The following is a 72,089-nucleotide window of genomic DNA, read 5'->3' on the forward strand; positions in this document are numbered from 1 at the left end:
TCCATTGATATTTTGTTAGAAATATTATTCTTAAGTTGTTAAGAATATGAGTGACAATATTTCTAGCACAAAGTATCATAAATAGGTTCACAATCGAGGATATTTCATAATAAGGACATGACTTATCCAGAAAGATTGTATTCATGTTTGTTACCAAGTTATTTATATGAGATATAAATAAGATGGAATGGTGAGTCTCATGCCATATGACAAACATGATAGGCACTTATAAATGATAAGTAGGCCGAACCAGTGACACTTATGACAAGCACATGGAGTTTACTCTTGTCAATGTTTTGTCATAAATCATATCAGTGCATATAATCTTTAGACTTGAGATAGCACAGTTATCTTGTATATAGGTAGTTTGAGTTTGATACTGCTTTCATACGTGTATTATGTATGGGTATATGGGCATGTGTTGGCTCCTACTAGTTATATATGGAGGTAGGTGTTGATCAAGATAGAATCTGTTCCTCTAAGTAAATAGAGATAAAATCCTATGTTCATTTAATTGTTCTTGATGTTTCAAGTTCCTGGCCAGGACAGATAGATTTATTCAGAAAAAAGTTTTTGATGAGAAAATCTTTTTAATCAAGAACTGGAATTAAAAAAGAACATAATATTCATAGCAAATGGAGTTTGACATAAACCATGACTCTAGCTTGAGTTGGGATTTTGTAACAGAGAGATTCTAGTGCATGGTAACATATGATTATAGGTTCATTTAAGGTAAACCTTATTACTAATTGGGTGGCCATGGCATGCTAGGTGTTAACCATGGTCTATGAGGTTCATAAAATGATTTAGAGAAATCATTTATGGTAAGAAAGAGTTCTGATGATATTAAGAGTTGATATCATGTCTCATTGCCAATTAGTGATGAGCCTAATAAGTCACACACATACACAAGTTATCACCTATTTAAATATGATTTAATTAATTAATTAAAGAGTTTAATTGATTAATTAAATAGGTTTGGTTTGCAATTAAATTGCAAAGTCCCTAGCATGACTTGAAACCAAATCTAGATTATTGGATGTGTAGTATAAATTAAATTTATATTTAAAGTGTTTAAATATGAATTTAATTAATGAGAAATTAATTAATAGAGATTAATTAATTAATTTATATTTGATATAAATTAATTAGAAGAAGAAAAATAATTATTTTGGGTTAAGAACTCAAAATTAAGACACAGGGGCATTTTGGTTATTTCACAGTGTGACACGTGGCACCATGAGATGGTGACACATGGGATTACACATAAGCTTGCCAAATGTTTTTTTTAATCATGTAAGATGATTAAAATCAAGATTAAATATAGGTTTGACACTTAGCACAATGTGATTGGGTCACTTAAACCTAGAACTAATCAAATGGTGACATGTGGCAAGGGTTTAATGTGTTAACCTAGCTATTTAAGTGTTGTTATGAAAAGAAAAATGACCAGAAGCCACTCCTCTCCTTTGTCACGCCACTTTGAGGCTTTTCATCTATTCTTCTTCATCTCTCATCAATTCAAAGAGATTAGCCATCAATCTCTTGAATTAAGAACACTAGAAATTGTTTCTAGTGTCCTGTTTACATCTCTAATCTCTTAAAAGGCAGAACTTGAATTTCTAATTAATAGAAAAAGCTTTAGAAGCTGTTCAAGGGCTGCCATAGGTGTTCTTGGTGTGGAAAAGCTAGAGGGATAACATCTGGTGTCCTGAAGATGAATCTCAAAGGCGCAGACACGCTGCAGTGCATCAAGAGGTTAGTGTAATCGTTCTTGATTTAATCTAGGGTTCTAAAATTAATCTGATTAATTTTAAAATCTTAAATGGCAAATACAGATCCAAAAACATATTAAAAGAGTTTTAATATGTTATTTATCATTGAAATCAAATAGATAAAAATAAATCTTGCATGATGCATATGACCCTAGGTGTAAATTTTTGAATTCAATGGTATAAACTTGTGTTTTTCCCGCTTCCGTTCCTTCAATTGGTATCAGAGCCACTATATTTGCCATTTAGATTGTTGATTATATGATTTAATTGTGTGATTTGATCATGAGATGATTGATCCATTGTTGGTTGCAATGGATGTGTGGCGGCACACATGGTGAAGCCACCATTGGTGGCGGCAATAAAGGTTCTTCAAGGTGGCACAAGGTTTGCTTTTTAATTTACAATTGTTGTATGATCTAAAAGCTCATCCTATGTCTAATTAAATTGTTTAATTAGAATTTTAATCACACAATTAAATTATGATTCAAATCAGAATTTTAAAAATTGTTTGAATGTGATTCAAATCTGAATTTTAAAAGTTGTTTGAATGTGATTCAAATCCGAATTTTTAAAGTTGTTTGAATGTGATTCAAATCTGAATTTTTAAAGTTGTTTGAATCATATTTAAATCTGATTTTTTAAAATTGATTGAATAAAATTCAGATCTGATTTTTTAAAAAATGTTTGAATGTGATTCAAATCTGATTTTTTAAAAAATGTTTGAATATGATTCAAATCTGAATTTTTAAAGTTGTTTGAATGTGATTCAAATCTGAATTTTTAAATTTATTTGAAGGAGATTCAAATCTGAATTTTTAAATTTATTTGAATCATATTCAAATATGGATTTTTAAGTTGAATATGAGATATTCAATTTAATTTAAGTATGTATGTTTTATTTAATTGTTAAATAGTGATATGTATGATGGATGATCATGGACTATAAAAGACCAATGTGATTGGATTTATTTCTTTTATGTTTCTTTGGGATTGTAAATTAATTTATTTATTTTAATTTATTTTGGGCATGTATTATTAAGTTTGTAATAATTTTTGGGTTGTAATTTCATTTATTTAAGTTCTTGTAAATTCGCCTTGGTATGCCAAGGATTACCATGTAATATTGGATTGCAAGAAGTTCAAGGAGGTCAAGAGCATTGGTGGGACCAGTGGGAGGAATTCAAGATCAAGTGTTGATTATGTACTCCTTCAGCTGTAACACCCCGTTTGCATAGCCTGGTAGATTTCACGGTTCCGGTGACCGGTGTCGGTCCGGACAATTAAGGGGATCAGAACCACACTTAAGACAACTAGATAAACCATAAAAACAAATAATTAGTAATGTCCAATTAGTTAAGTATAAATAAGAAAAATAGAATATAAGAAGTTAAACGAGCCGAGAGTCACAGCGATGGGTGACCTCATCGGGAACGATTGCGAAGTCATTTTAAACTCAAATTTCGAACCGTAAAAAGTGACGTTGCGATCCTTAGGACCCTTATGAACACAGTGGAAAAGAGAAAATCATGAAAAAGAACTGTTAAGCCAGTCAAATAATTAGGTCAGAGAGCCGAAAGAAATATGGAATTAATTGCAAACCGGGATGAACCGGCGAGGGGCAATTTGGTCAATTGACCCCGAGAGCTGACTCCTGACCTAACTGTCCAATAAAATCGGAGAAATAAAAATTTTTGAATCAAGGATTAGATTAAAGAACTAATAAGAAATTTAAGAAAATTGAAAAAGATAAGAAAAAGGTTTATTGCATCATGTGGATGACATCATTATGATGTCAAAAATCAATTTTAATTTTCCAACTTTTTTGTCCAAGTCAAATACATAAAATTTCACTTAAAATACTTAAAAAATTAGAAGGAAAAGTCATTTCTTCTTCTTTAAAAAAATTCAGCCGGCTCCCCTTTCTTTTCTCTTTCTTTTTCTTTTCAATTTCCTCCATTAATGGTCATTTAAGCTTCTTAAACCCTATTATTCCTTCACAAATTTCATGCTCACCAAAGTAAAGTCTTGCTCTTTGGCTTTGATAGAGAGATTTGAAATAAGAAGGATAAAAAAGAAGTGAGGATTTGGGATTACAAATTCTGCTCAACAAGTAAGTCCCTCTCTCTAACTTAATTTGAGTAAAATGCATAGAAATGAGCTTGAATAAGTAGCAAATTACATAGAAACTCAAGAAATCACTCATGTATGAAGCTTTATGAAAGTTGGTCTGCATGAAGTTAATTAGGGTTTGATAGAAATTGTTAGAATTAAAGAGGTACTCATGCTTGATTGAGTAAGTAAGTGAGACTTGTACACTTAGAATTCATGAATTGAGGAAATTGAGGGATTAGGGTTCTTGACCCTTAGAGTTTTGGGAGAAAATTTAAGAAATTGGTAAATGATGACTTTGGTTTATTGTGAGATGAAAAATGGTTAATAATGACCAAAAGAGATGTGTGGGAATTGTCGGAATGAAAACCAAATTCGTAGGTCCAATGGTCATGCTGCTGGCAGCATGACCAAACCCACTTCGAAGGACCAAAACTCAAATTTTACAAGTCCAATTGATATGCCACAAATTGGGGATGAAAATAGACATAAAAGAGCACAATTTTCATTAAGGAACCATGCCCAAAAACTGACCAAAACTGGGTGAACAAATTGACCAAAGTGAAATGAGAGCAGGCTGCCACTGCACCAAACTGACCAAATGAACAGTAACTGTTCATTTGGCCATAACTCGAGCTACGAAGGTCAAATTGACCTGAAATTTTACCAGAAATTAGATAAGGTATAGATCTAAAACTGTTATGAAGAACACTACCCCAAATTATGTCATTAACCCATTCAAATTATTGATCAAAGTTGAGTTACCAAACCTGCAACTCTGCAGAATTTATATTGAGCAGTAATGTTTGAAGGGTTATAACTCTCTCTACAAAACTCCGATTTAGGCGATTCTTGAACTGATGGAAACCTAAGACATAGTAGAACATTTCATATGAAGAAATTTAGACCAAATTATGAACTTAACTTAATCAAATTACTGACCAAATTTGGATCAAAATCTGCCAGAACCCAAAATCTCAGCATGAACAGTGCACGTGAACAGTAATTTTATTTTGGCCATAACTTGAGCTACAAAACTCCGATTGAGGTGATCCAAAAATGAGAATACACTTAAGACAATAAGGAACATTTTCTATGAAGGAAGTTTTGTCAAATTCCAACAGTAGATTGACCAATGGAATAGTGCAACTTAAAACTCCAAAACCGAAAATTTGCAATTTTGCCATAATGACCTAAGCTTTGAGAAAACGACCAAAACCAACAAGTTTAATGACCAAAATGTGGTATGTGGGTGAAGTTGGAGTTCCCATACCTATTAAGCCTTAGAAAGTCAACTATTTGACTTGAATAGTGCAGTGAATAGTAACCCGAAACACAAAATTTCAAGAACGTCGAAATTAGCACGTTAGAGCTAGGTATAAGTGAAGTTAAATTTATTTTTGGATTTATGTTAAATTATGGTACTGAAACACTATAAAATTGTGTGTTTCAGTGGAAAAGAATACCGGGACAGAATTCGAGGAGTCGAGTTAAGGCCAAAAGGCGACTCATTTGAGGTTTGTGCACAACATCTTCATGCTTTAAAATTCATTGATAAAGTGAACAAAATATGTATTTTACTTGTGATTTGGAATTGTTGAAAGTTTATTTGTGATATTATTTATGATGTTTTGATTAAACTGTGAAAGTTATTGTGTATATTTGAAATAGCAATGTTTAGCAAATTGTTAAGATAAGTTTTGAAACCACAGTGTCACGACCACATATTTGAACACCTCACTAGCACGACTAGTGGGGGTAATTAGTTTCGAATTTTGATTCCTTCTCTGGAGAAGTGTTGAGGTGTGCCAGTAGAAGAGGATGTGAATGGATATCCATATATTTGAGCTAGCTAGCCTTGTGATATGATTTCTCTTTAGCCTCTGGCTATTGAGATTCTATTTGTTTCGAATGGCATGATCTAACTGTGGGTATTATGAAATGTGTTTTGATACTTCAAAATGAACGTGGTTTGCATTAAAATCTCATAATTCATGTTTTGTGTTTAATGCTCATGTTAGTCAAAGTTTTGAATAAATGTGATTTAAGTTTTGCATAAAGATTATTTTAGTATGTTGTGTACCACTGAGTCCTAGTACTCAGCGATAGCTTCTATTCTTCGCAGAATCTGAGAGACTAGAGGAGCAGTGATTTTGAGGATTGAGGATCGTTCTGCTTTGAAGCTGTCGGGTATAATTTATACCCTGATCATAAATATTTATTTTGATGTATATAATGCACAGAAATGTATGGACATGTGAAGATGGGTTTTGAGCAGCTTGTACAAAATCTGTATAAAATTTGTAATAAACTTTAGTTTAGATTTTCTTAATGTAAATTTTTGTATGATGTATACATAAATTGTTTATCTTTAAAGAAATATGAATGTATGAAATTGATTGACTGTACCTTGAGGACTATTGAATTTTGAAATTGAGAAATTTATTAAAATGATTGAGTTTGATTGTGAAACCGAAGTAGTGGTTGAAAAAAACTTTTAGAAGTGCTTTTTACAGGTATTTGAAGAATTATTTTCTCAAAATACAGAGGAAACTCTGTCAAAATTTTTATAAAATTTGCGGAAAAATAAAATGGGCCAAAATTTCCAACTAGCTTTCAACTTAATTACATGTTTTAAATATTTATTAGAAATGCTCACCACTTATCAAAAAGAAGAAAATTGTTTTAAAATCCCTTGTAGGGTACTTAATGAGTTATCGGTAGGTGAAGTTCGGTAGTTCATTAAGTATTCTACGGGATCATGTTATGCCTTACAGAGGGGTAAGGTGTGACACGTTTTAGTGGTATCAGAGCAAATTTTTGAAGTATGTTTTAACCTATGAATTTGTGTCTTTTCTTTGTTAAGTACAACTGCTCAATGTCCATAATTATTACATACAGTGCATTACATCATGAATATGAACTAACGGGGGGAAATCTCCATCTATTATTTGTTCAGGAGATACCCTAACTTCAGATTGAAATGGAAGAAGGGGATCGCTCAGTTGAGCAGTCTGTTGAAGCTGAGGCACAAGGGGAAGCCCCAGCTTTACCGAATGTCACTGGTTTAGCAGCACCAGCCCCACAAATGCCGCAGTTCCTTGCACAGTTTGCACAGCAGATGGCTGCGATGTTTCAACAAATGGTTGGGGGTATGCCTGCTCATGCTCCACCCCAACCACCTGTGGCACAACCACTGCCTCCAGCCAGACAATATGATAAATTACTGAAGTATGGGGTTGCAGAATTTAAGGGTACAGTGGACCCTTTAGAGGCAAAGCAATGGCTTGAAAGAATGGACAGAGTGTTTAAGAAACTGCACTGCTAAGATGAGTTGAAGTTTGAGTACTCTATGTCGCTACTGCAAGGGGATGCGTATGATTGGTGGAAGACCATCCCCCACAGCTTGGCTGAACCACCAGTGTTGACCTGGGATGACTTCATCAGAGAATTCAGACAAAAATACATCCCAGATGCATATGTTGACCAGAAATTGCAAGAATTTTTGAGTCTAAAACAAGAAAATCGATCAGTGGCAGAGTATGAGAGGGAGTTCTCCCGCCTAAGTCACTATGCGGGGAGTCTCCTTACTACCAGCAAGGCAAGGTGCAAGAGATTTGAGATGGGTTTGAAGCCCAGCATAAGGATGCAAGTTGTGGGATTTCAACACAGCAACTTCTCAGAGCTTATGTCTTAAGCACTTGAACTGGAGAGAATTGAATCAGAAGTGTCGCAAGGGATTTTGCGGTCGCCCGGATGAACACTCACCGAAGTGGAAAAGTGAGGAGTCGCCACTTTAATTTTGAGGAAAATTAAAGAAAACCATTCATGAAGATAAATCGAAAGAAAACCACTTGAAAACAGAGATTCTAAGTTCGGGGTCCGTAAACGGGTGGGGAAGGTGTTAGGCACCCCACCTCGTCCCTTAATAAGGGTAAGTAGATTTAACTTCGCATTTTTATAAATTAGTTAGGAGGGCTTGAATGGAAATGTTAATCCTTTTAATAAAAAGGAATATTTAATTTTTCACTAAATTTGGATTATCCAGATACATAAGTAAATGAGATAACCTTAGTGAGTTACTGTTGTATATTAGTTTTGTTTGAAGGGCTATTTTATTAGAATTCAATTTTTGGAATTGGATGAGAACTCTCCTCCGATTTCTTTTGAATATTCGTTTAAATTTTAGATTGAGAACCGGATAAGAACTCTCTTCCGGTCTCTTTTAATATTTATTTGAATTTTAGATTGAGAACCGGATAAGAACTCTCCTCCGATCTCCTGTAATATTTATTAAAATTCTGAGTGGAGATCGGATAAGAACCCTCCTCCGATCTCTTTTGAAGTATTTAAAATTTAGGATTGAGAATCGGATAAGAACTCTCCTCCGATCTCTTTTAAGTATTTATTAAAATTTTAGCTTGAAGATCGGATAAGAACCTTCCTCTGATCTGTTTTAGTATTTATTAAAATTTTAGCTTGAAGATCGAATAAGAACCCTCCTCCGATCTCTTTTAAATTAATAAGGGCCTGAAAGGGGCTCTTCCGACCTCCCAAATTTTAATTTCAGCTACATGTCATAAAAGCCTAAAGCTAAGGATTCTGGCATTCAAAGGTGCTGGGGATAAGGCTTCTTTTAACTAATTGATACCTTGTGACTAGACAGGGGATACTAGACTGAATTTACCGACCTCCCATGTGGTCACCTTACCAATACCTATTGATGCCCGATCTATTCTATTTAGTTATCCAAGGTTTGGTTTCATTTTGTCTTATGACGTCTTGCCTAATGACCTAGTGAATTTTCCTAGTGATTCGGCTTCACCATTTCCTTGTCTTATTATTTAGACCTTTTATCATTATAAAAGGACTTTTAAGTTGCCGTTACCTACATTTTGTTTAGTTACTTCTATGCTATTCGGGACCAGAACTCCTGTGCTAAGAAGTAATGAAGATTAACCAAAGAATAGACTGATTAACAAAGAAGTAAACTCGAGAACGGTTGCCTCCGTGTTTAAAATATAGTATAAACTTGGTGAAAATTACAAACAGAAAAAGAATAAATGAAATACGTGAATAAAGAAGAACATTTGATAAAATAACGATATAGCACTCACCTGTAGGGAGTCGAATCTACTAAACTAACTACGGAATCAAAGAATGTAACAGGACCGCAGGTTGATAGCTGGAGGACTAAGGTTCGCCTCGCAATGAAGGATTCTTTGTTAAAATGTAAACAAGTCAAAATAACCAATCTTGAATGGGGTTGAACTTGGACAATATGAATAGAAATAGAAGATAACAAAGACAAAAGGTGAGAGTGTCACAGGATAATGAACGGACTGAAAATGAAGAATTTCAGTATTCAAAAATCCCTTTGCAAGAAAACACTTCAGAAAACTGGTTTCCAAAGTTTTTCTCATGAAAGCAAAAATAGTAGAGTAACGAACTGAATTAAGTTTCAGAGTTCTTCCACTATGGTCACTGCCTTTTTCTATCTTTTTTTTTTCCGTCCTCCCCTTGAACAATTTTCATGCAGGTATTTATAGGAACCGGGTGCTCCCCATGAAGGGTCAGGATCTATTTTGAGGGAGATGGAGGGTCAGGATTTCGAAGGACATGATCTGAGGCTCAGGAATAAAGAGGATCAAAACGGACGGCTGAGATCCTCTTTAGAATATTTGTCATTTTCTTCTTGTAATCTGACGGTCCCAAATTCTCTTGTCCGGGGGGATCCGAGGGCTAGGAGTGAAAGGCACTGGTTTTGTCGTCTTCTTCTTTGATCCAAGGGCTCTGAGCTCGTCCTTACAAGTTGGATCAACGGTGGAGATTAGGATGTACAGCGCATATTAGAAATGTGGGCGATTCTGGGGCGTGCAGTTGAGATTTTACCTGGCAATGCTTTAACTACCTTGGCTCTGATTATGGTGACGGCAGTAGGCGCCCTTTCGTTTTTTGTTCTCTCTTCCTTTCCGATCTTCTTAACATGGTCCTTCTCCGATCTTTCATACCGATCTTCCCTCTTCCGATCTCTATTATTCCAATACTTCCCTTAACCAGGCCCAGTCCGGTCAAAGCATTAATTCCCCTCAATTCCGGCGTCCGCCGTTTTACCTTCGACAATAAATGCTTGATTTCCCCCTATATATACCCCCTGACCCAAAACTTTCTCCATCTGATTTTCCTCTTTTCTTCTTTACTTTCCTATTCTAGTTATTCCGGCAGTCGTTCCGGCAGTCGTTCCGATAGTCTTTCCGGCAGGATTATTGTTTTTGATCTTTTTTCGATGGATCTTTTTATTCCCCGACTAAAAACTCATGACCCTGGTGATCGAATAATCGTGATGAACTTATCTGATGATGGTGAGAGAACTGAATCAATTAACCGATCTGGATTGCGAACCTCGATTGTGCCGATCTCGAGTCATTCAACTGGCATAATCGGTGAACCGATTTTGGCCGAGCAAATTGCTGATGTTCCGCCGACCCTTGACGGTTGCTCTTCCAAGTTTATTCGGCTTCTCACCACATTGGGTGTTCCGACAGTGGCTTTCCTCCATATTGGGTGTTCGGCGCCTCGGTTACAGTCGGTGACACCCCTTTGGATCAGTCACAATGTGACATTCCGGTCCCTAGAGATCGCCCAAATGATGTATTTTGTTTTCAATGTAATCCGATCTCTAGAGATCACAGAAATGATGTAATCCAATTTTAATGTAATCCGATCCCTAAAGATCGCCCAAATGATGTAATCCGATCTTTTGAAAATAAAGACTTTATTTTATCGATTATCATCTTATTATTATTGCATTGATTATTTTCCGATCTCTAATGTGATTATCCGATCTGGTTCTTTACCTGAATGACACTTATCCGATTTGCAATTCAAAATATCCCTTTTAATCTGCCGATCCTTACCTAGTCGATCTCTTTGTGAGGTATCAAGAATATTCTTGGGAAATGTCAGAAACATTTGGCGAATCTCGTTAACCGATGTGCCGCCTAGGACAGAGTGAGCATTAAATGGTCGGATGAGTATAAATAGAGGAGGGGCTAGGCATTCGCTCTCTTGTGTCATTTTCAGTCTCTCGCGAACAACCCCGAAATCCTCTCATTTTCTCAAGTTCCTCCGACACCGATCAGACTCCGGTAAGGGCTTTGATCTTTCTTTTAGTTTAAAATCTTTATTTCCTTTGAAAATGAGCGGTGCCGAAGGTCAGAGAGCTACGAGCCCTCCTTCTATTCAGTTTTCATGGTCGTCCGATGACGTAGAGGTAGTCAGGCCAAGCGCGCGACCTGAACCTCCTAGGGTCTCCGTTCCAGCTCTGGGACAAGCGACATTATCAAGGCATGCGCCTTCTTCAGGGAGAGAGAACCTTCCCCTGGACGAGCTGCCATCGGTCCTTTAAGAAACCGATCTGCAGTCATTTAGCCAAGAATACAATATTCGGCCTGACTCGTACGAGCTAATTAAATGCCACGGCGATCTTCGTGCCGATCACTTCTTCGAAGAAAACGATATGATCAAGGTCTACGAAGAACAATTAAAGGCCGGTCTTCGGTTCCCTCTGGATGACTTATTCAAAGAGGTCTTAAAATTTCACCGAGTGTGCATTGCCCAAATTCACCCTAACTCGTGGCGGATCTTAGTAGCCTTCCGAGGCCTGTGCCGAGCTAAGGGAATCAGTCCTACGGCTAAGCCGTTATTTGAGCTGCAGGCTAACTCGCCGAAAGGACGACGAGCACTGGTTCTTTCAGGTGAAGCCTCATTGTGGGCTCTTTACCGATCTGCCCTCCTCCCTTAAGAATTGGAAGAACCGCTTCTTCATTCTGAGGAGCAAAAATCCGAACTGCTTTGAGGGCTTCCCCCATAGCTGGTGGCACCAGGGGCCTTTGATTCCGAAGTATCTCACTCTGAATAGGGAATAGGGAGCCGTGGTGATGGAACTGAAAGATCAAGCGGCTAGAGAGAAGTTCTCCTGTTTAGATGTGGTGACTGCCGAGCTGCATCATTGGACTATACAGCTGATCACCGGCCAAGATCGCGAGCTTCCGCTCTCTGACCTTGGCATTGGTACTTTCTACAACACAGATCTCAGGACCTTAGCGATCTCACTGACCTCTTCTTTGTGCAGGTATGGCGGGTGGTGAGGGTTCCAAGAAGCGGAAGAAAGAAAGAGAGATTTCCCGGAAGATAAAAGAGATGAAGCGTTGAGCGCTTGGACACGACCATGAACACAGGGAGATACAAAGAGGCCCGCCTCGACCTTCGAGACCGTAGATCGCAGAAGCTGTCCGATCTCCTCCTCAACGAGAAGAGCCACCTCAACTTCCTCCAGTTGCTCCAAGCACAGAAGGGGGTCCTTCTCAACCTTCTGTGAGGCCCCCTCCTCGTGGCGCTCAAGTGTTAATCGCTTCCCTGGAGAAAAATCATACTGTTCGGGAGAACCTAGGTTTTGCCAAAGTCTTGGGGTCTTCCATCTGCCTCCGGGAGGATCGGGATCGACTATCTCCGGACAATCTCGACGACATTCTGACCCGATCCATGAGTCTGAATGTAGAGTGCCTGGTGAACCAGCACATAGTCCGGGAAAAGGCTCATTGCCTGGGTAAGGAGGTCGAGAAGAAGCGTTAAGAAGTGGCATCCCTCCGATCCCAACTCTCCTCCGCTCAGGATTACATATCTCAAATTGAGGGGCGTATGAAGTACTATGAGGATAAGCTGGCCGAACAGGTTCATGTTCTGGCTGAAAGGGATCATGCTCTTGGAGAAGTCTAGGCGCTCCGGGCCAACGAAGCTGCTAGGGTCGCTCACCTTACTGAGGAGCTTAAGGCAAAAGATGAAGAGATGGTGATAGGAATAGCCGGTGCTTATGTGAATGCTCATAAGGATCTCTTGGCCGAGCTCCAGAAGCGTTACCCAGAGGAGGACTTCTCTTGGATGGCCGATCTGGCTCCCGGAGGTGAGGGTGAGGATAGTGAGGAGGATGCTGAGGGTGAGGGAGAAGACGGACAAAATGTAAATCAGGCTGGGGGTGATCCTCCAGCTGAATAACTTGTACAAATTTTGAAATGAAATGAAATGGAATGCCTCTTTTGTTCAATGAATGGTTGTGATCGGAACATTTCTAAATTATTAAACACTTGATTGTTTGAGTATCTTGAAAGAACTTGAAAGTGATTATTAACCTAAGTGTGAGAGATCGGAAGACATAGTGAGCATAAGATCAGTAGAGAACCAACGCTACACGGAACTTGATTAAAATTAGAAATTTAGCTTGAACATTTAGGATCAGAATCATCCTTAAACCGGAACGGAACCTTTGATTATTCTTAAACTTTTTGAAAGGGAGATCGGCAATAAAACTGGTAAGAAAGGATCTAGTGTCAGTTCATTTCGTTTGTCAACAGAGATCAGGAATATACTTGACTGGTCAGGAGATTCGACAATGGGTTTGAGAGATCGGTGAGTGATTTAATAGACCGGTAAGGTCTTGACTGATGTGAGGACTTAGCATTGATTCAATTCCTTGTGAGGAGAGATCGAAAATGTGGTTATCTAGCACAAAGAGATTTAGTACTGGGGATCGGTTTCAGAGTTTATTAATTCTGGGGATCGGCCAAAATATGGTGTCGACAACTGCCCCTCTTTACATAATTTCTATTAAAGGGAAAAATTTTCCCGTATAGGAATTATGTAAAGATTCAGACCCATATTTTGGACGATTAGGTGTTCGAACTAAGGCATACCTAAGTTAGTGACCTAGAGATCGGCAACAGAAGTTAAAACATTAGAAAATCAACTTGGATTAGAGGTTGATAACAGGAAATGTAAATTGCAGGAAATTAAAATCAACTTAGATCAAGGAACCAGAGGTTGATAACAGGAAACTTAAATTGCAGGGAATTAAAATCAACCTAGATCAAGGAACCAGAGGTTGATAACAGGAAATTTAAATTGCAGGAAATTAAAATCAACTTAGATCAAGGAACCAGAGGTTGATAACAGGAAGTTTAAATTGCAGGAAATTAAAATCAACTTAGATCAAGGAACCAGAGGTTGATAACGGGAAACCAGAGGTTGATAACAGGAAATTTAAATTGCAGGAAATTAAAATCAACTTAGATCAAGGTACCAGAGGTTGATAATAGGAAGTTTAAATTGTAGGAAATTAAAATCAACTTAGATCAAGGAACCAGAGGTTGATAACGGGAAATTTAAATTGCAGGAAATTAAAATCAACTTAGATCAAGGAACCAGAGGTTGATAACAGGAAATGTAAATTGCAGGAAATTAAAATCAACTTAGATCAAGGAACCAGAGGTTGATAACAGGAAATGTAAATGCATGAAATTAAAATCAACTTAGATCAAGGAACCAGAGGTTGATAACAAGAAATGTAAATTACAGGAAATTAAAATCAACTTAGATCAAGGAACCAGAGGTTGATAACAGGAAATGTAAATTGCACTTACAAAGCAAGCCTAATCCGGACACAAGAAGTTCTTCCCCAATGAAGTGTACTTAACAGAATCCCGAAGGCCAATGATGAATGGAGGATGAGTTGCAAGACTTGACCTATGGCCTCATTTCTTCAAATGCCCCATTTCTGTTTTTTGACTTTCTCCCGAAAAGCGCCCTTGCGGGTTTTCACTTCCCCTTCGTCTATTTGACTAGAAGCGCCCTTTCGGGTTTTCACCTCTATTTTTTTTTTATTTTTTATTTTTTATTTTTTCTAGGCTCGCTCTTTCAGGATGCCGTTTCGGGTTTTCATCTTTTACTCATTTTACAGAAGGCGCCCTCTCGGGTTTTCACCCTCGTTCACACATTTTGCTAGGAGCGCCCTTTCGGGTTTTCATTCCTACATTTTTCTTCTTCTTTTTTTTTTTTTTTTTTTTTTTTTGGTTCAAGTCCCAACTTCCCATATCGATAGGTTGTGTGTTCACTGCTTAGTCATTCCCTATAATTCTCAATGCAATGTATATAAAGTTACCTGTGTTTAAATTCTTAACTCATAATAAAGCATTAACAAGTTAACAGCGCATGTTCCAAGGTAAATGGGCTAATGGAATATGAGAAAAGTATGATTTTTAATAACAAAGAATAAGAATATGAATTTGGAAGAAAGAGAAATCTCACGAATTCCTTCATTAACTTTTCTAGACCCTTCACTGCCCCAAATACTAATAGTCTGAGAAGAATCCTTGTGCCATGGTCACTTGCTACCTTTTGACTCCATTTTACATTCTCAATAAGGCTTCATGTTGCTAGGCGCATCCTTTGAGGTTTTCAATCCCGATAACTCACTTTTTCAGGATGCCCTCTCGAGTTTTCATCATTCACTCATTTTGCAGAAGGCGCCCTCTCGGGTTTTCACCCTCTTTCCCTCATTTTACTAGGAGCGTCCTTACAGATTTTCACCCCTATGATTTTTTTTTTTTTTTTTTTTAGGTTCAAGTCCCACATTTTGTAGTATTTTCCTTCGATATAAGATCTCTTGGTTGGAGCTCCCAAGATTGTTCATTCTTATTCAAGCGCCCTGGCCTTTCTTCTTTGGTATAACCGTCCATGATAGATTTCGAATCTGGTTTTGACCTATTCGATTTCATCTAGCTCTGTTCTCCATTAAGATTCACAGAGAAGGAATTTCCATCTTGATTGGCAAAACTGCTTCCATGCCATATACTAACGAATATGGAGTTTCCCTAATCAGTCATCTTTTCGATCATTCATTTGAGATTCTTGTTTACAGTTTCCATGGCTTTGTTCATTTGGGGCCGATAAGGTGATGAATTAAGATGAATCACCCCAGAGGCTTCCAATGACATCGATGCCCCGCATTGCAATCGATCATGGGACGTTTATCCAGCCAGCATATGTACAGCACTTGTAACATTTTCAAACATATTCAATACAGTTTCTCCTTCCAAAATAATCTAATAGTATCTCCGTCGTAAGATTTTCTTAGCCATCATGTGTTCGTTAGCTTGCGTGGCATAGTTCCCCTTCATCAGAATCACTAGTATTCAGGGCAATTATTGGTCCTTCAAAGTTAACTTCATGAATATCATAGTTGATTGAATCATTATGTATTGGTTGATTATTATTCTTGAAGAAAATGGAATGGGGCGGTTACAAGAGGAGAATTAAGTGGTTTTATTAAGTAAAGAAAAGGCTAAACAAAAGAAGTAATCGGATATGAAAATTTAGAAAAATGCGCTATTAACTTACTAATACTTAATCATGAGAGAAGGTCCATTCCCAATCCACTTGACACCATGGACAAAGTGGTCAAGTGTTGGTAACCAAATATTCATTACTCAGAGAAAAGTATAAGGATATCCTTTGCCCCCCCCAAGTATCAAGCTCTTGATTTCCTTTTATTTGCACAATCAGCATTTCTGGTTCCAACACATCCCCTATGCATTCTATTATGTGCACATTGCCTCTTTTACCAGTTTCGTGGTTAGGCAATGGATTAATTTCAACATTAGGAATTGCACTTTCACTTTCCATCTCCAACCACCCATTTCTGATAAGGGACTGTACCTTACCTTTGAAAGCTCCACAATTGTATGTTGAGTGACTAATTGCCCCCCTTATAGTATTCACAATGAGCATTTGGATCTCACCTCATTGGATATGGGGATTGTAAAAGGTCAAGTGGTATGGGGGCTATCCGGTTTATGCTCAAAAGGTAGCAATAAATCTCGCTTAAGGGCATAGGCAGTGGTGGGTCAGGATTAGGGAGTGGGTGATTTTGATGAACTAATTTGTTTGAGTCGGCAGATGTGAAGTGTAAGCAATTGGTTATGGGACCTATTGTGGTTGGGATAAGAAGAAATTGTGGTGGAAAATTGGCTACCATTAGGTTTTGGGAAGGAAATCGAGAACGGTAGGTGTTTTGTGGGGGGGCATGGTTGATAGGCTTGTTACATCACATTGTGCACCTCCCCTTCCATTTTCTTCTCAGAATTTATCGTACTTTTCACTGAACTTTCTCTTACCGCTTCCTGTAACCTCCCCTAGTCTCAAATTTGCCTCAATTCTCTCCCCAGTCTGTATAATGTTAGCAAAGTTGTTGGAGGTGTTCCCGATCATCAAATAGAAATAAGGAGCTTTCAAGGTCTCAATGAAGAGAGAGCAAAGCTCATTGTCAATAACTGGAGAGTATATCTCTGCTGCTTTCTCTCTCCATCTCTCAGCATATTCTTTGAAGCTTTCCCTATCCCTCTGTACCAAGGTTTGGAGATCTCTCCTTGTGGGGGCCACGTCGCAGTTGAACTTGTATTGTTTTAGGAAAACGTCAGCCAAATCCTTCCAAGAGCGCAATTTGCTCCTGTCCAACTGAATGCACCATCTCAGGGGTGCCCCAGAGAGACTCTCATGGAAGAAGTGGACTAGGAGTCGATCGTCCTCTGTTAGGGCAGACATTTTGGCAATGCAGGTGGCCAGGTGAATGCGAGTCCGAGTTCGGTGTATTTGTCGAAGTCCGGGATTTTGAACTTGGGCGGCACCACCACATCTGGCACCAATCTCAGTGACGCCACATCGACTGAACCATACATGTTCAGCCCCTCTATTGCTCCTAATCTCTCTTCTAGAGCGGACAGCTTCTCATTTTCTCTTGTCTTACTTTCTCCTCCCACTGCATGATACTCCCCCAGTTGGGAAATGAGGGGCGAGGTGAATTGGAGGGATCAGGACTGAAGGGTATGGTTCGGCATTTGAGACAGCTGGATAATAGGAGAAAGGTGGTTCATTATTCAGTGGGGCCGGATTGACAGTGATTGATGGATCCGAGATTGTTGGTGAACGAACGGAAGCATGAAAAACACAAGTTTATACCATTGAATTCAAAAATTTTCACCTAGGGTCACATGCATCATGTAATATTTATTTTTATCTATTTGATTTCAATGATAAACAACATATTAAAACTCTTTTAATATGTTTTTGGATCTGTATTTGCCATTTAAGATTTTAAAATTAATCAGATTAATTTTAGAACCCTAGATTAAATCAAGAACGATTACACTAACCTCTTGATGCACTGCAGCGTGTCTGCGCCTTTGAGATTCGTCTTCAGGACACCATATGTTGTCCCTCTAGCTTGTCCACACCAAGAACACCTATGGCAGCCCTTGAACAGCTTCTAAAGCTTTTTCTATTAATTAGAAATTCAAGTTCTGCCTTTTAAGAGATTAGAGATGTAAACAGGACACTAGAAACAATTTCTAGCGTTCTTAATTCAAGAGATTGATGGCTAATCTCTTTGAATTGATGAGAGATGAAGAAGAATAGATAAAGAACCTCAAAATGGCGTGACAAAGGAGAGGAGTGGCTTCTGGTTGTATTTTATTTTCTCATAACAACACTTAAATAGCTAGGTTAACACATTAAACCCTTGCCACATGTCACCCTTTGATTAGCTTTAGGTTTAAGTGACCCAATCACATTGTGCCAAGTGTCAAACCTATATTTAATCTTGATTTTAATCATCTTACATGATTAAAAAAAAACATTTGGCAAGCTTATGTGTAATCCCATGTGTCACCATCTCACGGTGCCACGTGCCACACTGTGAAATGACCAAAATGCCCCTGTGTCTTAATTTTGAGTTCTTAACCCAAAATAATTATTTTCTTCTTCTAATTAATTTATATCAAATATAAATTAATTAATTAATCTCTATTAATTAATTTCTCATTAATTAAATTCATATTTAAACACTTTAAATATAAATTTAATTTATACTACACATCCAATAATCTAGATTTGGTTTCAAGTCATGCTAGGGACTTTGCAATTTAATTGCAAACCAAACCTATTTAATTAATTAATTAAACTCTTTAATTAATTAATTAAATCATATTTAAATAGGTGATAACTTGTGTATGTGTGTGACTTACTAGGCTCATCACTAATTGGCAATGAGACATGATATCAACTCTTAATATCATCAGAACTCTTTCTTACCATAAATGATTTCTCTAAATCATTTTATGAACCTCATAGACCATGGTTAACACCTAGCATAGCATGCAATGGCCACCCAATTAGTAATAAGGTTTACCTTAAATGAACCTATAATCATATGTTACCATGCACTAGAATCTCTGTTACAAAATCCCAACTCAAGTGAGTCATGGTTTATGTCAAACTCCATTTGCTATGAATATTATGTTCTCTTTTAATTCCAGTTCTTGATTAAAAGATTTTCTCATCGAAACTCTTTTACGAATAAATCTATATGTCTGGCAGGAACTTGAAACGTCAAGAACAATTAAATGAACATAGGATTTTATCTCTATTTACTTAGAGGAACAGATTCCATCTTGATCAACACCTACCTCCATATATAACTAGTAGGAGCCAACAGATGCCCATATACCCATACACAATACAAGTATGAAAGCAGTATCAAACTCAAACTACCTATATACAAGATAACTGTGCTATCTCAGGTCTAAAGATTATATGCACTGATATGATTTATGACAAAACATTGACAAGAGTAAACTCCATGTGCTTGTCATAAGTGTCACTGGTTCGGCCTACTTATTATTTATAAGTGCCTATCATGTTTGTTATATGGCATGAGACTCACCATTCCATCTTATTTATATCTCATATAAATAACTTGGGAACAAACATGAATACAATCTTTCTGGATAAGTCATGTCCTTATTATGAAGTATACTCGATTGTGAGCCTATTTATGATACTTTGTGCTAGAAATATTGTCACTCATATTCTTAACAACTTAAGAATAATATTTCTAACAAAATATCAATGGACATTTTCTATTACACATAAATATATTATATAAACAGAAAAGTGGAAATGCCTTTTATTAATAAAATATGTACAAGATACATACTAAATGATATGCTCTAGGGCATACTACTAACAATCTCCCACTAGCACTAGAGCCATTCATTACAATTCCTTAGACTCATCTTCTCAAGATGTCAGTCTAACTGAGCTTGTGACAAAGGCTTAGTGCATGGATCAGCTGAATTTTTTCAGCTGATGTTATTTTTCTGCATGGCTATATCACCTTGCCCAACTATATCTCTGATAATGTGGTAGTGCCTTTCTATGTGTTTGGATTTTGGTGAGACCTTAGTTCCTCAGCCTGTATGACTGCTCCATTATTGTCACAGTGTAGTGGAACTGCTGACTCAATGGAAGGAATTTCTGTAAGTTCTGTCACGAACTTCTTTATCCAAACAGCTTCCTTTGCAGCATCTGATGCAGCAATATACTCAGCTTCTGTAGTGGAATCTGCAGTCGTGCTCTGTTTGGAACTCTTCCAACTGACTGCACCTCCATTACAAATGAACACATATCCATAGGTAGACTTTCTATCATCAATATCTGATTGGAAATCAGAATCAGTATAACCATCCAATTGCAAGTCTCCACCTCCATAAATCAAGAATAAATCCTTAGTTCTTCTCAAGTACTTAAGGATATTCTTGACAACTATCCAGTGTTCCAAACCTGGATTGGATTGATACCTGCTAGTCAAACTAACAGCATATGCGATATCCGGCCTAGTACACAACATTGCATACATTAAACTTCCAATAGCCGAAGCATATGGAATCCTGGCCATCTTATCTCTTTCTTCAGGTGTGTTTGGAGACATCTCTTTAGAAAGGTGGATACCATGTCTCACTGGTAACAATCCTCTCTTGGAATCAAGCATGTTAAACCTCTTTAACACCTTTTCCAAGTATAGACTTTGAGATAAACCAATTATTCTTTTCGCTCTATCTCTATAAATGCGAATCCCAAGAATATAGGTTGCCTCCCCTAAGTCTTTCATGGAGAATGTATTTGACAACCATACCTTTATAGTCGTCAACATACCTGTGTCATTACCCATCAATAGTATGTCATCCACATAAAAGACAAGGAAAGTGATAGCACTGTCACTAACCTTCTTATATACACATGGCTCATCCTCATTTTTGATAAAACCAAAGGATTTAATGGCTTCATCAAAAATGGATGTTCCAACTCCTCGAAACTTGTTTCAACCCATAAGTGGATCGCTTTAGCTTGCATACCTTAGAACCATCTTGGGATTCAAAACCCCTAGGTTGTTCCATGAAAATGTTTTCTTCAATGTATCCATTGAGAAAAGCTGTTTTGACATCCATCTGCCAAATCTCATAATCATAGAATGCAGCTATTGCTAATAAAATCCTAATTGATTTAAGCATGGCAACAGGAGAGAAAGTCTCCTCATAGTCGATTCCTTGCCTTTAGCGAAACCCTTTCGCTACTAGCCTTGCTTTATAGGTCTCTACCTTTCCATCAGAACCAATTTTCTTCTTGAAAACCCATTTGTTCCCTATAGGTATAATACCTTCAGGTGGGTCAACAAGATCCCAAACTTGATTCTTATACATGGAATCAATCTTGGATTTCATAGCATCAATCCATTTTGAAGAGTCTATATCTGATATAGCATCTTCATAGGTAAGTGGATCATCTCCATGATCTACTTCTTCATGAGTAGACAACTCTTGTTCTTCTTCATGAAGAAAACCATATCTCACTGGTGGGTGAGATACCCTGGTTGTTCTACGAGGAACAGCTGTAGATGTTTCTTAAACGGGTATTGGTTTACTAGATGGATCTATATCCATCGATGCATTGGTTGGTCAGAATTCTCCAATTCTAACTCTATTTGCCTTCCTTTGCCTCCTTCTTGAACAAACTGTTGTTCAAGAAATATGGCATCTCTACTTATCACAACCTTTTGTGAAGTAGGCAAATAAAAATAATATCCAAAACTATCTTTTGGATATCCAACAAATCGACCTTTTTCTGATCTGGTCTCCAATTTATCAGTGTTCAGTTTTTTGATATAAGCTGGACAACCCCAAATCTTAACATGCTTAAGACTTGATTTTCTTCCATGCCATATCTCATAAGGTGTGGAAGAAACTGATTTTGATGGAATCCTATTCAGAATATACAAAGCTGATTCTAATGCAAATCCCCAAAAGGAGATTGGCATATCAGTATAGCTCATCATACTACGTACCATATCCAATAAGGTACGATTTCTCCTTTTAGATACACCATTCAGCTGTGGCGTTCCTGGAGGAGTCAGCTGAGAAACAATGCCATGCCCTCTCAAGTATTCATCAAATTCAGTACTCAAATATTCACCTCCACGATCTGATCGAAGAGCTTTAATACTCTTTCCTGTTTGATTTTGTACTTCAGATTTAAATTCTTTGAACTTTTCAAAAGATTCATGTTTGTATTTCATCAAATACAAATACCCAAATATTGATTTATCATCAGTAAAGGTAATAAAATAATGAAAACCCCTTCTAGCCATTTCTTTAAATGGACCACATACATCACTATGTATTAGCTCCAAAATATTTTCAGCTCTTAGCCCTTGTCCAACAAAGGGTGATCTAGTCATTTTGCCCTGAAGGCAAGATTCACAAGTTGGAGTAGGCTCAGAGCCCAATGAGGATAGAATCCCCATTTTCTCCAGTTTTGCAATCCTATCTTCTGCAACATGACATAACCTTAAGTGCCAAATATATTTTGAACTTGAGTTGGTTTTCACCATGGCATTGTATTCATTTAGATTACTATACTCTGGCCAGTGTAAACACTTTCTTACTGACAATGGAAACACTTTCCTGTTGGCTTTGGAAACACTTTCCTGTTGGCAGTGGAAACACTTTCCTTTGCCTTTGTCAGCTTTGGTCTTCCTTTTCTGTTTAGCTATTTTCTTAGAAGGACCAGGAATCTGAGGTTTCTTTTTCTTATTGCCCTTCTTCTTGTTGGACTTTCCAGTAGAAGAAGATGCAACCAAAGCTACCTCTTTTCCTTTATTGCCTGGCATATTCTTTTGGGCAATAACCAGCATGTTGAGTAAACCAGCTAAGGTGTATTCCTGTTGAGTCATATGGAAATTTGTCACAAAATTCCCAAAAGACTCAGGAAGGGACTGAAGGATCAAATCAGTCTGTAGTTGGAAATCCATGTTGAAGTCAAGATATTCCAACTGCTCAATCAGCCGAATCATCTTGTGGACATGATCCCCAACATTCTGTCCCTCAGACATCCTCATGCGGAACAGCTGCCTAGATATCTCATACCTAGCATTCCTACTGTGCTCACCATACAACTCTTGTAGGTGAAGGAGGATCTCACTCGCACTCTGCATGTTCTCATGTTGCTTCTGTAACTCATTACTCATGGAAGCAAGCTTGTAACACTTAGCTCTCATAACATGCTCCTTCCACTTGTCCAAAGTTTCATGTTCCTCTTGTGTGGCCTCTGGAGGTAAGGGACCAGGAACATTTGAATCTAGAACATATCCTATATGTTCAAAGTTCAAGACAAGTTTCAAATTTCTTAGCCAATCAGACAGATTAGGTCCTGTCAACCTATTGTGATCAAGTATGCTTGCAAGGATATTGGATGGTGGTGGTTGTTTTGTGCTCATTTTTATCAGAAAATTAACTGCAGAAAATAACCAGATTAATTAGTAAATGTATCATGTAATTAACCAAAATGATTATGGTCTTTTAATCAAATTGGTCCTCCCACTAACTTAGCGAATCCTACACTTCCAAAGTAGAAAACGGAAATCCTAGTTGGATGGATTTCTAGTGGGTGATTGAATTCTTATAATTCTATTGATCATCCTCAGGTACATCCATTATTGGAATTACAATAAGCTATAAGTGAGCAACTCCTTGCCCATCACATCTCATGTGAGGTTCAATCCTTTACCTAGCCCCTAATGCTCAAAATCTCAGGTACATCCATTATTGACTTATCTTGCATTAGTTAAGTTGATCCCATTGAGCGATAATTATGCAAATAATTTTAATGTCCTCAGGTACATCCAATATTGGCCACTAAACCATTTACATATTTACAACATCTCATGCTTAACAATTATTCTTAAGAAAATCTCTTAAATTAATTGCATCTTATGCAACTATTTAAAATTTCTTAAAATAATTGCCCCAATGGAGGGCCTATGTTATAATTACTTTAATTATAGCATTTCCAACTTAATCATTTGTTTGGAAGATTTTATGGTCATTCTAATTACTATTAAGGTCTCACTTTGCACAATATCCATTTAGCATGCATATATCATATAATTGCATACATTCCCATACATCTCATGCATTCATGGATAAGCAGTAAATATGGTATGATCATGGACTTTCTAAGGGATTCAATTCTGAGCCACCAAGAATTGAATCAGGGCATTCCTAGGTGCATTTCATTCATTCATTTTATAAGAGTTGCTGAAGGAGTACATAATCAACACTTGATCTTGAATTCCTCCCACTGGTCCCACCAATGCTCTTGACCTCCTTAAACTTCTTGCAATCCAATATTACATAGTAATCCTTGGCATACCAAGGCGAATTTACCAGAACTTAAATAAATGAAATTACAACCCAAAAATTATTACAAACTTAATAATACATGCCCAAAATAAATTAAAATAAAATAATTAATTTACAATCCCAAAGAAATATAAAAGAAATAAATCCAATCACATTGGTCTTTTATAGTCCATGATCATCCATCATGCATATCACTATTTAACAATTAAATAAAACATACATACTTAAATTAAATTGAATATCTCATATTCAACTTAAAAATCCAGATTTGAATATGATTCAAATAAATTTAAAAATTCAGATTTGAATCTCATTCAAACAAATTTAAAAATTCAGATTTGAATCACATTCAAACAACTTCAAAAATTCAGATTTGAATCACATTCAAACATTTTTTTAAAAATCATATTTGAATTTTATTCAATCAATTTTAAAAAATTAGATTGAATAAAATTCAAATCTGATTTTTTAAAAAATGTTTCAAACAACTTTTAAAATTCAGATTTGAATCACATTCAAACAATTTTTAAAATTCTGATTTGAATCATAATTTAATTGTGTGATAAAAACTATTAATTAAACACTTTAATTAGTCAAAGAATAGGCCTTAGATCATACAACAATTGCAGAATTAAAAGCCAAACCTTAAACCACCCATGGAAGCCAAACCATGCGCACCATTGATGGTGTTTTTTTTTAAGTATGCCGCCAACTTGCTTTGCAACCAGCAATAAACTTTTGATCTCATGATCAAACACACAATTAAATCATATAAACATCAATCTAAATGGCAAATATAGTGGCTCTGATACCAATTGAACGAACGGAATCGTGAAAAACACAAGTTTATACCATTGAATTAAAAAATTTTCACCTAGGGTCACATGCATCATGTAAGATTTATTTTTATCTATTTGATTTCAATGATAAACAACATATTAAAACTCTTTTAATATGTTTTTGGATCTGTATTTGCCATTTAAGATTTTAAAATTAATCAGATTAATTTTAGAACCCTAGATTAAATCAAGAACGATTACACTAACCTCTTGATGCAATCGCAGTGTCTGCGCCTTTGAGATTCGTCTTCAGGACACCAGATGTTGTCCCTCTAGCTTGTCCACACCAAGAACACCTATGGCAGCCCTTGAACAGCTTCTAAAGCTTTTTCTATTAATTAGAAATTCAAGTTCTGTCTTTTAAGAGATTAGAGATGTAAACAGGACACTAGAAACAATTTCTAGCGTTCTTAATTCAAGAGATTGATGGCTAATCTCTTTGAATTGATGAGAGATGAAGAAGAATAGATGAAGAACCTCAAAATGGCATGACAAAGGAGAGGAGTGGCTTCTGGTTGTATTTTATTTTCTCATAACAACACTTAAATAGCTAGGTTAACACATTAAACCCTTGCCACATGTCACCCTTTAATTAGCTCTAGGTTTAAGTGACCCAATCACATTGTGCCAAGTGTCAAACCTATATTTAATATTGATTTTAATCATCTTACATGATTAAAAAAAAACATTTGGCAAGCTTATGTGTAATCCCATGTGTCACCATCTCATGGTGCCACGTGTCCTGTAATGAAATGACCAAAATGCCCCTGTGTCTTAATTTTGAGTTCTTAACCCAAAATAATTATTTTCTTCTTCTAATTAATTTATATCAAATATAAATTAATTAATTAATCTCTATTAATTAATTTCTCATTAATTAAATTCATATTTAAATACTTTAAATATAAATTTAATTTATACTACACATCCAATAATCTAGATTTGGTTTCAAGTCATGCTAGGGACTTTTCAATTTAATTGCAAACCAAACCTATTTAATTAATTAATTAAACTCTTTAATTAATTAATTAAATCATATTTAAATAGGTGATAACTTGTGTATGTGTGTGACTTACTAGGCTCATAACTAATTGGCAATGAGACATGATATCAACTCTTAATATCATCAGAACTCTTTCTTACCATAAATGATTTCTCTAAATCATTTTATGAACCTCATAGACCATGGTTAACACCTAGCATAGCATGCAATGGCCACCCAATTAGTAATAAGGTTTACCTTAAATGAACCTATAATCATATGTTACCATGCACTAGAATCTCTCTGTTACAAAATCCCAACTCAAGCTGGAGTCATGGTTTATGTCAAACTCCATTTGCTATGAATATTATGTTCTCTTTTAATTCCAATTCTTGATTAAAAAGATTTTCTCATCAGAAACTCTTTTCTGAATAAATCTATCTGTCCTGGCCAGGAACTTGAAACGTCAAGAACAATTAAATGAACATAGTATTTTATCTCTATTTACTTAGAGGAACAGATTCCATTTTGATCAACACCTACCTCCATATATAACTAGTAGGAGTCAACAGATGCCCATATACCCATACACAGTACAAGTATGAAAGCAGTATCAAACTCAAACTACCTATATACAAGATAACTGTGCTCTCTCAGGTCTAAAGATTATATGCACTGATATGATTTATGACAAAACATTGACAAGAGTAAACTCCATGTGCTTGTCATAAGTGTCACTGGTTCGGCCTACTTATCATTTATAAGTGCCTATCATGTTTGTTATATGGCATGAGACTCACCATTCCATCTTATTTATATCTCATATAAATAACTTGGGAACAAACATGAATACAATCATTCTGGATAAGTCATGTCCTTATTATGAAGTATCCTCGATTGTGAACCTATTTATGATACTTTGTGCTAAAAATATTGTCACTCATATTCTTAACAACTTAAGAATAATATTTCTAACAAAATATCAATGGACCTTTTCTATTACACATAAATATATTATATAAACAGAAAAGTGGAAATGCCTTTTATTAATAAAATATGTACAAGATACATACTAAATGATATGCTCTAGGGCATACTACTAACAGTTGGCTGGAAAGTGAAAGAGGTTGAAGCATGGTGAGAGTCAACCATTGCGGGAGGTGGGGGAGATAGTGGTAAGTTAGGTTCTGAGGCAGGCTTGTTATGGGACAATTTCTCTCATTAGTCTCATGAGCTCCGAGACTTGGTCCTTCAATTCGGAAACCTGTCCTTGTAGGTTCTGGACTTGTTCCTGGTCTTCCATTATCTTCTTTGTTCGTGATCTTGTTAAGTACACTCGTTTGGGTTGAACTACGTGCCTGGTCAGACTTGCTTTGTTTGAAGCAATGTTGATTTCCTGTAGGGGAAAAAAAGGTTTTTAATGAATTTTGAATTTTTTTTAAAAAAATCAAAAGTCCTGGTCCGGACGAAGGATACAGTGGCGTTTGGGAGCCAGAATGAAATCTGCGAAAGGATGATTGCATTAACTTTATCATGGCATCGTTCGATAGTCTGACCGTGAATGATTAGATTGAATGCGCATCTATGATACCTGTCCATATGGCGCATCCAATTTTTTTGCATAACCCTAGCGAGGAGGTTCCTACGGGAGTCATACTATTCATTCACAATTTTGCTAAACCATGGCCCAAACCGCCTCATAGGTTCAACAATGGTTTAGCATTCTGTTCTGGTCTAAGAACTTCTTCTGCCGACTGACTCGAGGATGCCATGTTAAAAATGATGCTTATCCTTTTACAGACCTTAATTTGGTGATGCCTGCGGAAAAAACTTGTTAGCAGGATAAATTCAGGTAATCTTGAATTATACTATTGGCAGAGTGACACCTGCACATTTATCAAAGAAGGAAAATGTGTAGGTTTTCTTAACAGTATGATTCAAAATTACCCTTAAAAATAAGAACAAAATAAAATTAACAGAATAGGGTAAGAGTAAGTATACCCCTTTTGTCCTAAAGTAAAGGAAAGTCCTAATACCGGCTAGGTGCTACCTAATCGGGTAGTTCTATCTTATAAGGTAGCTTACTACGGCTTTCAGCTATTGCGATAGTTTAGCTCAAGGTCTAATTTTCTAAAAGCCACAGGTTCCCAAATTGCCCCTACTGTAACAGTAGAGCCCCATTCTATAACCATGATATTATCGGGAAAATTCCACGAGTATCACAGTGGATAGATCGAGTTTCAATCTGAGCAGAAGCCTTCACGGATACTAACGGGGTAAAACCCACGGGTACCGCTACATGACCCCCTCCTACTTTCCTAAAAGGGTAAGAAAGCCCGGGTATAGGGCCGAAGTGTGTGAGGACATCGTGTGAGTGTTCAGTGTGTGAAGGGACACCTTTACCTCTTCCCAATTCAGGGGGATTTTATTCTTCCTATTTTTCCTTTTTCCTTTTTTTTCGAAACGAAGGGCACTGTAGGGAATAAAACAAGCAAAACAAGCAAAATAAGCAGAACAGTTAGTAGGAATAAACAAAAATTAACACATAAAATATTGTCGGGTGAGCCCACCTAACTATAATTTGATTGAAAAATTAAATCTACTTTTAGACCTCTAGACCGGGGTTAAATCCCAAATGTCCCCAGCGGAGTCGCCAAGCTGTCGCAAGGGATTTTGCGGTCGCCTGGATGAATACTCACCGAAGTGGAAAAGTGAGGAGTCGCCACTTTAATTTTGAGGAAAATTAAAGAAAACCATTCATGAAGATAAATCGAAAGAAAACCACTTCAAAACAGAGATTCTAAGTTTGGGGTCCGTAAACGGGTGGGGAAGGTGTTAGGCACCCCACCTCGTCCCTTAATAAGGGTAAGTAGATTTAACTTCGCATTTTTATAAATTAGTTAGGAGGGCTTGAATGGAAATGTTAATCCTTTTAATAAAAAGGAATATTTAATTTTTCACTAAATTTGGATTACCCAGATACATAAGTAAATGAGATAACCTTAGTGAGTTATTGTTGTATATTAGTTTTGTTTGAAGGGCTATTTTATTAGAATTCAAATTTTGGAATTGGATGAGAACTCTCCTCCGATTTCTTTTGAATATTCGTTTAAATTTTAGATTGAGAACCGGATAAGAACTCTCTTCCGGTCTCTTTTAATATTTATTTGAATTTTAGATTGAGAACCGGATAAGAACTCTCCTCCGATCTCCTGTAATATTTATTAAAATTCTGAGTGGAGATCGGATAAGAACCCTCCTCCGATCTCTTTTGAAGTATTTAAAATTTAGGATTGAGAATCGGATAAGAACTCTCCTCCGATCTCTTTTAAGTATTTATTAAAATTTTAGCTTGAAGATCGGATAAGAACCTTCCTCCGATCTCTTTTAAGTATTTATAAAATTTTAGCTTGAAGATCGGATAAGAACCCTCCTCCGATCTCTTTTAAATTAACAGGGGCCTGAAAGGGGCTCTTCCGACCTCCCGAATTTTAATTTCAGCTACATGTCATAAAAGCCTAAAGCTAAGGATTCTGGCATTCAAAGGTGCTAGGGATAAGGCTTCTTTTAACTAATTGATACCTTGTGACTAGACGGGGGATACTAGACTGAATTTACCGACCTCCCATGTGGTCACCTTACCAATACCTATTGATGCCCGATCTATTCTATTTAGTTATCCAAGGTTTGGTTTCATTTTGTCTTATGACGTCTTGCCTAATGACCTAGTGAATTTTCCTATTGATTCGGCTTCACCATTTCCCTGTCTTATTATTTAGACCTTTTATCATTATAAAAGGACTTTTAAGTTGCCGTTACCTACATTTTGTTTAGTTACTTCTACGCTATTCGGGACCAGAACTCCTGTGCTAAGAAGTAATGAAGATTAACCAAAGAATAAACTGATTAACAAAGAAGTAAACTCGAGAACGACTGCCTCCGTGTTTAAAATATAGTATAAACTTGGTGAAAATTACAAACAGAAAAAGAATAAATGAAATACGTGAATAAAGAAGAACATTTGATAAAATAACGATATAGCACTCACCTGTAGGGAGTCGAATCTACTAAACTAACTACGGAATCACAGAATGTAACAGGACCGCAGGTTGATAGCTGGAGGACTAAGGTTCGCCTCGCAATGAAGGATTCTTTGTTAAAATGTAAACAGGTCAAAATAACCAATCTTGAATGGGGTTGAACTTGGACAATATGAATAGAAATAGAAGATAACAAAGACAAAAGGTGAGAGTGTCACAGGATAATGAACGGACTGAAAATGAAGAATTTCAGTATTCAAAAATCCCTTTGCAAGAAAACACTTCAGAAAACTGGTTTCCAAAGTTTTTCTTATGAAAGCTAAAATAGCAGAGTAACGAACTGAATTAAGTTTCAGAGTTCTTCCACTATGGTCACTGCCTTTTTCTATCTTTTTTTTTTTTCCGTCCTCCCCTTGAACAGTTTTCATGCAGGTATTTATAGGAACCGGGTGCTCCCCATGAAGGGTCAGGATCTATTTTGAGGGAGATGGAGGGTTAGGATTTCGAAGGACATGATCTGAGGCTCAGGAATTAAAGAGGATCAGAACGGACGGCTGAGATCCTCTTTAGAATATTTGTCATTTTCTTCTTCTAATCTGACGGTCCCAAATTCTCTTGTCCGGGGGGATCCGAGGGCTAGGAGTGAAAGGCACTGGTTTTGTCATATTCTTCTTTGATCCAAGGGCTCTGAGCTCGTCCTTACAAGTTGGATCAACGGTGGAGATTAGGATGTATAGCGCATGTCAGAAATGTGGGCGATTCTGGGGCGTGCGGTTGAGATTTTACCTGGCAATGCTTTAACTACCTTGGCTCTGATTATGGTGACGGCAGTAGGCGCCCTTTCGTTTTCTGTTCTCTCTTCCTTTCTGATCTTCTTAACATGGTCCTTCTCTGATCTTTTATACCGATCTTTCATACCGATCTTCCCTCTTCCAATCTTTATTATTCCAATACTTCCCTTAACCAGGCCCGGTCCGGTCAAAGCATTAATTCCCCTCAATTCCCGAAGCGTCGGCTTCATTTTCTGCTCAGCAATAAATGCTTGATTTCCCCCTATATATACCCCCTGACCCAAAACTTTCTCCATCTGATTTTCCTCTTTTCTTCTTTACTTTCCTATTCTAGTTATTTCGGCAGTCATTCCGGCAGTTGTTCCGGCAGGATTGTTGTTTTTGATCTTTTTTTGATGGACCTTTTTATTCCTCGACTAAAAACTCATGACCCTGGTGATCGAATAATCGTGATGACCTTATCTGATGATGGTGAGAGAACTGAATCAATTAACCGATCTGGATTGCGAACCTCGATTGTGCCGATCTCGAGTCGTTCAACTGGCATAATCGGCGAACCGATTTTGGCCGAGCAAATTGCTGATGTTCCGCCGACCCTTGACGGTTGCTCTTCCAAGTTTATTCGGCTTCTCACCACATTGGGTGTTCCGATGGCTTTCCTCCACATTGGGTGTTAAAGCGATTGCCTCGGTTCTGGTCAGTGACACCCCTTTGGATCAGTCACAATGTGACATTCCGGTCCCTAGAGATCGCCCAAATGATGTATTTTGTTTTCAATGTAATCCGATCTCTAGAGATCACAGAAATGATGTAATCCAATTTTAATGTAATCCGATCCCTAGAGATCGCCCAAATGATGTAATCCGATCTTTTGAAAATAAAGACTTTATTTTGTCGATTATCATCTTATTATTATTGCATTGATTATTTTCCGATCTCTAATGTAATTATCCGATCTGGTTCTTTACCGGAATGACACTTATCCGATCTGCAATTCAAAATATCCCTTTTAATCTGCCCATCCTTACCTAGCCGATCTCTTTGTGAGGTATCTAGAATATTCTTGGGAAATGTCGAGAAGCTTTGGCGAATCCAGTTAACCGATCGCCGCCTAGGGCCAGTGAGCATTACATGCTCGGATGAGTATAAATATACGAGGTCCCAGCCTTTCGCTATATTATCTCATTTTCAGTCTCTCGCGAACAACCCCGAAATCCTCTCATTTTCTCAAGTTCCTCCGACACCGATCAGACTCCGGTAAGGGCTTTGATCTTTCTTTTAGTTTAAAATCTTTATTTCCTTTGAAAATGAGCGGTGCCGAAGGTCAGAGAGCTACGAGCCCTCCTTCTATTCAGTTTTCGTGGTCGTCCGATGAGGTAGAGGTAGTCGGGCCAAGCGCGCGACCTGAACCTCCTAGGGTCTCCGTTCCAGCTCTGGGACAAGCGACATTATCAAGGCATGTGCCTTCTTCAGGGAGAGAGAACCTTCCCCTGGACGAGCTGCCATCGGTCCTTCAAGAAACCGATCTGCAGTCGTTTAGCCAAGAATACAATATTCGGCCTGACTCGTACGAGCTAATTAAATGCCACGGTGATCTTCGTGCCGATCACTTCTTCGAAGAAAACGATATGATCATGGTCTACGAAGAACAATTAAAGGCCGGTCTTCGGTTCCCTCTGGACGACTTCTTCAAAGAGGTCTTAAAATTTCACCGAGTGTGCATTGCCCAAATTCACCCTAACTCGTGGCGGATCTTAGTAGCCTTCCGAGGCCTGTGCCGAGTTAAGGGAATCAGTCCTATGGCTAAGGTGTTCGCCGAACTACACAGGCTAACTCGTCGAAAGGACGACGAGCACTGGTTCTTTCAGACGAAGCCTCATTGTGGGCTCTTTACCGATCTGCCCTCCTCCCTTAAGAATTGGAAGAACCGCTTCTTCATTCTGAGGAGCAAAAATCCGAACTGCTTTGAGGGCTTCCCCCGTAGCTGGTGGCACCAGGGGCCCTTGATTCCGAAGCATCTCGCTCTGAATAGGGAAGAGGGAGCCGTGGTGATGGAACTGAAAGATCAAGCGGCTAGGGAGAAGTTCTCCAATTTAGATGAGGTGACTGCCGAGCTGCATCATTGGACTATGCAGCTGATCACCGGCCAAGATCGCGAGCTTCCGCTCTCTGACCTCGGCATTGGTATTTTCTACATCGCAGATCTCAGGACCTTAGCGATCTCACTGACCTCTTCTTTGTGCAGGTATGGAGGGTGGTGAGGGTTCCAAGAAGCGGAAGAAAGAAAGAGAGATTTCCCGGAAGATAAAAGAGATGAAGCGTTCGGAATCGCCGGACACCGACCATGAACACAGGAGAGATACAAAGAGGCCCGCCTCGACCTTCGGGACCGCAGATCGCAGAAGCTGTCCGATCTCCTCCTCGACGAGAAGAGCCACCTCCACTTCCTCCAGTTGCTCCAAGCATAGAAGGGGGTCCTTCTCAACCTTCTGCGAGGCCCCCTCCTCGTGGCGCTCAAGTGTTAATCGCTTCCCTGGAGAAAAACTGGGCTGTTAGGGAGAACCCAGGTTTTGCCAAAGTCTTGGGGTCTTCCATCTGCCTCCGGGAGGATCGGGACCGACTATCTCTGGACAATCTCGACGACATTCTGACCCGATCCATGAGTCTAAATGTAGAGTACCTGGTGAACTAGCACATAGTCTGGGAAAAGGTTCACCGCCTGGGTAAGGGGGTCGAGAAGAAGAGTCAAGAAGTGGCATCCCTCCGATCCCAACTCTCCTCCTCTCAGGATTACATATCTCAAATTGAGGGACGTATGAAGTACTATGAGGATAAGCTGGCCGAACAGGTTCATGTTCTGGCTGAAAGGGATCGTGCTTTTGGAGAAGTCCAGGCACTCCGGGCCAACGAAGCTGCTCGGGTCGCTCACCTTACTGAGGAGCTTAAGGCAAAAGATGAAGAGATGGTGACAGGAATAGCCGGTGCTTATGTGAATGCTCACAAGGATCTCTTGGCCGAGCTCCAGAAGCGTTACCCAGAGGAGGACTTCTCTTGGATGGCCGATCTGGCTCCCGGAGGCAAAGGTGAGGATAGTGAGGAGGATGCTCAGGGTGAGGGAGAAGACGGACAAAATGTAAATCAGGCTGGGGGTGATCCTCCAGCTGAATAACTTGTATAAATTTTGAAATGAAATGAAATGGAATGCCTCTTTTGTTCAATGAATGGTTGTGATCGGAACATTTCTAAATTATTAAACACTTGATTGTTTGAGTATCTTGAAAGAACTTGAAAGTGATTATTAACCTAAGTGTGAGAGATCGGAAGACATAGTGAGCATAAGATCAGTAGAGAACCAACGCTACACGGAACTTGATTAAAATTAGAAATTTGGCTTGAACATTTAGGATCAGAATCATCCTTAAACCGGAACGGAACCTTTGATTATTCTTAAACTTTTTGAAAGGGAGATCGGCAATAAAACTGGTAAGAAAGGATCTAGTGTCAGTTCATTTCGTTTGTCAACACAGATCAGGAATATACTTGACTGGTCAGGAGATTCGACAATGGGTTTGAGAGATCGGTGAGTTATTTAATAAACCGGTAAGGTCTTGACTGATGTGAGGACTTAGCATTGATTCAATTCCTTGTGAGGAGAGATCGGAAATTTGGTTATCTAGCACAAAGAGATTTAGTACTGGGGATCGGTTTCAGAGTTTATTAATTCTGGGGATCGGCCAAAATATGGTGTCGACAAGAAGCAACCCCAGTAAAAGAAAAATCAGAAAAAGCTAAGAAATCAGAAAAAGACAAGGGGGAAAAATCAGTTAAACAGAGTTCTGGTGCTACCGCTGGAAAGAGAAAGAAGTTTAGTGGACCCAGCAGGGGTCGAGGTGGAAGATTTGGTAGGGGCCGATTCTCCGGACAGAGACCCCCTAGGTCTGGTCAGCAGTCGAGCAAGTGTTCACATTCTGCCCGCCCCTGTGAGACTTGTGGAAAGATTCATGGGGAGGAGTGCTACTGGGCCACTGGAGCCTGCTTTAACTGCGGAGGCAAGGGTCATATAGCTAAAGACTGTACTAGTGCTCCGAGATATAGTCCAGCTCCTACTCGCCGAGGATCTATTGCAGTCCCGCTCTCGAGAGGTTCACGATCGGTTGGCGAGAGGAAGAGGTAGAGGTAGAGGCACTACTTCAGCGATCGAGGCACGCTTGGTCGATCGGGACAAGGAAGTGCTTCAACCAGAATCTACACAATGAGACAGCGAGAAGAGGCTGAGACTTCTGATGTGGTAGCTGGTATATTCTCTATCTCTGATCAAGAAGTATTTGTGTTGTTTGATCCGAGTTCAACCCATTCATATGTTAGTACTAGCATAGTTAGTTTACTTGCTGTTCCATGTGTGCAAATGGATTTTGAAGTGCTAGTAACTAGTCCGTTAGGATAAGAGGTCCGGGTCAACAGAATTCATAAAGACTGTCCTTTGGTGATCCAAGGACATATTTTCCTGTCAGACTTGATTGAGATGCCCTTCAGAGAGTATGATATTATCTTGGGCATGGATTGGTTAGCCAGGCATCATGCTATGATTGTTGTAGGCGAAAAGTCACTTTTGGTCTCCCTTTGTATGGTGATGTGGTAATACATGGGGAGAGGCATTTACTGCCATCAAACATCATTTCGGCTACACTAGCCAGAAGAATGTTCAGAAAGGGATGTGAAGCATACTTGGCACATGTGATAGACACCCAAGTGGGGAGTCCAGCACTAAGGGACATCCCTACTGTATGTGATTTTCCGGATGTATTTCTTGATGAATTGTCAGGATTACCTCCAGAAAGAGAGGTGCAGTTTGAGATTGATGTTATGCCCGGTGTGGATCCAATCTCCATAACGCCATATAGAATGGCACTTGCAGAATTGAAAGAGTTGAAAGTACAATTGCAAGAACTGCTTGACAAGGGCTTTATCCGCCCTAGTGTGTCGCCTTGGAGAGCGCCAGTATTGTTTGTAAAGAAGAAGGATGGCACTCTCCGGTTATGCATTGACTATCGGAAGTTGAATAAGGTGACAATAAAGAACAGATATCCATTGCCCGTATTGATGACTTGTTTGATCAGTTGAGGGGTGCAGCTGTGTTCTCCAAAATTGACCTGAGATCAGGTTATTATCAGTTGAAAGTACAAGAGCAGAGTATACCTAAAACTGCCTTCAGAACCCACTATGGCCATTATGAGTTCCTAGTTATGCCATTCGAGTTAACTAATGCTCCGGTTGCTTTTATGGATCTGATGAACACTATCTTCAGACCATACCTCGACCAGTTTGTTGTGGTATTCATAGATGATATATTGGTCTATTCGAGGAATGCAGAAGAGCATGATAGACATCTGCAGATTGTACTACAGACTTTGAGAGAGAAATAGCTATATGCTAAATTGTCGAAGTGTGAATTTTAGCTGAAGGAGATATCCTTTTTGGGGCATGTAGTATCAGAAGAGGGCATTAAGGTAGATCCAAGTAAGATTGAAGCTGTCCTTAATTGGAGGCCACCTAGAAATGTCACAGAAATTCGTAGTTTTCTGGGTTTAGCTGAATACTACCGTAGATTTATGAAGGGATTCTCCATGTTGGCATCTCCATTGACCAAGCTGCTTAGAAAAGAAGTGAAATTTCAGTGGACGGACAAATGCCAGCAGAGTTTTGATGAATTAAAGAGATGTTTGACTGAAGCTCCAGTCCTGACTTTACCTACTCCGGGTAAAGAATATACAGTTTACAGCGATGCTTCTCACAGTGGGTTAGGTTGTGTGTTGATGCAAGATCGAAATATCATTGCCTATGCATCACGCCAGCTAAAATCGCATGAGAGGAATTATCCGACACATGATTTGGAGCTTGTAGCTATCGCGTTTGCTCTTAAGATTTGGAGACACTATTTATATGGGGAAAAGTGTTACATCTATACAGATCATAAGAGTTTGAAGTATTTGGGCACATAGAAAGAGTTGAATTTGAGACAGAGGAGATGGTTAGAGTTGATAAAAGACTACGATTGTCTGATAGACTATCAGCCAGGGAAAGCTAATGTTGTGGCTGACGCCCTAAGTCGTAAGACTATGGCAAGTCTACGGGTTACTCCTTTGTCTTTGGTACATGAGTTAAGATCATTGCATGCTAGCTTAGAGATTAATGATGATGGGCAGACAGCAGTTGCATGGCATGTACAGCCAGTGTTGATTGATCAGATTAGAATGGCTGCTCAGAATGATCAGAAGTATCAGAAGCTGATGGAAGAAGTCCGGCAGGGCAAGAAACCAGAATTGTCAATTAGAGATGATGGTCTACTGCTACACCAGGGCAGAATGTGTGTTCCTAATAATGTTGATTTGAGGCAGATTATTTTGAAGGAAGCACATGAATCTCCTTTTGCCATGCACCCTGGTGGCACAAAAATGTATAGGGGGCTAAAGGAGCATTACTGGTGGATGGGTATGAAACGAGGTGTGGCAGAGTTTGTATCCAAATGCCTAACTTGTCAGCAACTAAAGGCAGAGCATCAAGTACCTACTGGGTTGTTACATCCACTACCAGTACCAAAATGGAAATGGGAAAGAATAACGATGGATTTTGTGATGGGACTTCCGAGGACACAGAAGAGTTATGATGCAGTATGGGTCATTGTCGACAGACTAACTAAGTCTGCTCATTTTCTGCCAGTCGGGATGGATTATAGTTTGGAAAGATTAGCCAAGTTATATATCAATGAGATTGTGAGACTGCATGGAGTGCCAGTATCCATCGTGTCAGACAGAGATCCTAGGTTCACTTCTAGATTCTGGGGTAGTCTTCAGAGAGCCCTAGGAACTAGATTGAACTTTAGTACTGCATTCCACCCATAGACAGATGGCCAGTCTGAGAGGGTAATTCAGATCTTGGAGGACATGCTACGGGCTTGTGTGATTGAGTTTCAGGGTAGTTGGGATACACACTTGCCTTTGATTGAGTTTGCTTACAACAACAGCTACCAATCAAGCATTGGAATGCCTCCATATGAAGCTTTGTATGGCAGAAATGTAGAACCCCGTTGTGTTGGGATGACGTGGGTGAAAGAAAGATGATTGGACCCGAAATCGTTCAGCAAACTGAAGAGAAAATCAGGGTGATTAGAGGTCGACTTAAGACGCATCGAGACGATCGAAGTCCTACATTGATTTGAAAAGAAGGGATATTCAGTATGCAGTAGGTGAGAAAGTTTTCCTCAAGGTTTCTCCCTGGAAGAGAATTATGAGATTCGGCAAAAAGGGGAAACTGAGTCCTCATTTCATTGGGCCATATGAGGTTCTGGAAAGAGTGGGTCCTTTGGCATATCGGTTGGCACTACCTCCAGAGTTGGAAAAGATACATAATGTCTTCCATGTGTCTATGTTGAGGAGGTATCGATCAGACCCATCTCATGTACTACCAAGAGAAATTGAAGTAAATCCAGACCTCACATATGAAGAAGAACCCATAGAGATTACGGCTTATGAGGTGAAGCGACTCTACGAACAGCAGATACCGTTGGTAAAAGTGCTATGGAACCATCATTCGGGCCAGGAGGCTACTTGGGAACGAGAGGAGGACATGAGGAGACAGCACCCACAGCTGTTCAGAGATTGATACCAGGTAAAATTTCGAGACGAAATTTATTTTAAGGGGGGGAGAATTGTAACACCCCGTTTGCATAGCCTGGTAGATTTCACGGTTCCGATGACCAGTGTCGGTCCGGATAATTAAGGGGATTAGAACCACACTTAAGGCAACTAGATAAACCATAAACAAAAATAATTAGTAATGTCCAATTAGTTAAGTAAAAACAAGAAAAATAGAATATAAGAAGTTAAACGAGCCAAGAGTCACAGCGATGGGTGACCTCCTCGGGAACGACTGCGAAGTCATTTTAAACTCAAATTTCGAACCATAAAAAGTGACGCTGCGATCCTTAGGACCCTTATGAACACAGTGGAAAAGAGAAAATCATGAAAAAGAACTGTTAAGCCAGTCAAATAATTAGGTCAGGGAGCCGAAAGAAATATGGAATTAATTGCAAACCGGGATGAGCAGCGAGGACAATTTGGTCAATTGACCCGAGTCGACTCGACCTAAGCGTCCAATAAAATCAGAGAAATAAAAATTTTTGAATCAAGGATTAGATTAAAGAACTAATAAGAAATTTAAGAAAATTGAAAAAGAAAAGAAAAAGGTTTATTGCATCATGTGGATGACATCATTGTGATGTCAAAAATCAATTTTAATTTCCCAACTTTTTGGACCAAGTCAAATACATAAAATTTCACTTAAAATACGTAAAAAATTAGAAGGAAAAGTCATTTCTTCTTCTTTAAAAAAATTCAGCCGGCTCCCCTTTCTTTTCTCTTTCTTTTTCTTTTCAATTTCCTCCATTAATGGTCCTTTAAGCTTCTTAAACCCTATTATTCCTTCACAAATTTCATACTCACCAAAGTAAGGTCTTGCTCTTTGGCTTTGATAGAGAGATTTGAAATAAGAAGGATCAAAAAGAAGTGAGGATTTGGGATTACAAATTCTGCTCAACAAGTAAGTCCCTCTCTCTAACTTAATTTGAGTAAAATGCATAGAAATGAGCTTAAATAAGTAGCAAATTACAGAGAAACTCAAGAAATCACTCATGTATGAAGCTTTATGAAAGTTGGTCTACATGAAATTAATTAGGGTTTGATAGAAATTGTTAGAATTAAAGAGGTACTCATGCTTGATTGAGTAAGTAAGTGAGACTTGTACACTTAGAATTCATGAATTGAGGAAATTGAGGAATTAGGGTTCTTGACCCTTAGGGTTTTGGGAGAAAATTTAAGAAATTGGTAAATGATGACTTTGGTTTATTGTGAGATGAAAAATGGTCAATAATGACCAAAAGAGATGTGTGGGAATTGTCGGAATGAAAACCAAATTCGTAGGTCCAATGGTCATGCTGCTGGCAGCATGACCAAACCCACTTTGAAGGACCAAAACTCAAATTTTACAAGTCCAATTGATATGCCACAAATTGGGGATGAAAATAGACATAAAAGAGCACAATTTTCATTAAGGAACCATGCCCAAAAACTGACCAAAACTGGGTGAACAAATTGACCAAAGTGAAATGAGAGCAGGCTGCCACTGCACCAAACTGACCAAATGAATAGTAACTGTTCATTTGGTCATAACTCGATCTAGGAAGGTCAAATTGACCTGAAATTTTACCAGCAATTAGATAAGGTATAGATCTAAAACTTTTATGAAGAACACTACCCCAAATTATGCCATTAACCCATTCAAATTATTGAGCAAAGTTGAGTTACCAAACCTGCAACTCTGCAGAATTTATATTGAGCAGTAATGTTTGAAGGGTTATAACTCTCTCTACAAAACTCTGATTTAGGCGATTCTTAAACCGATGGAAACCTAAGACATAGTAGAACATTTCTATGAAGAAATTTAGACCAAATTATGAACTTAACTTAATCAAATTACTGACCAAAGTTGGATCAAAATCTGCCAGAACCCAAAATCTCAGCATGAACAGTGCACGTAAATAGTAATTTTATTTTGGCCATAACTTGAGCTACAAAACTCCGATTGAGGTGATCCAAAAATGAGAATATACTTAAGATAATAAGGAACATTTTCTATGAAGGAAGTTTTGTCAAATTCCAACAGTAGATTGACCAATGGAATAGTGCAACTTAGAACTCCAAAACCAAAAATTTGCAATTTTGCCAAAATGACCTAAGCTTTGAGAAAACTACCAAAACTAACAAGTTTAATGACCAAAATGTGGTATGTGGGTGAAGTTTGAGTTCCCATACCTATTAAGCCTTAGAAAGTCAACTATTTGACTTGAATAGTGCAGTGAATAGTAACCCAAAACACAAAATTTTAAGAACGTCGAAATTAGCAAGTTAGAGCTAGGTATAAGTGAAGTTAAATTTATTTTTGGATTTATGTTAAATTATGGTACTGAAACACTATAAAATTGTGTGTTTCAGTGGAAAAGAATACCGGGACAGAACCCAAGGAGTCGAGTTAAGGCCAAAAGGTGACTCATTTGAGGTTTGTGCACAACATCTTCATGCTTTAAAATTCATTGATAAAGTGAGCGAAATATATATTTTACTTGTGATTTGGAATTGTTGAAAGTTTATTTGTGACATTATTTATGATTTTTTGATTAAATTGTGAAAGTTATTGTGTATATTTGAAATAGCAATGTTTAGCAAATTATTAAGATAAATTTTGAAACCACAGTGTCATGACCACATATTTGAACACCTCACTAGCACGACTAGTGGGGGTAATTAGTTTCGAATTTTGATTCTTTCTCTGGAGAAGTGTTGAGGTGTGCCAGTAGAAGAGGATGTCAATGGATATCCATATATTTGAGCTAGCTAGCCTTATGATATGATTTCTCTTTAGCCTCTGGCTATTGAGATTCTATTTGTTTCGAATGGCATGATCTAACTGTGGGTTTTATGAAATGTGTTTTGATACTTCGAAATGAACGTGGTTTGCATTAAAATCTCATAATTCATGTTTTGTGTTTAATGCTCATGTTAGTCAAATTTTTGAATAAATGTGATTTAAGTTTTGCATAAAGATTATTTTAGTATGTTGTGTACCACTGAGTCCTAGTACTCAGCGATAGCTTCTATTGCTGTCGCAGATACAGAGACTAGAGGAGTAGCAGACTGAGCTGCTGAGGATTGAGGATCGTTCTGCTTTGAAGCTGTCGGGTATAATTTATACCCTGATCATAAATATTTATTTTGATGTATATAATGCATAGAAATGTATGGACATGTGAAGATGGGTTTTGAGCAGCTTGTACAAAATCTATATAAAATTTGTAATAAACTTTAGTTTGGATTTTCTTAATGTAAATTTTTGTATGATGTATACATAAATTGTTTATCTTTAAAGAAATATGAATGTATGAAATTGATTGACTGTACCTTGAGGACTATTGAATTTTGAACTTGAGAAATTTATTGAAATGATTGAGTTTGATTGTGAAACCGAAGTAGTGGTTGAGAAAAACCTTTAGAAGTGCTTTTTACAGGTACTTGAAGAACTATTTTCTCAAAATACAGAGGAAACTCTGTCAAAATTTTTATAAAATTTGCGGAAAAATAAAATGGACCAAAATTTCCAACTAGCTTTCAACTTAATTACATGTTTTAAATATTTATTAGAAATGCTCACCACTTATCAAAAAGAAGAAAATTGTTTTAAAATCCCTTATAGGGTACTTAATGAGTTATCGGTAGGTGAAGTTCGGTAGTTCATTAAGTATTCTACGGGATCATGTTATGCCTTGCAGAGGGGTAAGGTGTGACATCAGCAACTCTTGTAAAATGAATGAATAAATGAAATGCACCTAGGAATGCCCTGATTCAATTCTTGGTGGCTCAGAATTGAATACCTTAGAAAGTCCATGATCATGCCATATTTATTGCTTATCCATGAATGCATGAGATGTATGGGAATGTATGCTATTATATGATATATGCATGCTGATTGGATAATGTGCAAAGTGAGACCTTAATAGTAATTAGAATGACCATAAAATCTTCCAAACAAATGATTAAGTTGGAAATGCTATAATTAAAGTAATTATAACATAGGCCCTCTTTTGGGGCAATTATTTTAAGAAATTTTAAATAGTTGCATAAGATGCAATTAATTTAAGAGATTTTCTTAAGAATAATTGTTAAGCATGAGATGTTGTAAATATGTAAATGGTTTAGTGGCCAATATTGGATGTACCTGAGGACATTAAAATTATTTGCATAATTACTGGCTCAATGGGATCAACTTAACTAATGCAAGATAAGTCAATAATGGATGTACCTGAGATTTTGAGCATTAGGGGCTAGGTAAAGGATTGAACCTCACATGAGATGTGATGGGCAAGGAGTTGCTCACTTATAGTTTATTGTAATTCCAATAATGGATGTACCTGAGGATGATCAATAGAATTATAAGAATTCAATCACCCACTAGAAATCCATCCAACTAGGATTTCTGTTTTCTACTTTGGAAGTGTAGGATTCGCTAAGTTAGTGGAAGGACCAATTTGATTAAAAGACCATAATCATTTTGGTTAATTACATGATACATTTACTAATTAATCTGGTTATTTTCTGCAGTTAATTTTCTGATAAAAATGAGCACAAAACAACCACCACCATCCAATATCCTTGCAAGCATACTTGATCACAATAGGTTGACAGGACCTAATCTGTTTGATTGGCTAAGAAATTTGAAACTTGTCCTGAACCTTGAACATATAGGATATGTTCTAGATTCAAATGTTCCTGGTCCCTTACCTCCAGAGGCCACACAAGAGGAACATGAAACTTTGGACAAGTGGAAGGAGCATGATATGAGAGCTAAGTATTACATGCTTGCTTCCAAGAGTAATGAGTTACAGAAGCAACATGAGAACATGCAGAGTGCGAGTGAGATCCTCCTTCACCTATAAGAGTTGTATGGTGAGCACAGCAGGAATGCTAGGTATGAGATATCTAGACAGCTATTCCGTATGAGGATGTCTGAGGGACAGAATGTTGGGGATCATGTGCACAAGATGATTCGGCTGATTGAGCAGTTGGAACATCTTGACTTCAACATGGATTTCCAACTACAAACGGATTTGATCCTTCAGTCCCTTCTTGAGTCTTTTGGAAATTTTGTGATAAATTTCCATATGACTAAACAGGAATGCACCTTAGCTGGTTTACTCAACATGCTGGTTATTGCCCAAAAGAATATGCTAGGCAACAAAGGAAAAGAGGTAGCTTTGGTTACATCTTCTTCTGCTGGAAAGTCCAACAAGAAGAAGGGCAATAAGAAAAAGAAATCTCAGATTCCTGGTCCTTCCACGAAAATAGCTAAACAGAAAAGGAAGACTAAAGCTGATGGAGGCAAAGGAAAGTGTTTCCACTGCCAAAAGGATGGGCCTTTGGAAAAGAAAGCGCCTGAGTATCTTGCTTCTCTGAAGGATAAGAAGGATACACCTCGGAAGGTATGTCCATATCTTGTTATTTAGATTCTGATAATACTCATAGTTCATCTACAGCTTGGGTTTTAGATATTGGTGCCAGTTCTCACATTTCTAATGATATGCAGGAACTAGCAAACAGTAGCAGCTTGCGTTCTCAAGATATTAGAGTCCGGATTGGCAATGGCTCAACTGTTGAAGCTTTAGCCATAGGATCTAAATCTTTTTATATGTTTGGACATGTTTTGTGTTTGGATAATATTTTATATGTACCTGATGCTTTTAAGAATATCATTTCTATATCTAGTTTGACTAGAAATGGCTATGATTTTCAGTTCGCAGATGATGTTTGCAATATTTATTTTGGAAATAAATATGTTGGTTCGGGTTATATGAATGATGGTCTTTATTATTTGGATAATAATGACAAACACAAATTGAATGCAAGTGATCTAAAAGAATGCAATGCCATAGTGAAAACCAACTCAAGTTCAAAATATATTTGGCACTTAAGGTTATGTCATGTTCCAGAAGATAGGATTGCAAAACTGGAGAAAATGGGGATTCTATCCTCATTGGGCTCTGAGCCTACTCCAACTTGTGAATCTTGCCTTCAGGGCAAAATGACTAGATCACCCTTTGTTGGATAAGGGCTAAGAGCTGAAAATATTTTGGAGCTAATACATAGTGATGTATGTGGTCCATTTAAGGAAATGGCTAGAGGGGGCTTTCATTATTTTATTACCTTTACTGATGATAAATCAAGATTTGGGTATTTGTATTTGATGAAATACAAACATGAATCCTTTGAAAAGTTTAAGGAATTTAAATCTGAAGTAGAAAATCAAACAGGAAAGAGTATTAAAGCTCTTCGATCAGACCGTGGAGGTGAATATTTGAGTACTGAATTTGATGAATAATTGAGAGAGTATGGCATTGTTTCTCAGCTGACTCCTCCAGGAGCGCCACAACTGAATGGTGTATCTGAAAGGAGAAATCGTACCCTATTGGATATAGTACGTAGTATGATGAGCTATACTGATATGCCAATCTTCTTTTGGGGATTTGCATTAGAATCAGCTTTGTATATTCTGAATAGGATTCCATCAAAATCAGTTTCTTCCACACCTTATGAGATATAGCATGGAAGAAAACCAAGTCTTAAGCATGTTAAGTTTTGGGGTTGTCCAGCTTATATCAGAAAGCTGAACACTGATAAATTGGAGACCAGATCAGAAAAAGGTCGATTTGTTGGATATCCAAAAGATAGTTTTGGATATTATTTTTATTTGCCTACTTCACAAAAGGTTGTGATAAGTAGAGATGCCACATTTCTTGAACAACAGTTTGTTCAAGAAGGAGGCAAAGGAAGGCAAATAGAGTTAGAATTGGAGAATTCTAACTAACTAACAGATCAGATGGATATAGATCCATCTACAGCTGTTCCTCGTAGAACAACCAGGGTATCTCACCCACCAGTGAGATATGGTTTTCTTCATGAAGAAGAACAAGAGTTGTCTACTCATGAAGAAGTAGATCATGGAGATGATCCACTTACCTATGAAGAAGCTATATCAGATATAGACTCTTCAAAATGGATTGATGCTATGAAATCTGAGATTGATTCCATGTATAAGAATCAAGTTTGGGATCTTGTTGACCCACCTGAAGGTATTGTACCTATAGGGAACAAATGGGTTTTCAAGAAGAAAATTGGTTCTGATGGAAAGGTAGAGACCTATAAGGCAAGGCTAGTAGTGAAAGGGTTTCACCAAAGGCAAGGAATCGACTATGAGGAGACTTAATCGCCTGTTGCCATGATTAAATCAATTAGGATTTTATTAGCAATAGCTGCATACTATGATTATGAGATTTGGCAGATGGATGTCAAAACAACTTTTCTCAATGGATACATTGAAGAAAACATTTTCATGGAACAACCTAGGGGATTTGAATCCCAAGATGGTTCCAAGGTATGCAAGCTAAAGCGATCCATTTATGGGTTGAAACAAGCTTCGAGGAGTTGGAACATCCATTTTGATGAAGCCATTAAATCCTTTGGTTTTATAAAAAATGAGGATGAGCCATGTGTATATAAGAAGGTTAGTGACAGTGCTATCACTTTCCTTGTCTTATATGTGGATGACATACTCTTGATGGGTAATGACACAGGTATGTTGACAACTATAAAGGTATGGTTGTCAAATACATTCTCCATGAAAGACTTAGGGGAGGCAACTTATATTCTTGGGATTCGCATCTATAGAGACAAAGCGAAAAGAATAATTGGTTTATCCCAAAGTCTATACTTGGAAAAGGTGTTAAAGAGGTTTAACATGCTTGATTCCAAGAGAGGATTGTTACCAGTAAGACATGGTATCCATCTTTCTAAAGAGATGTCTCCTAAGACACCTGAAGAAAGAGATAAGATGGCCAGGATTCCATATGCTTTGGCTATTGGAAGTTTAATGTATGCAATGTTGTGTACTAGGCCGGATATCGCATATGCTGTTAGTTTGACTAGCAAGTATCAATCCAATCCAGGTTTGGAACACTGGATAGCTGTCAAGAATATCCTTAAGTACTTGAGAAGAACTAAGGATTTATTCTTGATTTATGGAGGTGGAGACTTGCAATTAGATGGTTATACTGATTCTGATTTCCAATCAGATATCGATGATAGAAAGTCTACCTCTGGATATGTGTTCATTTGTAATGGAGGTGCAGTCAGTTGGAAGAGTTCCAAACAGAGCACAACTGTAGATTCCACAACAGAGGTTGAGTATATTACTGCATCAGATGCTGCAAAGGAAGCTGTTTGGATAAAGAAGTTCATGACAGAACTTACAGTAGTTCCTTCCATTGAGTCAGTAGTTCCATTACACTGTGACAATAATGGAGCAGTCATACAGGCTATGGAACCAAGGTCTCGCCAGAAATCCAAACATATAGAAAGGCGCTACCACATTATCAGAGAAATAGTTGGGCGAGGCGATGTAGCCATGCAGAAAATAGCATCAGCTGAAAATCCAGCTGATCCATTCACTAAGCCTATGTCACAGACTCAGTTAGATCGATATCTTGAGAAGATAGGTCTAAGATATTGTAATGAATGGCTCTAGTGCTAGTGGGAGATTGTTAGTAGTATGCCCTAGAGCATATCATTTAGTATGTATCTTGTACATATTTTATTAATAAAAGGCATTTCCACTTTTCCATTTACATAATATATTTATGTGTAATAGAAAAGGTCCATTGATATTTTGTTAGAAATATTATTCTTAAGTTGTTAAGAATATGAGTGATATTATTTCTAGTACAAAGTATCATAAATAGGTTCACAATCGAGGATACTTCATAATAAGGACATGACTTATCCAGAAAGATTGTATTCATGTTTGTTACCAAGTTATTTATATGAGATATAAATAAGATGGAATGATAAGTCTCATGCCATATGACAAGCATGATAGGCACTTATAAATGATAAGTAGGCCGAATCAGTGACACTTATGACAAGCACATGGAGTTTACTCTTGTCAATGTTTTGTCATAAATCATATCAGTGCATATAATCTTTAGACCTGAGATAGCATAGTTATCTTGTATATAGGTAGTTTGAGTTTGATACTGCTTTCATACTTGTACTATGTATGGGTATATGGGCATGTGTTGTCTCCTACTAGTTATATATGGAGGTAGGTGTTGATCAAGATGGAATCTGTTCCTCTAAGTAAATAGAGATAAAATCATATATTCATTTAATTGTTCTTGATGTTTCAAGTTCCTGGCCAGGACAGATAGATTTATTCAGAAAAGAGTTTCTGATGAGAAAATCTTTTTAATCAAGAACTGGAATTAAAAGAGAACATAATATTCATAGCATATGGAGTTTGACATAAACCATGACTCCAGCTTGAGTTGGGATTTTATAACAGAGAGATTCTAGTGCATGGTAACATATGATTATAGGTTCATTTAAGGTAAACCTTATTACTAATTGGGTGGCCATGGCATGCTACGCTAGGTGTTAACCATGGTCTATGAGGTTCATAAAATGATTTAGAGAAATCATTTATGGTAAGAAAGAGTTCTGATGATATTAAGAGTTGATATCATGTCTCATTGCCAATTAGTGATGAGCCTAGTAAGTCACACACATACACAAGTTATCACCTATTTAAATATGATTTAATTAATGAATTAAAGAGTTTAATTGATTAATTAAATAGGTTTGGATTGCAATTAAATTGCAAAGTCCCTAGCATGACTTGAAACCAAATCTAGATTATTGAATGTGTAGTATAAATTAAATTTATATTTAAAGTGTTTAAATATGAATTTAATTAATGAGAAATTAATTAATAGAGATTAATTAATTAATTTATATTTGATATAAATTAATTAGAAGAAGGAAAATAATTATTTTGGGTTAAGAACTCAAAATTAAGACACAGGGGCATTTTGGTCATTTCACAGTGTGACACGTGGCACCATAAGATGGTGACACATGGGATTACACATAAGCTTGCCAAATGTTTTTTTTAATCATGTAAGATGATTAAAATCAAGATTAAATATAGGTTTGACACTTGGCACAATGTGATTGGGTCACTTAAAACTAGAGCTAATCAAAGGGTGACATGTGGCAAGGGTTTAATGTGTTAACCTAGCTATTTAAGTGTTGTTATGAAAGAAAAATGACCAGCAGCCACTCCTCTCCTTTGTCACACCACTTTGAGGCTTTTCATCTATTCTTCTTCATCTCTCATCAATTCAAAGAGATTAGCCATCAATCTCTTGAATTAAGGACACTAGAAATTGTTTCTAGTGTCCTGTTTACATCTCTAATCTCTTAAAAGGCAGAACTTGAATTTCTAATTAATAGAAAAAACTTTAGAAGCTGTTCAAGGGCTGCCATAGGTGTTCTTGGTGTGGAAAAGCTAGAGGGACAACATCTGGTGTCCTGAAGATGAATCTCAAAGGCGCAGACATATGCGATTGCATCAAGAGGTTAGTGTAATCGTTCTTGATTTAATCTAGGGTTCTAAAATTAATCTGATTAATTTTAAAATCTTAAATGGAAAATACAAATCCAAAAACATATTAAAAGAGTTTTAATATGTTGTTTATCATTGAAATCAAATAGATAAAAATAAATCTTGCATGACGCATGTGACCCTAGGTGTAAATTTTTGAATTCAATGGTATAAACTTGTGTTTTTCACGCTTCCGTTCCTTCAACACAATGTGACCGATGGTGTGATGGTCCGAGGTACTTAGTACCCAGTGCCAGTTTACCCGTTTATCCTGTCCAGTCAACTAGTATGGGTTACTCGGGCAATGATAATAAACCTTACCGAATTTTAATCGAATAATACTGCAAATAATATCAGAAATTAAGTTTACCCAAAAATGTAAACATACATTCTGCATACTTATTTTTATTTCATTTTATTTTATTTTATATTGTTAGCACTAAGCAGAATTGCTTAGCGCGTCGCTTTTGCCACGCGCAGGTACTGGAGACTTAGCTGGGGAGCCCAGCAGACATCAGACCGGGTGAGCCTTCAAATCTGCATCCGGAGTCCAGAGTCACCTCACATCTGCAGTGCATATGGTAGGACATTAGGACTTTGGGTAGCATTTTATTTTTTGTATTTTGTATTAGTTGGATTGTAACTATAAACTCTTGAAATCATGTAATAATGTAAATATATGAAATTTCATGTTATTGAGATTTTCTGTATATTATGTTGAGAAATATTTATGAATGTACTTCCAGTAATGATGTGAACAGAAAAGAAAATTTTTTGAAATTAGTATTGAGATTTTGAGATTGAGTTGAGATATATGTGTATAATGGAGTCTGGATTTGGAAATTATATTGGAAGTGTTTTTAAACAGGTTCAGAAGAACTGTTTTTTCAATTTAAAATCGGCACTCTGCCGGATTTTCTATAAAATTTTATAAAAATTCAGATTGATCAAAAATTATAAATAAATGAATTAAAAGGGATAAATTGTAATTAAAATATGAATTGGTGCTCCGGCACACTGAGTGGCATAACTTGCTTGGCTACACTGTAGACGGGTAAGAGGTGTCACATTTAGTGGTATCAGAGCATCGGTTTAGGCGTTTCTGGGCCTAGATAGATTGCATACCATTGCATTACATTTGTAAGTGTTGAGGTGACACTGATGCAGATCTATTTGTTTTCTTATTTTGAATAGGATATGGATCCTGCTTCTCAAAGAGCAGTTGATGAAGAGGTAGAGAGTCGTGCTCCACCCAGGGCTGAATCTGGGGGCAGGGGAGAATCTGCTCCACCAGTAGCTAAGGCACTTGCCCAACCTCAGTTTGCGCTATTTCAGCAAATGACTGAATTTTACCAGCAAATGATGGGGGCAATTCCACCACCACAACCACAGCCACAACCTCCACCAACATCACAGAAGTCCCATCTGGAGAAACTGCATAAGCATGGGGCTGTAGATTTCTTTGGGAAGAAGGAGGATGATCCCATGACCGCAGAAAACTGGTTGGATAGAACAATCAGTCTTTGAAGCTAAATTGCACCCCGAGCAAAACACGGAGGTCTTTGTGTCCCTACTTCAGGATGATGCATATCAGTGGTGAGACACAGTAACCAGTGAGGTGCAACCGGAATGGATCACCTGGGAATTCTTCCTCACAGAGTTCAGGAAGAAATATGTCAGCAAAGTGTATTTAGAAGAGTGAAGAAGGAAATTTATCAGTCTGAGATAGAGGCAATTATCAGTGGTAGAATATGAGCGTGAGTTTGTCAGACTGAGTCGATATGGGAGGGAGATAGTCCCTATAGAGGCAGAGAGGTGTAGAAGGTTTGAAGAAGGACTTAATGACAATATCAAAGTCATAATCACGGCATTGGAAATCACAGATTTTGCTAAGCTAGTAGATGCTGCATCAAAAGTAGAAAGAGTCTGAATAAATGAGCAAACTAGAAGGGAAAGACAGTAGAAGAGGGGTCCGGGTCAGTCTAGTACATTTTCTGCTCCCAGCAAGAAGAGTAAGGGTCCTCCTGCTCAGAGTTCAGGACCACTACAGGGTCAGGGTCAGTCTCAGGGCCCAGACCACAGTTCACACCTAGGAGAGGCCAATCCACACCATCAGTGGGCAGCTCTCTAGGGACGGTGTTTAGGGTACCAGCCCCAGCATGTTCTGCCTGTCAGTACTGCCAGAAGTGGCATAAGGGGGATTGTTGGTGAGTGACCGGTGCATGCTTGCAGTGTGGATCTACAGAACATCAGATCAAGAATTGTCCGAAGAGGACTACTACAGTTGCTCCAACACAAGTTGACAGACCTGCTCCTGCACCATAAAGGGGTAGAAAGCCCGATAAATCAGAGGCAGTTGGTCCATCACTGAGGCCTGCATCCAAGTCAGCTGAGAGGCTAGATACTAGAGTACCTACCAGGGCCTATGCCATCAGAGCTCAGGAGGAGCAAGATGTCCCGGATGTCATCAGGGGTACGTTTTGCCTCTACAACACTTCTGTGCATGCATTGGTGGATCCAGGATCCACTCATTCCTACATTTGCATCAAACTACCCATAGAGAGGGGAGTTCCAGTAGAGGAGAGTGATCAAGACATTCTGGTCACGAATCCACTAGGCCACAGTGTGGTAGTGAATAAGGTGTCTGTCACACCCTACCCCTCTATAAGGCATAACATGATCCCGTAGTATACCTAATGAATTACCAACTTCGTCTACTGATAACTCATTAAATACAATACAAGGGATTTTAAAACTTTTCTTACTTCTTTTTATAGCGGTGAGCACTATTTACAGGTGTTAAAAAAAATTTTTTTTTAACTTAAGTAAAAGAGATAACACATTTGAATTATTAGGAATTTCTATAAAAATTTTGGCGGAGTACCATCTGTATTTTGAACAAAACAGTTCTTCAGAAAACCTGTAAAAAGCACTTCAAATAGATTTCTCAATCTCGACTCCAACAGTTAAACAACACAATATATTTCTCAAGTCAAATCCACAATAATTTTTTAAAGACTAAGATAAAAGAAATATAATACAAATTTTACAATGCTTTTCAAGCAATAAGTATCATTCAAACACATTTCCATAATTAAAAATAATAATATACAAATAGTCATAATTTATTTCAATTGAAAAATTCAAAAGAAATAACTGTTGTGCACAAACCTCTGATAACTGTCTCCTGGCGTTGACTCAGTGTTTCCTTTCCTTTCCCTGAGTCTTTGCTAACTGAGAAACACAATTTGAAGTGTTTCAGTACTTAATTAAACTGTCTCTAACGATAATGCTTGATAAGTAATTCACTGAATGCTATTATTTGCTTAATCAACCTAATATATCGACCCTCGATGCATTCTAGGTAAATTAGGTTTTAATGTTATTAATATGTCACATTCGATAGTATTTTAGAGTTGGTACATGTTACCAAGTTCATTTCTATGTATACTGCATTTTCTTGCAATTTGCTGGATTTCGGGATACTAGTTTGACCTTGCCGGACGACCTAGTTCCCTCAGTTTTCGGGTTTCGGTCAAGACTACAAACTTGTAGATATATGTCTTATTGCACGCGGGGCAAAATTTTAGGTCATTCTGAGTTATGTAGACCAAGTTATGGTCATTTTACTATTGCTGGTCAAATTACACCAAAATTGGTCATTTTAGGTCACTTTAGGTCATTTTAGGTTCGGCCAGTTTTTGGACCCAAACTTGTGCAAGCTATTTGACTTGCTTATGTTCATTTCTGGGCTTTGGTGTCTTCACAAGACTTGTAGATATGGGTCTTAACTATTCATGGTTAACATTTCAGGTCAATTGGACCTGTTTTGAGTGAGTTATGGCCTAAACACTAACTGCTGCCCAAATGATCAATTTTCAGGCCTCAATTGCACTTAATCCGAATTTGGTCATTTTTCAAGCTACCTTGCAAGCAGAATTTTGGCAAGCTTCCTTCATGAAAGTTGGCACATTTTGTGCCTAGTTTCACTTCCAATTGTCTCATACCAATTGGAGCCACACTCTTAAAGTTATAGGCCTAAAACTCAAACTGCCTTATTGCATTTCTTCCATACATATCAAGGTTCACTCCTAACACTTACCAAACTCAACATTCAAGTCAATTCTGGTTGTACCATAACCTAAAAATAATTTACAACATATTATAGGTCATTTTGGCAGCTTACAATTACATTAAACAAACACCATAAAGTGCAGAATTTTTCAACTCAATTACAACAATTCAAGCACCTAACCATAACACTTTTTTTATGTCCAACTTCACACCATCATATATACACTCAAACTACTATAACATCCAACACAAGTCAACATTAATATACCATAAACCAAGCATGAATTCCAGCATTCTTCAAGAGTCAACAACCTGCCGCATTAGTGCATTTACAATCCATTAATTTCCAAGCTTCAAATTTCAATTCACATTTACATATACTAAGTATACATCACCCAAACAATTTCCTACACAATATACATTTAATCAATCATTTAATTCATTATTTACAAGCAAAAATAAACTGCCTTCAAAGTGTTTCCATGGCTGCCAAAAGTACACTTCTCCATTTAATCATCAAACCTCAAAAATTTCTTCATAATTCAAACACCCATAACATCCTTACAAACTTTAATTAAACAATAATAAAAAACACAAACTTACCACTTTGAAAATTCTTCAAAACCTCACCAAAACTTCTTAAAATTGCTATCGAACTCTTCCTTGTGATGTGAGGATAAACTTTAATGAAGCAACCTTGGTGTTTGGAGGTGGAATGGAGGAGATGTGGGAGCTTGAATCAAATGCGGCAATGGAGGATTTGGGAGTTCTTCACTATGGCAATGGTGGTTTTGAAGGTTGAAGATGAAGTGTGAGTGGAGTAATCTGCCCACTTAATGCATATTATAATCCTTAGTGGTCCACTCACATAAATTAAATCATATTATATGTTTTAATTGATAATTACTTTATTTACCCTCCATTTTTGCTATTTACATTAGGTACCCCTAAATTAATTTTTTATTACATTTTCCAAGTGTTATATTATTTATTTTTAATGGAAATTTAGGTCAAAAGACAACTCGGGATGTCAAATGACCACAATGCCCCTGTTCGGGTTGCATTCCCGATTTTTAGGTAACACCGGGTTTTGTCCGTTTTTCGATTTCTCACTTTTCTTTGTACTAATTATTTAATTTTTCTTTGATATTTCTAATGATATTTATACTTTAATAAATATTTATTTGAGTCCTAAAAATATTTTCCAGGGTTTCCATGATCCGAGCTAGTCAACGGTCCACGCTGTGACTTCCCTGTGCGGTCACCCATCGCTAGGGTTCTCGGCTCGCTTAACTTGGTTACATTTCTTTGCTATTATTTTTCCTTTGTTTTTCTTGTATTTTCTTTTCTTGTATTTAATTATTTTATGTCTCCTCACTCATATTGAAGTGTAGTTCTAGGCATCCTAGCTGTCCGAACAACGCTGGTCACTGGAACAGTAGAACGCACTACCGAACATAGGGGTGTTACAATTCTCCCCCCCTTAAAATAAATTTCGTCGCGAAATTTTACCCAATAGCCATCTTACAATAGTTATACATTTATTTTCTCCTTTCTATATGATCGTATAATCTTCTTTTCCTCAAATTTGTATAAGACTTTCAACAATCTAATACAACATTTAATTTATTTGTATAACACCAATCTTCTCTTACTATTGTGCTGTCTAATATTTCAGTTCATGTTCCTTCTTGAATGACTCTTGAGGTCATGTTAGAATCATTTATCTAGTCATTGGTCCTCTGACCATTCTTGTCCATCGTTTTCCTCACATTCGTAACATTTCTTTATTATATCTGAATCAACTGTTCAAATTTTTACGTCCATAACTCTTTTTATCTGTCAATATTCTATAACTTACTTCCTTTTGTACTGAACTATAACCTTTTGATATTCTAACTTTTGAGTTTTAGATCCCTAAGTAGGATTTTCAAACTTATTTATAACAATTAAATTCTGTACTGGCATAACTATACCAAAACAGATGCCGTTGGCAACTATTCTCATCTAGGTGTACTATCGGGTAGTACGTAGCTCTACACAATAATCTCAAGTTAGTACTGTAATCTGCAGCTTACAGTATAAACATCAAGAACATTGCATAGTTACTACGATACATCCCAATAGATCAAACTTTCCTATCTTTTATCCTTTTCGAATTCACTGATATCCGAAATTTATTCTGATTATAATATCCATTAATAATTAATAACTGTAACATCTTTGCCCTCATCTAGAGCAAGTCTATTACCACAACTTACTTTTACGTCCTCTTGCCTTACATTAAGTAGGCTTGCCGTTTAGCTTTATAATTTATGGTGTGTTAGAAGTTCTCACTTTTCTTTGTACTAATTATTTAATTTTTCTTTGATATTTCTAATGATATTTATACTTCAATAAATATTTATTTGAGTCCTAAAAATATTTTCCAGGGTTCCCCGCAGTCCAGGGCTAGTCAACGGTCCATGCCGTGACTTCCCGGTGTGGTCACCCATCGCTAGGGTTCTCGACTCGCTTAACTTGGTTACATTTCTTTGCTATTATTTTTCCTTTATTTTTCTTGTATTTTCTTTTCTTGTATTTCATTATTTTATGTCTCCTCACTCATATCGAAGTGTAGTTCTACACATCCTAGCTGTCCGGACAACGCTGGTCACTGGAACAGTAGAATGCACTACCGAACATAGGGGTGTTATAGTGTCTAAAGGTTGCCCGTTGAGGATTCAGGGGTATGAATTCTCGGCAGTCCTAATTGAATTGCCCTTCCACGAGTTTGACGTGATTTTGGGAATGGACTGGTTGTCATGTCATCAGGCAATAGTTGATTGCAAATTGAAGAGGATTTCTCTGAAAACTTCTGAGGGTAATGAGATTACTGTTGTGGGTGAAAGGACAGATTTCCTGTCCAATGTTATCTCAGCCACAGTTGCAAGAAGATTGATGAGAAAAGGCTGTGAAGCTTACCTAGCACATGTGGTTGATACTAGGCAGGCTAAGCCAAACCTGTGTGATATTCCCACAGTAAGAGACTTCCCAAATGTATTTCCTGAAGAGTTTCCTGGTTTACCACCAGAAAGGAAAGTCGAGTTTGCTATTGAGATAATACCGGGTACAGCACCAATTTCTATTGCTCCTTATAGGATGGCACCCACTGAATTGAAGGAGTTGAAAATTCAGTTGCAGGAGTTACTCGATAAGGGGTTCATACGCCCCAGTGTGTCACCATGAGGAGCTCCGGTGCTGTTTGTGAAGAAGAAGGATGGAACTTTGAAATTGTGTATTGATTATCGATAATTGAACAAAGTAAATGTGAAGAACAAATATCCATTGCCCAGAATTGACGATCTGTTTGATCAGTTGAAGGGAGCCAGTGTATTTTCAAAAATTGATCTCAGATCAGGGTATCATCAGTTGAGAGTAAAGGATGCAGATGTGTCAAAAACTGTATTCAGAACCCGGTATGGGCACTATGAATTTTTAGTAATGCCGTTTGGGTTAACAAATGCACCAGCAGCATTTATAGACCTTATGAACCGTATCTTCCATCCATACTTAGATCAGTTTGTAGTGGTCTTTATTGATGATATTCTGGTGTATTCTAAGACCAGGGAAGAACATGATGAACATTTGAGGATTGTTCTGCAAACCCTGCGAGAAAAGAAGCTGTATGCTAAGCTGTCCAAGTGTGACTTCTGGATGAGTGAAATCTCCTTTCTTGGACACATAGTATCAACTGAGGGGATTAGAGTGGATCCCAAAAGGATAGAATTAGTGATGGAATGGAAGCCTCCTAGAAATACAACTGAGGTCAGAAGTTTCTTGGGGCTAACTGGGTATCACAGAAGATTGGTGAAGGGGTTCTCTCTTATAGCTGCTCCAATAACCAAGTTGTTGCACAAGAATGTGAAATTTGGCTGGAATGATAAGTGCCAAGCCAGTTTTGAGAGGCTAAAGGCTATGTTGACAGAAGCACCAGTGTTAACACAGCCAGTGTCAGGGAAAGACTTTGTGGTCTATAGTGATGCCTCGCATAATGGGCTAGGGTGTGTATTGATGCAAGAGGGGAAAGTGGTCGTCTATGCTTCTAGGCAGTTAAGGCCACATGAATAGAACTACCCTACTCATGACCTGGAGTTAGCAGCAATTATCTTCGCACTGAAGATATGAAGGCATTACTTATATGGTGAAAAATGTTACATCTATACAGACCACAAGAGTCTAAAATATTTGCCAACCCGGAAGGAGGTCAATCTTAGACAGAGGCCATGGATTGAGTTCTTAAAGGACTATGTTTGTGTGATAGATTATCATCCTGGGAAGGCGAATATAGTTGCTGATGCTTTAAGCAGGAAGTCCATCACAGCTTTAAGATCACTAAATGCTTGTCTGTCCTTAGCTCAAGATGGAGCTATTTTGGCTGAGTTACAAGTGAGGAAAACCCTGCTATAGCAGATACAAGATGGGCAGAGGGCAGATGAAAAATTAATAGCCATTGTGGGTAAAATTCCAGAGGAAAAGGAAACTGATTATGAGGTGAAAGCAGATGGGTGTCTATACTATAGAGGAAGAGTGTGTGTACCAGATGATAGGGAACTGAAGACTAGTATTCTGAAAGAAGCACACACTAGTGTTTATGCTATGCACCCGGGAAGCATGAAAATGTATAATGATTTGAAGCCTCATTATTGGTGGCCTAGTATGAAGAGAGATATAGCTGACTATGTGACTAAGTGTTTGACATAACAGCAAGTTAAAGCAGAACATCAAGTTCCATCAGGATTGCTACGGCCTATAAGCATAACTGAATGGAAATGGGACCGGGTCACTATGGATTTTGTTAGTGGTCTACCTCTGACCCAGAAGAAGCATGATGCAGTATGGGTGATAATGGATAGATTGACGAAGTCAACACATTTTCTGCCAGTTAGGACTGACTACTCACTAGAGAAGCTAACAGAATTGTATATCAGTGAGATAGTTAGACTGCATGGAATCCCACTTTCCATCATATCTGATCGAGACCCAAGGTTTACATTGAGATTCTGGAAAAAGTTGTAAGAAGCCTTGGGCACACAACTCCACTTTAGCATGGTTTTTCATCCCCAGACGGATGGACAGTCAGAACGAGTAATCCAGGTAAGCTTAAGAACTAATTGAATTTTCGCAATTAATAAATTGAAATGATAGTAACAATGTGAATTATGTGATAGATCCTAGAGGATATGCTAAGGAGTTGTGTCATTGAGTTTGAGGGGAGTTGGGATAGATACCTCCCACTGGCAGAATTCGCATATAACAATAGCTATCAAGCTAGCATTCAAATGGCTCCATATGAAGCACTGCATGGGAGGAAATGTAGAACCCCAGTGTGTTGGACTGAATTGGGCGAAGATAAGCTAGTAGGAGCAAACCTGGTGAAACAGACTGAGGAGAAAGTGAAGATAATCAAAGCTAACCTGAAGGTTGCCTCAGATAGACAGAAATCATATGCCGACTTGAAGAGAAAAGAAATAGAGTATGCAGTTGGTGATAAAGTGTTTCTCAAAGTCTCACCGTGGAAGAAAGTACTGAGGTTTGGAAGAAAGGGTAAGTTAAGCCCTAGGTTCATTGGCCCATATGAAGTCATTGAACGTGTGGGACCCACGCCTATCGGCTAGCTTTACCATCAGAACTGGATAAAATCCATAATGTATTCCATGTTTCTATGCTGAGAAGATATCGCTCAAACCCTTCACATGTCATTTCCATGAAAGAGATTGAAATCCAACTGGCCTTGACATATACAGAAGAACCTATACAGATTCTAGCTCGGGAAGTGAAGGAACTGAGAAATAAACAAACTCCACTGGTGAAAGTGCTTTGGAGGCACCACAACACTGAAGAGGGAACTTGGGAAAGTGAAGAGACAATGAGGCAACAGTTCCCTCAACTGTTTGCATCAGGTAAATTTCGAAGACGAAATTTTTATTAGAGGGAAGAGTTGTAACATCCTCACTTTAGCTAGTCCATACAGTCTTCTGTTCCGGCGACCAATGTCGGTCTGGGCAGCTAGAATGTTTGAAATTTTAAATAGACTAGAGTGAGAAGTTATAATGAAACTAAATAATGCTCATAAACATCAAGGAAAAATTTTAGAAACCAAACACATTAAGGTTAAACGAGCCGAAACACCAGGGATGAGTAACCCGAAAGGGGAAGTGACGGTGAAGGCCGTTAGCAACCCTAGACCCAAGGGAAAAATTATAAAATCATTTTTGAGACTCCAGCGAAGGGTCATTGAGGTTTTTATGGCATTAGAATGCCAAGAATATACTTAGAAAATTTTTTCTATCGATATACACAATTTTGGCTCGTTAAGCCAAACGGAGGGCATTTTGGTCATTTCGTCTTCAGAGATGATTTTTGGCCAACTTGTCTAGTTAAATAAATAATTTTTATGACATAAAATATGAATAAATGTTGTTAAAAATTTAATTGAAATTAAATAGATAAGAAATGGAGAGAAAATGAAAAAAAAATGGAATTATGACATCATCATGATGTCATTAAAATTCTCCCAACTAATTCAATGTTGACACATGGCATAAACTTATTTAAAAGAGACTTAATGGGCTGAAAAATGAAAAAAAAAATCAGAACTCTCTCTTTCTTCTTCTTCTTGCCGTCTCACCCTCCACCATTGCCAACCTTAAGCAAGCTTTCAAAGCTTGATTTCCCTAACTTTTACCCAACAAAACCCTAACCTAGTAACACAAAAAAGTGTTCTTACATCTTGGCATGTCTTTTAGGAGCAAAAAGAAAAGGAAAAGAGGAACCTTAACAAGTGGGAAATCTCACTCCATAGAGGTTTGTGACCTAACTTTGAATTTCACTTTAAATTCATGTTTAAGGACCATGAATGAGTGCAAAATGACAAAGAAATTGATGAAATACCATTTGTATGCTATCCCTCTATTTTGGAAGCCTTAATTAGGGTATGCTTGTGATGAGTTTTATGGAGCTAACATGCTAGTATGGCTGCCCACAATATGTATTTCTTAAGTGGATTGATAAAATGCAATGATAATGCATGGTTTGTAATGTTTGAGTTAGGGTTTGGGGTGGAAAATGAGACTTTGATCATGTGATGATGAAAGTATGTTTTAATGGTCAATTAGTGAACATTTGGTTCTATTTAAATAAAAAATGAAGAGAATTGTGTAGTGGGATTGGAGTTTCGTGTGGCTGCCCTTGGTGACCTGCAGGACTGGGCATGAGTCCAGCAGGTTTGAGTAGTAGTAACTAGAATTGTGGAGGTTCAATTGGTGCAAGGCCAATTGGACATGAAACTAGACACATAATGGCACAACTTTGGTGAAGAAACCATGCCCAGAAAACCAAACCAAGTTGACCAAAAGGTTGCCCTAATCCGGGTGACCTGCATTCTGCCTGGGTAAAATGACTAAATGAATAGTGTTTGGTCATTTGGCCATAACTCAGTGTAGAAAGGTCCAATTGACCTGAAATTTTACCAACAACAAGCTGAGATATAGACCAACAACTTTCATGAAGAAATCTAACCCAAATTATGATCATAACATATTCAAAAAGTGACCTGAAGTCACTACTCCTAACACTGTAGATTTGGTCAGTCCAAAAATTCTCGAAAAATTTCAATCTGGCCAGTTGTGGTTTTTAGGCCATAACTTGAGCTACAAAACCCCAAATGGAGTAATTCAAAAAAGGAAATGCAACTAGACAAAATAAAGAACAATTTTTATGTTGATCATTTTGCCAAATTCCCACTGCAAAAATGACTAATGGAATAGTAAACACAAAGCTTAAAAACTGAAAATTCTATCCAATTAACATTAAGCTTAGAATTGGTATTGGCAACCAATACTAACAATTTTAGAATGCAAAATGTGGTATTTTGGGAGTATTAAAACCAATATACCTATTGGCCATGTAAAAGTCAACATTTTGTTGACTAATGAATTGAATAGTAACACTAAACTTGAAATTTCAAAAATTGTGAAACTTAAAAGTGTAAAATGCCCTAGTATATCTAGCTAGATTGGTTTAGATAGGTTGGCATGCCAATAGGGTTCTGTTAGCAGTACTAAATATGGCTTCATGCCATTTTATGTTTCGTGGCTTCCCATGTCATTCTGTGACATAAATAACCTTTGGCTATGTTATTTGAGTTGTTACACTCGGGTTTTAACCCTGATGATTATTACAGCTTATTAGCTGTTCTGTTGCACACCAGGAGACACAATGTGACCGATGGTGTGATGGTCCGAGGTACTTAGTACCCAGTGCCAGTTTACCCATTTTTCCAGTCCAGTCAACTAGTATGGGTTACTCGAGCAATGATAATAAACCTTACTGAATTTTAATCGAATAATACTGCAAATAATATCAAAAATTAAGTCTACCCAAAAATGTAAACATAAATTCTGCATACTTATTTTGATTTTATTTTATTTTATTTTATATTGTCACCACTAAGTAAAATTGCTTAACGCGTTGCTTTTGCCACTTGTGTGCATGGAGACTTAGTGGGAGCCAATGGACATCGGACACAGTGAGCCTTCAAATCTACATCTGGAGTCCAGAGTCACCTCACATCTGCAGTGCATATGGTAGGACATTAGGACTTTGGGTAGCATTTTGTATTTTATATTTTGTATTAGTTGGATTGTAACTGTAAACTCTTGAAATCATGTAATAATGTAAATATATGAAATTTCATGTTATTGAAATTTTCTGTATATTATGTTGAGAAATATTTATGAATGTGCTTCCAGTAATGATGTGAACAAAAAAGAAAAATTTCTGAAATTAGTATTGAGATTTTGAGATTGAGTTGAGATATGTGTGTATAATGGAGTTTGGATTTGGAAATTATATTGGAAGTGTTTTTAAACAGGTTCAGAAGAGCTGTTTTTCCAATTTACAGCCAGCACTCTGCTGGATTTTCTATAAAAATTTTAGAAAAATTCAAATTTATCAAAAATTATAAATAAATGAATTAAAAGCGATAAATTGTAATTAAAATATGAATTGGTGCTCCAGCACACTGAGTGGCATAACTTGCTCGGCTACACTGTAGACGGGTAAGGGGTGTCACAACCGAGACTCCTATTATGTGCGTGAACCGTTTCCATGTCTTTCTATGATCAAGATGGAGATAAATACGATTCTGAGCTACATAAGGGATCTCCAGCGGTGCCTGATACTCCTCTACTGTGGGTGTCATATCAACATCATTGAAAGAGAATACTCTATAAATGGGATTCCAAATAGATAACATGGCCTTTAGTGCAGGAGTTTGTGTTCTGACCCGTGTCAAAGAGGGAATCTTCCCATACTTTTCCTTGAACTTTGCTTGGGCATGATTAGGCAATGATTTCCAACTGTTCAATAAATCTTCAAGACCAGCTATTCTGATCTCAATTTTACTAGGATCAAATGGAGGCAATGGATGGTTTTCTGCTTCTACTTCATCGGTCTGTAAAGATTCTGAGTCATGGATTAATCTAGATCTTTTATTGAGCATTTTGTTTCTGTTTTGAAACCTCTTTGGCTGACTGACTCGAAGATGCCATTTTAAAGTTTTCCTTACTCTCTGCAAACACCAATTTATAATAATTGTAGAGAAAATAAGTCAGCAAAATAGATTCAGATAATTTTGAATTATACTGCTAAGGCGATAATATTTATACACCTATCAAAGTAAGATGGCGTGCAGATTATCTTAACAGCATAATTCGAAATTACCTTCACATTATGAAAAGAAAACCAAAAAGGTAAAAGAAAGAGTGGAGCAAGAATAATTATGTCCCTTTTGTCCTAAAATAGGAAAACGGTAACACTAAGTAAGTACTAACTAATTGGTAAGTTGTACTCTTAAAGGTGGCATACTATGGTCTTTGACTAGTGTGATAGTTTTGGCTTGAGTTCTAACTTTTTAAAGTTCAAAGGTCTCCAAATTGTCTCTACTATAAACAATAGAGCCTCATTCCATCATTATGATACTAACGGGAAAAATCCACATGTATCACAATAAGCGGAATGAGTTCCAATTTGAGCAGAAGCCTTCACCGATTCTAACGAGGTAAAACCCATGGTACCACTACATGACCTCCTCCTACTTCTTAAAGGGTGAGAAAAAGCTCACGTATAGGGCAAAAGTGTGTGAGGGCATCGTGTAAGTGTCCAGTGTGTGAAGAGACATATTTACCTCTTCCTTATTCAGGGGAATTTAAATAAGGATTACTGCAATAAATCAAATAATCAAAAACAAATAAAACAGTTAGAAAGAATAGTGATAATCAAAATATTAAGACTTTTTATTTCATAAGTTAAGTCCCACAATTATTGATTTTAATTTATAAAAGCACGGGATTAAATATGCTTTTGGACCTCTAAACCGGTGTTATTTTGGGATTTCCCAGTAGAGTCACCAAGCTGTCGCAAGGGTTTTACGGTCACCAGACAATTCTCACAGAAGTAAAAAAAGTGAGGAGTCGCCACTTTAATTTTGAGGGAAATTAAAGAAAACTATTTGTAAAAATAAAAATTTATAAAACCACTTCTAAAATAGAGATTCTAGGCTCTATTAGCAGTATGCCCTAGAGCATATTATTTAGTATGTATCTTGTACATGTTTTATTAATAAAAAGGCAATTTCACTTTTCCATTTACATAATATATTAATGTGTAACAGAAAAGGTCCATTGATATTTTGTTAGAAATTCTATTCTTAAGTTGTTAAAAATATTAGTGACAGTATTTCTAGCACAAAGTATCATAAATTGGCTCACAATCGAGGATACTTCACACAGGACATGACTTATCCAGAAAGATTGTATTCATGTTTGTTCCCAAGGTATTTATATGAGATATAAATAAGATGAAATGGTGAGTCTCATGCCATATAACAAACATGATAGGAACTTATACATGATAAGTAGGCTGAACTAGTGACACTTATGACAAGCACATGGAGTTTACTCTTGTCAATGCATTGTTATATATCATATCAGTGCATATAATCTTTAGACCTGAGATAGCACAGTTATCTTATAAATAGGTGGTTTGAGTTTGATACTGCTTTCATACTTGTACTGTGTATGGCTATATGAGCATGTGTTGGCTCCTACTAGTTATATATGGAGGTAGGTGTTAATCAAGATGGAATCTGTTACCCTAAGTAAATAGGGATAAAATCCTATGTTCATTTAATTATTCTTAATGTTTCAAATTTCTGGCCAGAACAGATATATTTAATCAGAAAAGAGTTTGTGATGAGAAAATCTTTTTAATCAAGAATTGGAATTAAAAAAGAACATAATATTCATAGCAAATGGAGTTGACATAAACCATGACTCCAACTCGAATTGGGATTTTGTAATAGAGAGATTCTAGTGCATGGTAACATATGATAAAAGGTTCATTTAAGATATTTTTTATTACTAATTAGGTGGCCATGGCATGCTATGCTAGGTGTTAACCTTGGTCTATGAGGTGGATAAAATGATTTAGAGAAATCATTTATGGTAAGAAAGAGTTCTGATGATATTAAGAGTTAATATCATATCTCATTGCCAATTAGTGATGAGCCTAGTGAGTCACACACATACACAAGTAATCTCCAAGTTAAATGTGATTTAATTAATTAGTTAAAGAGATTAATTGATTAATTAAATAGGTTTGGTTTGCAATTAGATTGCAAAGTCCCTAGCATGGCTTAAAACCAAATCTAAGTTATTGAATGTATAGTATAAGTTAAATTTATATTTAAAGTGTTTAAATATGAATTTAATTATGAGAAATTAATTAATAGAGATTAATTAATTTATTTATATTTAATATAAATTGATTAGAAGAGGAGAAATAATTATTTTGGGTTGAGAACTCAAAATTACAAAACAAGGGTAATTTGGTCATTTCACAGGGTGGCATGTGGCACCATGAGATGGTGACACATGGAACCATATAAGCTTGCAATTTGTCTTTTAATCATGTAAGATGATCAAAGTCAATATCAAATCTAAGTTTGACACTTGGCACAATGTGATTGGGTAAATTAAACTAAGAGGTAATAAGAAGATGACATGTGGCAAGGGTTTTAAGTGATGACCTAATTATATAATATGATGTTATGAAAGAGTAAAAGAACAATATGCTATTCTCTCATATGTGCCGCCACCTTTGAGCCTCTCTTCCTCTCTTCTTCTTCACCTCTCATCAATTCAAAGAGAATTGCCAATATTCTGTTGAATTAAAATTGCTAGAAATCGTTTCTAGTGTCATGTATACATCCACAACCTCTCTAAATGCAAATCCCTATTTTTTTAATTGGTTGGCAAGGCTTTAAAAGCTGTTCAAGGGGCTGCCATTGGTAATCTTGGTGTGGACAAGCTAAAGGGACAACATCTGGGGTCCTAAGTGCTTCACAAAGGTACCAAACACAACTACAGTGCATCAAAAGGTTAGTGCACATGTTCTTGATTTAATCTAGGGTTCTAATGAATTAATATGTTAATTCTAAAATCTTAAATGGCAAACAAAGGTCCAAATACATATTAGAAGAGTTTTAATATGCAATTGAACATTGATATCAATAGGTAAAAATTGAATCTTGCATGATGCATGAGACCCTAGAAGAAAAATTTTGAATTCAATGTTCTAATCTAATAATCTTCATGCTTCTGCTCCTTCAGGCTCGGGTCCATGTACGTGTGGGGAAGGTGTTAGGCACCCCACCTCGTCCCTCAATGAGGGTAAACAGATTTAACGATGTGTTCTTTATAATTTAAAATCGAAAATTTTGGGGTTAGTATTATGATGTTAGTGTTAATAGTATGCCTTAGAGCATATCATTTAGCATGTATCTTGTACATCATTTATTAATAAAAGGCATTTTCACTTTTCTGTTTGTATAATATATTTATGTATAATAGAAAAGGTCCATTGATATTTTGTTAGAAATTCTATTCTTAAGTTGTTAAGAATATGAGTGACAGTATTTCTAACACAAAATATCATAAATTGGTTTACAATCGAGGATACTTCACAATAAGGACATGACTTATCCAGAAAGATTGTAATCATATTTATTCCCAAGTTATTTATATGAGATGTAAATAAGATGGAATGGTGAGTCTCATACCATATAACAAACATGATAGGCACTTATACATGATAAGTAGGTCGAACCAGTGACATTTATGACAAGCACATGGAGTTTACTCTTGTTAATGCATTGTCATAAATCATATCAGTGCATATAATCTTTAAACTTGAGATAGCACAGTTATCTTGTATATAGGTGATTTGAGTTTGATACTGCTTTCATACTTATACTGTGTATGGGTATATGGGCATGTGTTGGCTCCTACTAGTTATATATGTAGGTAGGTGTTGATCAAGATGGAATTTGTTACCCTAAGTAAATAGGGATAAAATCCTATGTTCATTTAATTATTCCTGATGTTTCAAGTCCCTGGCCAGGATAGATATATTTAATCAGAAAAGAGTTTCTGATGAGAAAATCTTTTTAATCAAGAACTGTAATTAAAAGAGAACATAATATTCATAGCAAATAGGGTTTGACTCTAGCTTGAATTGGGATTTTTGTAACAGAGAGATTCTAGTGCATGGTAACATATGATTATAGGTTCATTTAAGGTAAACCTTATTACTAATTGGGTGGCTATGGCATGCTATGCTAGGTGTTAACCATAGTCTATGAGCTGCATAAAATGATTTAGAGAAATCATTTATGGTAAGAAAGAGTTCTGATGATATTAAGAGTTGATATCATGTCTCATTGCCAATTAATGATGAGCCTAGTATGTAACACCCTCCCTGTAGCAACTCCGTACATTCTACTATTCCGGTGACTAGTGTTGGTCCTGACAGCTAGAACGTCCAAAAAAATATTTAAACTAAAGTGAGGAACCATAATTAACTCAAATATTAATAAGAAAAATTTAGGAAAAATTTTAAAAATAAAATACAATCAAGTTAAATGAGCCGGTGCCCAAGCGATGGGTAACCTAATAGGAAGTTGCGGTTCTCGCAACTAGAAGCCCTAGACCTAGGGAAAAATTTATAAAATAATTTTTGGGACTCCAGAGAAGGGTCATTAAGGTTTCTATGGTATTAGAATGCCAAGAAAATACTTAGGAAAATTTTTCAATCGGTACAGACAATTTTGGTCTGTTAAGTCAAACGGAGGACATTTTGGTCATTTCGCCTTCAGAGGTGATTTTTGCCTGACTTGTCCAGTTAAGTAAATAATTATTATAACATAAAATATGAATAAATATTGCTAAAAATTGAATTGAAAATGAGTAGAGAAAAGAAGAAAAGATAATGAAAGAAAATACTTAATTATGACATCACATGATGTCTTTAAAAAGAGCTCCACTAATCATCTTTTAACAAGCACCTTTAAATCAATTAAAAAAGACAAAAAAAAGAGTTAAAAATTGAAAAAATTTTCTGCTCTTCTTCCTCAAAATTTCGGCAACCTTCTCATTCCCAAACCCTTTCCACCATTAAAGCTCCCTTAAGCTTCATTTCCCACTTCAATTCACCTCAAAACCTCATCCTCCCTTCACTAAAAATTATACCCACACCAAGGAGAAGTGTTTGGCAGCCAAGAAAGAGTAAGAAAGTAAAGAAAAATTAAAGTCTTGGTTGGCTTGGATTTGAGCTACAAGAGGTTAGTGCTTATTTATGCATATTTCTCTCTTTATTCCATGTTAGGGACTTAAAATGAGTATGAAATTGTAAGTCAAATGAAATAAAACTTATGTGTATGTACACCATGGAATTTTGCAGCCCTAAGGAAGGGATAATGTTGATGGTTTTGATGGATTTAAAATGGCTTAGAAACGATATTGATGTGTAGACATAAATTTGAAATGGATTAGTATGCCTAATTGACATGTGTTGTGTGAACCTCGAATTTAAGCTAGGGTTTGGACACAAAAACTTGGATCTTGTTCATGTGTTAGTGAATGAAAGTTTGAATGGTCAATTAGTGACCATTTGGCTGTGTATGATGAAGAATTGAAGTGAGTTGTAGCTTGGGATTTGAGTTTGGCTAGGCTGCCCTTGGTGACCTGCAGGGCTGGGCATGAGTCCAGCAGGTTTGGACAGCAATAACTTGAATTGTAGAGGTTCAATTGGTGCAAGGCCAATTGGACATGAAACTAACTTTGGTGAAGAAACCATGCCCATAAAACCAAACCAAGTGGACCAAAAGCTTGCCCTAATCCAGGTGACCTGCAGTCTGCCTAGGCAAAATGACCAAATGAACGGTATTTGGTCATTTGGCCATAACTCAATGTAGAAAGGTCCAATTGACCTAAACTTTTATCAGTAACAAGATGAGATATAGACCAACAACTTTTATGAAGAAACCTAACCCAAATTATGACCAGAACATAATCAAAAAGTGAGTTGCAGTCACTGTTTATAACACTGTAGATTTGGTCAGTCTAGAAATTCTGGACAAACTTTTAATCCGGCCAGTTGTGGTCTTTGGGCCATAACTTGAGCTAGAAAACTCCAAATGGAGTGATTCAAAAAAATAAATTCAACTAGACAAAATAAGGAACAACTTTTATGTTGATCATTTTTCCAAATTCCCACTGCAAAATGACCAATGGAATAGTAAACCCAAAGCTTGAAAACTGAAAATTCTGTCCAATTAACTTTAAGCTTAGAATTGGTATTGGCAACCAATACCAACAAATTTAAAATGAAAAATGTGGCATGTTGATGATATTTAAACCAATATACCTATTGTCAATGCAAAAGTCAACATTTTAGTTGACTAATGAAATGAATAGTAACACCTAAACTTAAATTCCAAGAATTGTAAAATTTAAAAGTGTAATATACCCTAGTACACCTAGCAAGATTGGTTTGGATATGTTGGCATGCTAATAGGGTTCAGTTAACAGTATTGCACATGGCATTATGTCATTATGTGATTTCATGGCTTTTAGCCATTCTAATATTATGTTGATACTTGGCCTTGTGCCTAATGTTATTTCAGCTTATTAGCTGTTCTGTTGCACACCGAGAGATACATATGTGACCGATTGTGTGACGGCCCGAGGTACTTGATACCCAGTGCCAGTTTACCCGTTTATCCAGTCCAGTCATCCAGTATAGGTTACTTGGGCACCCAAAAATGAAATTGAACAAATTTAATGAAATAATAAATAGAACAAGTACATAATAAATAAGATTACCAATGATGATTAGAAAAAAAAATTGTCTGCATAAGACATCAAAACATGCACTGCATATTTACTTCTTGTTATTTCTTTTTATTTTATTATTGGCACCACTAAGCATTATTGCTTAGTGCATTGCTTTTGCCACGCGTAGGTTCTGGAGATACTGACCAAGAGCCTAGTAGACCACAGACTGAGTGAAACCTCCTGTAGCTCTGTATAGTATCCGTGTCACCTCACCATCTTCAGTGCATTGGTAGGACAATAGGTTTCATTTTGGTATTTTGTAACTAACTTTTATTTTCTCATGCATAATTGAGACTTATGTAATGTATTTTGATGTTAATGTAAATAGTGGAAATTGTGTTTATGAATGAAAAATTAAGTATTTATTTATTGCTTGTATATGAATACCATGAGAAATGAATGATTAAGAAATGGAAATGTTGTTGAAAAATATTGAGATTTTGATGATGAAATGGAGTTTGGGATTGGTTGAAAATTTTGGAAGTGTTTTTCACAGGTTCTGAAGAACTATTTCCTCCATTTTTAGCCGGTACTCTGCCGGATTTTCTATAAAAATTTCGGAACCTCAAATAAATTATAATTTCAATAAATGACTTAAATGAATTATATTTCATAAATTTTACTTCATATATATAAAAAAACAAAAAAAATTAGAAAAAAAAATAATTGAATTAAAATAGGGTGTTCCGATACACTGCATGGCATATCTTGCTCGGCTACACTGTAGACGAGTAAGGGGTGTCACATAGTAAGTCACACACATACACAAGTAATCACCAAATTAAATGTGATTTAATTTATTAATTAAAGAGTTTAATTGATTAATTAAATTGGTTTGGTTTGCAATTAGATTACAAAGTCCCTAGCATGGCTTGAAACCAAATCTAGGTTATTGTGTAACACCCCGAACCTCCGAGTTATGAATAGTATCATTTTTTGTCCGTGACTAATACTATTCGAAGACACCTTGAGGACCAAAAATAAAAAGAAATTAATTGACATAGGCACAATAAAAATTCTAATGAACAAAAAAAAAAAAAAAACTAAGGACTCATCGGGTATTATAAAGAGAAGGATTATGACCCGATGAGGGGCATTTTGGTCAATTCACCTCAAGAGTTGACTTTTGACCAAAATGTCAATTAAATTAAATAAAATTAATGAATTGAATTATGGGGTAAAAATTGAAGAAAAATTCAAGTAAAAATATGTAAGGAAAAATTTAAGAAATGAAAACTTAAACTTTCATTTCCATTATGACAAAATTAAAATGAAAGACTTATGGGCTTTTGATAGTTAAATTTCATTATTTAATTAAAAGGAAAAATTAAGTAAAAGAAAAAAGGGAATAAAAATTTAAGTTTAATTATCTTTATGGCACAATTAAAATTTATAATTTTAATAAGCTAATTTTGGGGATATATATATATATATATATATATATATATATATATATATATATATAAAGACAAATGTATTCTTCATTTCTTTTTTTTCATAAGAGGCCACCACCCTCTCCTCTCTCTTTCTCTCTTTCTCTTTTTCTCTTCTTCTTCCACTTCTTCCCCTCATTGATTCCCCCCCCCCCCCCCCCCAAGTTTTAATTCCCTTAAATTCCCTTCATAAATTCCATAGCCCACTAAAAGAAAACATCAAAGAGATCTTTAATTGAGAGATTAAAAGCAAGGAGAACAAGAATTAGAAGAAAAGTGAAGTTGGAAAGAAATTAACAAGAGGTAATTTTCTTTTCATTTTAGATTAGTTGTATAAGCTTTTAATGAAGTTAATTTATGATGAAATTTCATAAGAAAATGAAAGCAAACATATATGGAACCTAAACTAGGGTTTTGGCCAAATGGGAGAAAAATTAGGGTTTTGAACATTAGGGTTTACAGACAAAAAATGTGAAGAAGTGCTAAATGATGTCTTTGACATAGTTTAAGAAAAGAAATGGCCATTTGTGACCTAATTAAGTGTGTGAGAAGTGTTTAAATCAAAGCCAAATTCGGATTGGGTATGAAGCATGACAAAAAGTCAACTTTGAGGGACTAAAAATGAAATTTTACAGGTCCAATTGGTATGGGACCAATTGGGACTGAAAATAGGCACTAAATGACACAATTTTCATTTAGGAAGCATATCCAAAAAGTGACCAAAACCTAGTGAACAAACTGACCAAACTTGAAAATTTGCAGTATGAACAGTACACATGAACAGTAATAGTGTTTGGGTCATAACTCGAGCTAGGCAGGTCAAAATGACCTGAAATTTTACCAGTAATTAGATGAGATATAGACCTAAAACTTTTATGAAGAACACAAACCCAAATGATGCCATTAACCCAATCAAATTATTGAGCAAAATTGAGTTACTGAATCTGCAAAACTACAAAATTGCCAAATGAACAGTAAACTTTGCAAGGCTATCACTCTCTCTAGAAAACTCCGATTTGGGCGATTCTTAAACCGATGGAAAGACATAGTAGAATATTTCATATGAAGAATTTTAGGCCAAATTATGAACTTAACTCAATCAAATTGTGAAAAGAAGTCGAGTCACTGAATCTGCCAGAATCTGGGCACCTAAAATTGACCAAATGAACAGTAAATTTTGCAAGGCTATAACTCTCTCTAGAAAACTCTGATTTAGGCAATTCTTAAACCGATGGAAACCTAAGACA

Source organism: Hevea brasiliensis, chromosome 17, assembly GCF_030052815.1.
Source record: "Hevea brasiliensis isolate MT/VB/25A 57/8 chromosome 17, ASM3005281v1, whole genome shotgun sequence".
Taxonomy (NCBI): domain Eukaryota; kingdom Viridiplantae; phylum Streptophyta; class Magnoliopsida; order Malpighiales; family Euphorbiaceae; genus Hevea; species Hevea brasiliensis.